The sequence below is a fragment of the Podarcis vaucheri genome (genome assembly GCF_965113315.1).
Source record: "Podarcis vaucheri genome assembly, chromosome: Z".
Classification (NCBI taxonomy): Eukaryota; Metazoa; Chordata; class Lepidosauria; order Squamata; family Lacertidae; genus Podarcis; species Podarcis vaucheri.
In genome coordinates, this window is record NC_138758.1 from 7,468,974 (window position 1) to 7,541,062 (window position 72,089).

Sequence of the window (72,089 nt, forward strand, 5' to 3'; positions counted from 1 at the left end):
TTGGAAACCTTGATGGTTAAATCACTCTGATAATTGTGACAGGCCTAGTGGGGTTTCCTAACAACTGTTAGCACTCTTAATGAACCACAGTTCCCAGGATTCTTTGGGGAAAACCTTGCCTGTTAAAGTAGCATCTTAGTGCTTTAAACGTCTGTTGTGGATGTGGCCCCAAATTCAGCTTGAAATGAAATCTGGTGCTGAAAAAAGAGCCACTAGGTTGGACCTATATTTTAAAAATAACATAAGAATAGTGGTGTCATTCCTGTTCTTCAAGTAGTCCACCAGAAGTCTCTAGGAGGCTCCAAGTAGGACATAAGCACAGTAGTATTCCTCTCACTTGTGATTCCCAGCAAGGCTCCTGGGTATCCCAATCCTCTATGAATTTGTCTATAAGGGTAATGAAGTTTGTGAGTCGAGGACCCGCCACCCGTTTAGGGATAAATATGACACAAGGAAACATGTATTTTAGGTTAATGGGCTAAATAAGGCCACAACTTTATTAGTTACAGGATGTGAGAGGTATTGGCTTAGGCATTGGATCAATCTATACATGACCCCACCCTGCACAGCGGGGAGTCATTTGAAAGTTAACACCCAGTGGGAGGAGCTTGTTGATGCAAATACACATGGAAGCTTCCCCTGATGTCACCGGCAGTCATGCCATGGCCTAGCCACCAGCAGGGCATCGGACAGGATCCACAACCGCCGGATTCCTTTAACAGAATACCCAGCAAGGGGAGGGGTAGGTGATGGCCACAACCTGCCCTCCAACTCACGATACATATTCCAATGCCTAACCGCCACCCGACCCGAAGAGGCTTACTGCCAAATACCCTCACAGCTGCAACCAATCCCTAATGCTACTGATGATATCGGCCAACCACACGTCATTGCCTTGATTGGACAAACGAATGCCATCATCTCGAAACAGAGCCATGTTGCTGAACATGTCAGCATGCTTGATCACTTGGCCATTAATGTAGCACAATTTGTGGGCCACCACACGATTCAAGAGTTTCCTGGATTTGTCGATGGCCACAGGGCAACGACTACCATGCCAAACTCTCCTCTTCAGAAGGGAGGACCAGAACAAGTAGACTCGGGCAATAGAGTAGTAAGTTCATCTAAGTCCTTTTTTATGTTTAATAACAAGTCCATGCTTTTTTTGAAGGCCAAGTCATTTTCCCCAAGCTGAATGATCAGGATGTCAGGATTACCAAACGCAGCTGCACTGGGCAGCAGAATGAGGACACGGGGCTGCCGTGGTCACTTGAATGCAGCTCAACCCAGCCCCCTAGCCAGCCCTATTGGCTGGCCTGATGGGCGGGGTGCAGCAGCCGGGACAGTGACGCAGGGGGCCAAATATGCCCCCCTGCTGACGCGGGACCGGCTCCCACTCACAACACCTCCCCTCTGGTAGGAGGAGAGGCCTTACCGCAAAACTCCCATTGAAACCATTGGAACTTAAGTTAGTTGTGACAAACAATTAGAATTGGTTCAATGGGACATCAGTGAAACTAACTCATGCCCTGGGTGAAGGCCATTTCATCTAGTGTTTAAAGGAAATTGATGGCAACTTTCACTTCCTTGTGAGCTCAGCACATCTTGTTATGCAGTAACCAAGACAACTTGACATTTCCAAGGCAGGAACATGAGAGATAACACCAACTGTTGGTTAAGCCCTTCCAAAAATTTATCTTTGGAATATGTACCAATCATAAGCCAATTGTGCCAAGACCATGGTGCTTCCCTCACCCCCTGTGCCAGCAAAATATAAAGTTCACGCCTTCCTCATAGTTTGGTTACCTGCAAAATAAAAGTTGTGCCTTGATGCAAGGAATAAGAACATAAAGAAGAGCTCTTGGATCAGGTCCATGGCCCATCTAGTCCAACACTCTCATCTCACAGTGGCCAAACCAATGCCTGTGGGAAATCCTCAAAGCAGGACACAAGCAGAAGAGCACACTTCCATTCTGAGGTTTCCAGCAACTGGTTTTCAGAAGTGTTTAGTACATTACATTACATTACATTGCTGATGATTTCATATCAGAAGTACTCAAAAGCATTATATTGTACATTAATACACACTAGAAAATAGAATGCATCCTTTGGTATTTGATGGTTACCGAGTATTTCAAAATGTACCACAACAGCTACAGAGTGTGAAGTGGCAACTGATGCATTTCATGATGCCTTAGAGTTTGTGTGTCTTCACACAAACCTGCATTCACACTGGAGCCAAGGTGCATGTCCACCCCATTCAGAGACTTAACTTCTATGATCCCTGAAGAATGGCACATCTAGCAAGTTACAATCACTTTTAACTGGGCATCTCTTGGATATGGACAAAATAGGGACAGTGGTTTTTCAGGAACAGGGATCAGAGAATAGATCTGGGCTGGGGAACCTGTGGCCCTCAAGATGTTACTGTACTAGGGCTTTCAAAATCCCTGTCTATTAGCCATGCTGCATGGTGTATGTGTGTGTGTGTGTGAGAGAGAGAGAGAGAGAGAGAGAGAGAGAGAGAGAGAGAGAGAATTGGATGCCCAAAACATCCAATGGAGGGTAAGAGTTCTCAAACTCTATATTAAGAGCTAGTAAACAGGAACAGTTGGAGTGTACAGTAGATGTGTTCCATAAATGTGGTGCCATCACTGAAAAGACCCTCTCTGCAATTACCATCTGCGTTGTCTCTGAAAGCGGGAGAGCTCAGTGAAGTGTCTCTTAAGAAGCTCGTTATGCTTGGGCAACAACACCAGGCTTCTTGAGGAGGGATAGATGCAACTCTCACAAAAATGTGTATAGATTCTAGTGTTCATTGCTCTGTTGTATGCATTTTTGTAGGCATATTTGATTAATGTACACTTTCCTCTAATATGCACTTTCTCATTTTTGCATGCATTATTTGACTGAAGAACTGCTATCTCTCACAAAATCTGGAAATTTGAATTGTGAGCAATAGCAGCATTTTGGCCCAAGTATTGATTTGGGAAGTGTGAACTGGGGACCCAGCCCTAAGGGAGGTAAAATTCTCAGGAGTTCCCTGAGTATTTGAATGATTGTTAAACCATTCTTGGAATTGTAGCTCTGTGACATAGGAGCCAACTCCCAGGGGCCAAGGGGCCTCCCCCCCATAAAATATTTGAGGCGGCTGGCCCCCACAAAGTTGATGGGCATTGTCATTCAAATGGTGTGCATGCACTGCATCATGTGATCAGTTATGCGGTGTGGGGCTTATCTGCACTCCCAATATTTTATTCAAGTTGGCACCCCGGCTCTGTAAGAGGAATAGTGGTTTCCAAACAACTCTCAGCACCTTTAACAAACTACAGTTCCAGGATACTTTGAGAAAAGAAATGAATAAAGTGGCATACTAATGTTTTAAATTTATGGTATGGATGTGGCCTGGGTAGGCTTGCATCAAAATGCAAACTAAACAGATCCCACACCTGGCTAATGGGGTTGCACTTGGCTCTAGTAGGTCACAGATTATGAATACTTGTGATAACTCTATACAAGGCACTGCAAAATTTGAGTAGCCATTCCTTCCCCATGCTTCCCCCACTTCCTAGTCTGCTCATTTATAAATGTATTAAGGTCAAGGGCAGAGAAATGTCAAGTTATTAGAGCAAACATCAGTGCTTATGAATGTTGAAACCATCCCCAATTCCCACAAGTATCTGATTATTATTATTATTATTATTATTATTATTATTATTATTATTCAATTTGCACACTAGACCTTCAGGAGCATTATTATCATTATTATTCTCATTATTATCAATATTAATTTATTTATATCCCCCATTTTCCCTTTACAGGACTCAAAGCAGCTCACAGATAAAAACAAGAACAGCTAAAACCATAGAAAAACCAAGCATTAAAATACCAGGTGGATTTTTTAAATTTGCCAAAATGTATCTGGCTATACTTTCTAGATGAGACATAGACATAACTGGTGGCTGAAGACTTGCTTTGCTCTTTTCTTCTCTTGCCCACCTCAGCAATATATCACATCTTCTGCAACCTACATAGAGTAGGGGTATTTAAAATGAGATTGTCATAGCATCCTCTTTTTTGCTCTTCAAAATATGGCAACCCTAGCTAGGTTTTCATACTTCCAGTTAAGAAGTGGTGAAGGGAGAACTTGCACATCTCCTATATACATGAATGTCACATCCTTGTGGAACTTGCACACTAGTTGCCCTTTTGAATACTACTTGAAATCCCCAAAGTGGTGATATCTATTGTTTGTGCACCCACCTCTTGGCACTGCTCATAATGTGTTAATGAGCTCTCAGTTGCATGGGATTAATTTGCCCCTTTATATACACTTCTGTGGCCACTGTGAAAAATTGCTCGAAGGCTTACCATTTGGATGTTGAGAAACCATTCAAATCATGCCAGAACATGAGCGTGAACCTTATGTTGACAGTTGATAGATTGGCGAGTGAAGAAACACTCTCTGGATGGACATCATATGTCACCGGGGGGCAGCCTAGTCGTTCTCTTGGAGCCTTTGCCAGTGGCTCATGAAAGTGAGGAACGTTCAGAATCTCTAAATTTCAGAGATCATTACACAACAGCAAATTGGACTCCCATCCTTTCAGCAATCCATCAATAGCTGGCTTGCCTCCCAAGGTCTCCACTCTCCATCTCTTCCAACTTCCCCTAGTTCTATTTTGTTTGACAATGGAGCACATTCCAGGCAAAAATAAAACAGGAAAAGCAATGCAGGCACACCTACAACACAAAACCTCTGCGCATCAAGCAGCCTTGGGTACCAGGTAAGAAAATGGGCAGAGGGCCAAAATAGTTAAAAGAGACTGCCTTTAAGGGCCAGAGTATCTTTTGGAAAGCCTCTCCTCCTCCAAGTGGGAAGGGGTTGTGAGCGGGAGACGATTCCCGCGTCATGCAGGGGGCATTCGCCCCCTGCTTCAACTCCAGGGCTGGCGCACCATTGTGGGAGCCAGGAAGTCATGAAAAAGGCTTGTAGCGCCACCTGGTGCCTTGCTGACCTCAGTGACCTGCATGTCCGTGCCTTGCAGTGTATTAAGTGCATAGCCTTATATGGAGTTATGTTCCCCCTCTGGGCAGCATGACCCTATATGGCGATGGGTGGGTTTAAGCCAAGACCAGATGTAGGTAATGTGAGACATTGGCAAACGGCCATGCGACAGGAGAGAACAAAGGATAATAAAAGTTACGGGAGAGAAGAGAAGTTCGAAAGGAACTGCTCATACCATCCTGAAAATATTGCTGGCTCTCTGTGTCTTTATTTAATGCTATACAGCACCATTTAATGACGGCTGGACTTCCATCACACCATGCCCCTCCCCGGTTAGGCATCCAGTAGGGAGGCTCGGCGGGGGCATGGCTTGCTGCTCAAATGCGGCCGCGCCAGCCATCCCCGCCATTGCACACACATTTTCTTCGATACCTTCTCACATGCTGTAATCAATAAAGTTGTGGTTTTTTCCTTACCCATTAACCTTACATACTGTGTCCTCGTGTCTTTATTCCCCAAGCAGGGATCGGGTCCTCGAATCACAACTGCATGTTGTCACAGAAAGTAGAAACTCCATAGTTCAAGCCCAGGATGCTAGCCACTGCAGTTCTGCGTGACTTGCGAACCCATCAATGTAAGTGTAGCCTCCTCAGCCTAAATGCAGCCCATTAGCTGTGAACTGTGGGACCTGGACCTGGACAATCTCATTTCAATGCTTGCAGTCTATAAGCCCTCAGAAACTGTCAGGCTCCAGAGAATCCATGTACAAAATGGTGGTGGTGGGAAGAGAATGTTCTGACTGCCAGTTCAATTGCATCAGTGTGAACTGCAGCAGCCCTGAAATGGGATCCAGAAGCAGAGCAACTCTAGGAATGAAAACCAAAGACTGATGAAAAAAAAAGGGATTGTGGTGAATAACAGGCTGGTGAAGAAGTTAAGGAAGTTTTAAATGCCAAGAATAAGTTGGAAGGTGGATGGAGTCATTGGTTGCAGCATATAGGGCAAAGGGAGTGGCAGAGAAGGAGGGTTTGAGAGAGAAGGAGCTATGGCTATCTGACTGAGATGTGTGTTTGGGCAGGAGCATGGAAACTTCTGTACCTGAGGGTTTAAAAAGACTACTTCATGCACAGCCTTCTTGTGAGCCATGTGGCAGCAGTGGCATCACAATGGGGGGGAGGCGGGGGGCAGTACACCCTGCGTTCCATGTCTGTGGGGGTGACAAGAAGTCACCCCACGAGGGCTCGCGGCAGCGCGAGAAGCCATCGCGCCGCTGCATGTGGAGGATCCTCTGTTCACAGCTGCAGCCACGAACAGAGGATCCCAGCGCCGGCGGCAAACCACTAAGTACAGTGCATGTGCAGCATCACACGCATGCGCTGTACGTAATGACACTGTACATTCACTGTATAGTGGTTTGCCGTGCTGCTGCTCCAGCAACATACTGCCAATTCCTCTGTTAGGGGCTGTAGCGGCAATGGAGGGATCCCAGCACTGTCCATACGGCACTGGAGGGGCACCAGCGGCAAACCACTATACAGTGCATGTGTGGCGTTACTACGTATCGCCCATACATCCTACGTAGAGTTGTCGCACATGTGCCCTACCTAGTGACGCCCGCCCCAGGTGTCACAATGCCTTCCTTCACCCCTGTGTGGCAGTGATGGGTGGCGCCAGAAAAAAAAGTGGGAGTGGATCACTAGATGTGACTTTTACCTTTGTAGAGTAGGCTGCTTTCCAACCATTCAAACATCAGAAAAGTCTACACACACCTAGGCAAGCAAAAGGCATCAGCTCAAGCACACATTCCAGCCAGGTAAAATCACTCAATAAGGGTGCAATGAGGAGCAGGGAGTGCTATGAGGACACAGAGATCTGGAGGCCTTCATTTGCCCGCTCCCCAAATCTGAGATTCCCAAGTCTGATATGCCTGTATTAGGACTATGGACAGCTGAGACCAAGGGCAGAGCTGGAGGCTGAATGGACCGAGGTTGGCAAAGAGGAAGGTGGCATCATTCTCAAAGTTCAGTCTGAAATTCTTGCCTGCTTTCAAATGAAAAAAAGGAACTGCTAGAGTTTGACACCCACATCCAGTGCCCTAGGTGGTCCTAAGGAGATGGACCACAAGTTGCACAGAAAGAATGATCCATTGCATCACACCAATATATCTGGGGTTTTTATTTTTGTTTTAAGCTAAAAGCGAAATCCTAATTCTGCTTCAAGACTTGGTAAAAAAAACAAAACACAAAACCACCACCAGCAGCAAAAACACTCTTAAATAATTGATGCAGTCAGCATACATATTGGACAGAACTGGTTTTTATATCTTTCTCCACACAGAGTGCACTTGCTTGCAGAATAAATCACTCTCCCTAGGCTACCATCCAGCAATGTTTTATTTTCAACAGTCAGCTTTTCTCCTTAAACCACTGACCCTCATTCTAAATGCCCTTTACAGAGCTATATTTCTACATATTTTGAAACTGGTTGCAGATCCTAACAAAGTGGGCCAGTTTTGGACGTTACTGGATTCAAGTAGTTGTCACTACAGGCAGTTTTGGAACACAAAGTGCAGGAAAAACAAAGGGCAGTGCCAATCAGTTAAGATGTTTTGTCAGTGGTGGCCAGCAAACTGGATGGCTTTAAATACTCTCCCCCTTCCCTCAGTTTCCAGCAGCTGGAGGCTAGTAGCCATCAACAGCTTTCTCCTCCATGAATTTGGCTAGTCCTCTTTTAAAGCCAACTAAGTTAATGGCCATCACTGCCTCCTTTGGAAGTGAGTTCCATAATTTGACTGTTGAAAAAGAATAGTTGGAAGGTAGTAGATTAGGGTGGGGGAGTTATTCATGGCACTCACTAAAAATGTGCTCATAGGCCTAAAAATACTGGTGACCCCCCCCCCCCCCGGACTATAATCTGAAATTGATAGTACAGAACCATGATGGTGGTGGTGATTATCTTGATCTTGAGAGTTTTTGCTATTTCCTCTGTCCCCACTAGCTATCAGCTCTGTCATCTGGCTCCACTAGGTGACACTGCCAAGCAAAGCACCACCGCTGAGATTTCAGGCTCCACCTCACCCCCCAACCTCAGAGTCTGACCCTACTGATTACAAAATGATTCTCCTAGAATGGAGATAATTGACCAAAGTGTGTTTGTATAGATTAACATCCTTAGACTCAAAGCACATATTTATCCATCCATATTTAATACATTCCTTTCTGAAAACTCCACACAGCATTACAAAGCACGTTCTTTTAAATTAGATTTTTAAAAGCAAATACAGTATAACTTGGAGCAATATCAGTTTTATTGACACATCTCACTACTTTTTTTATTTGGCAAGAGGTGCGAGCTTTTCTTTAACCTGCTATTGTTTCACATGTTCAAACTAACGTTTCTGGATTCAGTTCTTCTGCTCAAATATCGCGACTTCCTCTGTTATAGGCTTTGCTTGGGCCAGGGAAGGAATGCATGAAATTCAGTAACTGTTGCAAAATACTAGAGGTGAAAATTCTGAGCTTTTCAATGCATCTTCCATATTTGAATTGTTTGCTTGTCTTCCTCATTTTGCAGCCACATTTGCAGTCCATGACTGTGGGAGAGGGGAATCTTGCATATGTCTCCACCAAACAAAAAGAGGTTAAGTAAAAGCCTCGGAGAAGGCCTTTGGGGGTAGTGGCACCCTAGTTATGGAACTTAACTTATTAGCTAACTTAATAAGACTAATCTATGCATAATGAAAACGAGTAACCTCAGACAATACACTTTGACCTCATTGTTTTTTCAAAGCCTTTCCATTCCCTTCCAACACAGACAGCATTCATCTGTGGTCTCGCTTGCTGCTCTTGCAACGCAATAGGGCTATTTTCATCACCTTCCCTCCTGATAGAGCTTTTACCAAATGAATTGATGGCTGAATATTAGTTGATTCTGTTCACAACACTGGGATTTATGCAGACCCCACCAGAATGTTAGTGCAGAAAATCACAACATTGGGCACATAATTGTTTATATTGCCATCTTACTGACTCCTTTACATAAGGTTAACAAGAACACAACTGGGTGACAGTTTAATTATTTGAGAGTTTAATTATTTGAGCTCTGATCTTTGACCAGGTTTTTTTCCTCCTGTTCCCACTCCCACCTTATAGGAAATAATATTCTAGTTCTTTCCACATTTCCAGTATCCCAGTGAGTAATTCATATTAATCCTTTGTACAGTGGTACCTCGGGATGCGAACGGGATCCGTTCCGGAGCCCCGTTCGCATCCTGAATGGAACGTAAGACACAAAGGCGCGTCTACGCGTGAATGGGTCACGTTTCACTGCTTCTGGGCATGCGTGTGACGTCATTTTGAGCGTGTGCGTTGAACTCCGTTACTTCCGGGTTGCCGCAGAGCACAACCTGAAAGCACTCAACCTGACGCACATTCAACTTGAGGTATGACTGTATTCCAACGGGTCATGTACCATCTACCCATCAATTTATAACAATTTATTCTGTGAACTGCCCTGAGACCTCCGGGCATAGGGTGGTATATAAATTTAATAAATAATAATAATTTCAGTTTTTTAAAAAATTCTGTAGGTTTAGTTCTACTCATAGGAGAGCCATTGGGCTATATCCAATGAAGTCCTACACAGAGTAGAGCCATTGAAATTATGGAATGGAAGTTGGTCATGTCCATCCATTTCAAGGGTCCACTCAGAGTAGGACTTACAATGGAAACAGCCCATGGGAATTAACACTCATGGGTAATTTAGGTCCATTAATTTGGAACCAGTGCTTTTTTTTTTCCTTAAAAAAGTGTTTAGGGGTACTCTCATTTTCCTACTCATATTGAAATACTGTCCCTCAATGAGTCCAAACTTAGATTCACAAAATGTTTGGGGGTACGCATACCCCTGCGTCTCCCCAGAAAAAAGCACTGGGTAGAACTGAGTGGAACCTTCACTTTATTTCTGAGTAGAATTTGAAACAGGAATTAGCCTGTTAAGTAACTGACATATTAGCAGCTGTGCCACCCTGTCTAGAATGAAACATGCCTACTTATTTATTCTATTCATTTCATAGAATTTCATACAAAGCTTGATTGTGAAAAACCTTGATTCTAAACTATGACTTTATATCTGTGATGGCACATTCATACAAGCGAGTCATCAACTTCCTGCTGTAGGACATAATAGAACAGTGTATAATTATTCCTGGCATGGATAAGTTGGAAAGAAATAGCTTTTTCTCCCTCTCTCATAATTCTTAGGCTGAATCACATCAAAGAAGTGTTCCAGTTAAATGTGTTGTAAATTTAAACAGGGAAAGCAGGTAGAGAAAAACAGGACTCCACAGCACCATCTGGTGGCACAATGCTATATCAGATATGCAACACATATAAATAACTTTTTCTTTACCAATCTAGCTGAGTCTCTAGAATCTGAGGTATTCCAATGAAGCTTAACAGTTGGAGTTCTGGGACAGACAAAAGTGAGGAAGTCTTCACACAGTGTGCGGTTAAACAACATAACTCACCACTCCATATTTGGTGGTAGCCACCACGCTGGATGGCTTTAAAAGGGGATTAGACAAATAAGGCTATCAGTGACTAGCAGCTCTAGTGGCTGTGTAGCACCTCCAGTACTGAATACCAGTTGCTGGGAAGCACAAGTGGGGAGAATACTGTGACCCTGATGTCCGGCTTGAGGGCTTTCCATAAGAATTTGGTTGCCCACAATGGGAATAGGATGCTGAATTAGATAAGCTTTTGGTCAGATCCAAAAGGAGCCTCTTATGTCATTAAGTGATGGGCATGTGTTCCTATACCAAATTTAATGTGGGTTCACATGGAGTGCATTGTTGGATAGTCAGTGTTTGTGACTGGAAGTAGAACTCTGTTGAGCTGCAGTTCCAGTGCAGCAAATAGCCAGTGGGTGGTATTGAAGCTCTCAGTTCAGCAAGGCTCATGTGACCCAAGAGGACCATAGAGTTTTGCCTGGGCTTATGAAACAACTGATTTTGGCTGGGTTCAGTCTGATGAGCTGCAGGGTGGATGCACCTAGGGAGAAGGAAGACAACTCATTCCGGGAGATAAACCCCCTGGAAGAACATGACACATAGGGGCAGGAATGTTAGGAGCTGTGTCACTGGAGCTGCAGAATCAATGCCCTCACCTCAGACGCCAATTCTGCATCAGCTTCAGATTGCTGGTTTAGAGAGGCCAGCTCCTCAGGACACAATGCATTTCCTGCAGTCTTAATGAAGCAAGCAAGTCAAGCTAGAGCTCTGGACTTTCATTGTTCTTCTTTTTTAAAGAGCAAAAATGATTTTCCCCTCCCCTTGAAGTCACTGTGGATTTCTTACTTTCAGTAGGAAATTGTTGATTTTTTTGTAATAAATGTTCAATATCTTGTTCTGTGGGAAGGAACACATAGAGCCATATGAGCCTTTTAAACCCCTCACTAGAGTGGAGAGTGTGGTGTATAGGAAGCCAGCAGAACTTGTTATTATGCTGCAGTGATTCAGGCCCTGGACTAGTGTAACGCTTCCAATAGGAAGCCTGCTGGGATTTCATTAATATTTGAAAAAGTCACTAATATTGGGAGGAATGCATACTGCTGCTAGGATAAGGCCAAAGAAGTGTGCTATATTGCTGAGAGCTAAAATTAAGAAATTCCCTAAACACCTTTCATTCAGCCCCTCTCTGGCTGCTTTCTATGCTGACATCTGGATTTCAGGATCCTTTTTCTACCAGAATCTTTATGAAGTTCTGGACAACCAGTTACTGTCAATTACTGCTAAGAGTTTATGTGTTCCTTAGGTTCATATTCTCCAACATTTCTCTCCAACATATGCAAATATTATCATCGTCATCATCATCACCATCATTATTTCTATGCTGCCCATTAAACATTAAAAAACTTCTATATGTACGGCTGCCATCAGATGCCTTCTCCATACCCTCCAACATTTCACCGATGAAAATAGGGATGTCCTAAGGAATAGCAGGACATTCCAGGATCAAATCAGAAACTGGGACAGCTTCTGTAAATCTGGGAAAGTCCTGGAAAATAGGAACACTTGGGGGGGGGGGCTGCTATATGGCTCAGATCTTAGTTCCTTTGTTTATTCTTGGTATTTCTGTGGCTGTTAGCAATGCATGAGAAGCTTTAATCAGAACAGACAGTGTGGTAGATGGGTAATGTTTCAGGATATCATCCTGGTAGCCTTTTTATTTTGAGAATCGCAGCTGTAGTAAGGAGGGCAAAAAAATATGTGTGATAGTCAAAGCACTCTGTCCTTGACACAAGTCATGTGATGTATTGTCTCCAATCCAAAATGAGAAGCCAAACTCAAAAGCAAAATGCTATCTACATGTTAAAATTTATACAGAGTAGGAAAATTCCTCCATATATATTTCCCTTTTCTGATGGTAAGCTACTTTTGTGTTGGGATGCAGTGATGGGACGGGTGGCGGGGGAGAACAACACACAAATGGAAGATTAAGGTAGAAAACTCCCTATGGGGAGAAAAAAAATCATGATCTTTTTTTGATGAGGACAGATAATAAACTGCTGGGGATGTAGTTAAACATAAATCAGTACATATCACATCAAATTCATGGCATACCCTATCCATTCTCAGCCTTGAGTCAGGGACTGAATGTTGAAAGGGTTTCGTTCTTCATTAAAGAACAGATCTGTGAGCGAGCAAGAGACTGATAGGTTTGAAACTCTTTTGATGGTGAAGTTGAAATAAAAGGAATGTAAATTGCCGTAAATTATCTAACAGAAAACAGGATGATTTATTTGTGTCCAGGTTCTGGAGTATGAATCCATTTAAAACCATGGATTATAACACAAAGAGGGGTGCAGAAGTGATGGCACATGAGCAGAATGCGGCTTCCAGGCCTCTCTATCTGGCTCTTGGCTTTCTCCCATGACCACAGTTCTCTCACAGGCCATGCACTTCATTGTGATGCATCAACTCCTTTTGCCTTGATCAAATGCACCTTTGATGCCTCATGTTTGTCTGGCTAGCAAATGTAGGGTGTGTGGGTGTGGATGTGGATGTGTTTAAAACATCTGACTTTCCATGGCTGGAATATGTAGTCTACTGTATGAAGTGTGGTATCCTTAGCTTTGTTCACTTTTTCCTCTGCTCATACCCATTTTTTTCCTCTGCTCCCATCTACAGCTGGCATGTGGCCCCTAACATGTTGACCACAAGGAAATGTGTCCCTTGAGCTGAAAAAAGATTTCCCACTCCTGGTGCATATTAAACCCACATTACTTTTTGTGACTGGGCAAAATTCCACCATATAGGCTCAGAACTGGGTTCAGCAAACAACAATTGCTCCCAAACTAGGACAAATTGCTCCATTCATTCCTTTTCTGAACCAAATCAAGTCCTATTGTGCATTTGATGAGGTTGCAAAAGTGTGACAGCATCCCCAGTATGCCTGACAATTCCATTCCTCCATTCCATCCCCTTTCTGCCTACATTTCTCCATTTTAAGCCCTTTCCATCTAATTCACTCATTTGCCCGGTTCCCTGCCCTGGAAAGGGTAGTGATGAAAAAATAATAATAATAAGGAAGGAGGTGCCTCTCCCTCAGCACACCCTAGTCCGGTACCTGGCACACTGTTGTGCCCGTGAAGCCTGAATCTGTTGAAAAATTCATTGTCCCAGTGCTGTTGACAGCTGTGGGGGAGATGAAATGAGCAAATATGCAACCAGTTGCCCAAGTTGGATCAAAATCTGAGCCTGTGAGGAAATGTTGGTCCCCTCATACTTGAAGTGAGTATTGCAAGCCACAAAGGCTTGTATTTCTGATGCAAAAAGCGCAATTTTCAGATATATCTCATTAGATCGATTGCATCATTAGGCAGTCTTTAGTTGGTCACACTTCAAAGCTGCCACTGTCCAGAGCCTAAAACCAGTTCCATGTGTTGTATTTAACACAATTTCCTTTATTAAGTAAACTCAAAGCAGCTTATCCACATATACCATTTGATTTTTTCTCTTGCTAGAGTGTATGTACACACCATGAGTAAAGGAACAGGGCTATGCAGAATCCATGAGGACTTTGTTGATGCTAGGATAAATTGTGCTTTGAGATTTTAAGTGTTTTGGGGGTATGCACTGGTCTCTTTGCCCTAATAATAATCACTTTATATGATGACATTTGTGCTTCTATAATAAGCTTAGATCACAAGTAACAAGCATGGCCGGGTGCTCAGGTGTTCCTTGACTGTGGCGGTGCTTAAAGAAACAGGTACAAAATGAACCAGTACACTTTGAGGTTTGGTGTGGACAATGATTGCAAGATGCAACATACATTAAAGCTCAGCCAAGGCTACTTAGTTGTAGTTTTGTCCGTCCCCCCCCCCCCAGCAGCATTATTGACAATACATCTCTCTTATTTATGATGTTTCAACACACCTTGAGAAATGGTTGTGCCATTATTTGTGTTGCCTTAAATTGCTCTGATTCTCACTCACAACAGGGGACATAAGAATTTCCTGCTGGATCAAGCCAGTGGCTCATCTTCGCCAGCATTCTGTTCTCACAGTGGCCAGTGATGACATCATATCCAAATCTGAATGGCTGTATCATGAAGGGCCCTCTTTCTGTTCATATTCTCGCTTATTAAGAGTGATCATCTATGTGACTGATCCAAGAAAAACTGTGCTCACACTCCCAGTTGTCCTCATATACCCTTTAAGATGTCACACATACCAAGTCTGATTAGCTAGACAGTGCCATCATGTTCACAGCGTGATCCTTCATTGACTGGGATCACTGATGTAACAAGAAACAAAGCAGCAGCATCTAAGACAGCCTCCTGCAACCTAGTGCTGTCCAGTTGTTGCAGGTCTGCATCTTCCATCATCTCTGACCACTGCCCATTCTGGCAGGCGCTGATGGGAGTTAGAGTCCAACAATATATGGACGTAACCAGGATATGGATGGCTAATCTAAGCAGCATCAATGAGAAGACACAAAGGCAATGAGCAAAACTATTTCAGGGAGAATTTAAAAACTGGTATGTTGTTGTTTTTTAATACAAAGTGGCTTGGGGAAAATATTTCTACCCCAGTGAGATAATATTTCCAACCTAAAAATAAAATCTGAATAATTCAGTGCAGACCTAATTGACATCAACTGAGTGTGAATACTCAGCAGGTTCGTTTGCTGCAGAGTATTAAGATTTCATAGCAAACAGTTATATGACTGTACTTTTAGCACAATACTGATGATACACTAAGTACAAGCTGCTAAGTATAGCCTAGTACTCATCATATTGTCCTAGTTCTCTCCCCTCCCTCCTTTATTTGATTCGTGTGCAGATGGTTTCGACCATAATTTAACAAAGACCTCAAACAATAATGAAATTGTGTGATTTCTATGAAAAACCTGCCTCTTCCTTTCAATCTAATTCTCAAATGGTGGTCCATAAGCCAAAACCACAAAGATTTTTATGAAATGACAGAGATATTGTATCTAATTTTAGGAGCAGAGATAGAGCAGCTGCAAGGAGCTTAGTTTTCCACATCTCTGCCAGAAAAAAAAACACTCAGCTCCAACTGCAAGGTGTCCTGAGACCACAGGGCCTAAAGGGAGCACAATTGCGCCTCATCTATCAGCCAGAGGATTGAGTGCTACCCAGCTGTATCACATTACTATCTGTTGCTTGTAAGCTACCCTAAAAGTCATCTGACTGAAAGGTGGGATGTTAACATTCAGAATACATGCATCAGGTATGGTGAACTGTAGGCCAAATGCACCCCTTTAAGTTTCTCCTAAGGCCACATTCCTCCTAACCAAATCTCATCCCTCACTAGCTGTGCTTTCAACCCTCCAGAGTGTTTTGCCTGGATGGAATGTGACCTAGAAATTCTCGGTGATTCTTGCTTGCTTGCTTCAGCGGAGGTCAGACTGGAACCTGTGTGGAAATTATCGAACTTTGCAAAAGTCATAGTTGTATTCATTGATTAGCCCACTTTTGCTATTCACTACAATGTGGTCTAGGGACGCGGGTGGCACTGTGGGTTAAACCACAGAGCCTTAGGGCTTGCCAATTGGAAGGTTGGTGGTTCAAATCCCCATGACGGGGTGAGCTCCCATTGCTCTGTCCCTGCTCCTGCCAGCCTAGCAGTTCGAAAGCACGTCAAAGTGCAAGTAGATAAATAGGTACCGCTCTGGCGGGAAGATAAATGGCGTTTCCGTGTGCTGTTCTGGTTTGCCAGAAGCGGCTTAGTCATGCTGGCCTCATGACCCAGAAGCTGTACCAATAAAGTGAGATGAGCGCCGCAACCCCAGAGTCATCCGCAACTGGACCTAACGGTCAGGGATACCTTTACCTTTACAATGTGGTCTCCAGAGGTTTGTCCAAAAGAGATGCAGCCCTTGGGCTGAAAAAAATTCCCAGTCCTGGAAATAAACACATAAATAATAGGGATGTGCACAGCACTATGTAGCCCCAATCTGGGGGTCCTCAATCAGGTTGACACACCCTGGGCCAAGCAAGGGACCATCTGCCTCATCTGGGATCTGCTCTTGAATTGATTTGGGGACTGTGCTAATATTTAATTAGGGATTGATTTTTTAAAACAAACAAACAAAGAAAGAAACAAACACAACTTAAACATATACTGTATGATCCCTGGCCTGAGAGTCCCCAAGCCTGGTGCAAAGTCCCAGGTTCCATCTAAAAGTCAGGAACCTGGCACTTTCACAACCATCACATCCTGTCTGCCGCAGTTCATTGAAAGCTTCCTGTGAACTTTTGGAAAGTTCATTCTAAAGAAAAACTCTGTTCCAATCTTCAGTTGAAAGTGAATCTGCTGCCTTGAAGTCTAGGGCAAAAGGAAATTGGTAGTGTGCCTTACTAGGTGAGTAAGTGCCTGTCAGCTGCTCTTATTGCCTCCAGGGTACTTGTGCATCACTCTCAAAGCATAAATGCCCAAGACAGTGTTGGCTACTTAACAGTTGCATTTCATTTGTGTTGTTTCCTTTGAGGCTCATAAGGTGTCCTCATTATTAGCAGCAGAAACTGAGATGTAGGTGATTAATCCTAGGCAGTCATTAATTCCTAGGGTGAGGAGGGAGGAATCCAGTACTATGCAGAATGTGTTGTCCTTCCATACTGAAACATCCAGCCAAGAGTAAATCCCTGAGTGCATAGACTATTTTATGAGCCACAATTCCATTGTTAAATTGAATGCAGGGCATTGGTTAATTACCCAACATATCAGCCAGCTACATAGCCTCTTTGGTTTTTATAACAGTGATAATGATCTCTTTAGGAAATCTCTCTTCCTTGGTGTTAAACCCAAGGACACCAAAGATGATGGGTTTTTTTATTATTATTCTGGATATTTTTTCATTAAGAATGCTTGGAATAAAGTTAGGAATGCAATCTCTCTCTCTCTCGTGTGTGTGTGTGTGTGTGTGTGTGTGTGTTGCACTTTAAGTAGATTTGGGCAACCTTTCCCAAGTGAAATTTCTGAAGAATCTTTCAGGGAAGGCAGCACAGGATGTCACCCAGTGCTATGTCTGAGGGACACTTTTTCACCCGAAGTACAGTATGGGGATCTTTTCATCAGAAGAAACAGCAAAAGAAGTCTGTGATTAGACTCTGGTTGTGTGTATCCATTAAAGAGAAGTACCCAGAAGTTGATCCAAAACTCATGTTAAAGAACCAAAGGACCAGGACCTCTTTTGTTTGTTTCACCCTGAAGGCAGCTGAAAATAAGCTGGGGTTAAACAGCTGGAAAACTTTTAAGAAAACCCCTTTCTGCTTGTTGGGCTGTTCAGAGAAATATGGTAATTCACTTTGAAGATCTTCATGGTGGAAATGTGTTTAGATCTGTGTACCTCAAAGGTGGGAGAGCTGGGAGCTTGCAAGGGATTCTTAGGCTTCAGTTCCAACCAGTGCAGCCGATGACCAGGGATGAGGAGCCCAAAACATTTGCAGGGCACCAGGTTGGAGAAGTCTACTTTAAATAGATAAAACAAACAAGGATAAGAATGGAATAAATAAATGGGTGGGTGGGCAGATAAATAGGGTGGCCATTGTGGCTTAGTGGTTTGAGTGTTGGACTAGGAACTGGGAGGTCAAGATTCAAATCCCCAATTCACCATGCGGTTCAGTGGGTGACCTTGAGGCAGTCACTGCTTTTGAGCTTAAACTACCCCACAGGGTTGTTGTGAAGGTTACATGAGGAGTGGTAGAACCATAAATGGCACTGTGAGCAACTTGTAGATATAAATGCAATAAATAAATGAATGTTGTAGGGACCACAAAAAAATCTGCGGGAAATATAGACAGCTGCATGTTTAAAACAGTTTTTTAAATAAAAAATATATACATTTTTTTTCAAAAAAAATTTATAGGCTATGCAAAACTCTCTCAAGGCAGCTTACACAGAAACAATGGGCTGCAGGAAAATGACTGAACATCTGTTTTGCATTCAGAAGGTCCCAGATCCAATACCTGACATCTCCTGGCAGGACTGGGAGAGACCCTGGAAATCCTGGAAAACTGCTGCCAGTCAGTTCCATAAACCAATGGTCTGACTCATCTTCAGGCAGTACCTAACTCTGGATATAAGTAAGAAAAAATACAGCACAAAGCTCCCATTGGAACGTCAACATACGAACGTGAAAGAGCACAGGATCCCTTTACAGAGGTATCTCAAGTTACAGATGCTTCAGGTTACAGACGCTTCAGATTACAGACTCCGCTAACCCAGAAATAGTACCTTGGGTTAAGAACTTTGCTTCAGGATGAGAACAGAAATTGCGCGGCGGCCACATAGTGGCAGCGGGAGACCCCATTAGCTAAAGTGGCACTTCAAGTTAAAAACAGTTTCAGAATGGTTATAAGACAGAACAAGAGACAATCCAGCAGAGACCACCTAAAGTCATTTTTGGAGTGGGGGTTAATTCTGAACTTAACTTTTAAAACTTCTTTATTTTTCAAAAAACATATGTGACAAACAAACCCCGTATACCCCCTACCCCTCAATAGTCTTGAGAGTGACTATGGTAGACTGGCAGCTTCAGCCATCTGAATTTGGGGATGGGGAACAATTTGCATAAATTCCATTAGATAGCTGAATCTCCAACATTTTTGATCAGGAATGGTAAAAATGTCATTGGACTCAAACTCCCAACTTTCCTAGTCAGGCAGGGATGATGGTTGTTAGAATCAAACAACAACAGGATTTTCACTCATTTGCACCTATGAGATAAGGATTGAGGCAGTCCTCATCAAAGAACCATAATGATCCAATTCCCAATTTTTTTCATTTAAAAAAGGAAGAGTGTTTCTAGCATTTATAGAACCTGGCTTACGAGGCAAAATGTGCAGGTACTATTCACTTAATATTTTCCACCAGAAACTTGCCTGCCCCCACTGTTCAGTTGTGTTGGTTTGTTTGGAGTATTTACTTTGTCTACCTCCTCCCCCCTCCAAAAAAATAATAATCTCAAGGACACCCAAGCATCTTCCATCCCTGTTTTAGATGGCCTCCCCAGCCAACATTTTCTGCCAGCCACCAGCCTCCCCCCACCTACTCATTTGTTTAAAGCTCAGAATATACAGAGCTCCAGAGGCAAAACACTTTCCCATCCATTCTGCAAGTCTCCTCTCTCCTTCCCCCCTGCTCAATATTTTACAGCTGGTCTGTCATGCTGAGTGTGTTGGAAAGGGTCAGGCAGTGACTCAGAGTTTTGCTAGGGGTCACTGGAACCATCATAGCTTGTCACTGTAAATGCCACATATATATTTTTCCCCTTGTTGAAAGTTTGTGAAATAAAATTAGGCAATGTTCTATCAGGCACACGCTGCACAACAGGGTCTGGGCAGTAGGAAAGCCTGTGGATACAAAAGCTCAGCAGGCATTCACATCCTAGCAACAAATTGGTATATATGTAGTGAATTTCTGGGTGGAATTCTGCACCACATTTTTATGAAAGATCTGTCTTCACAAGCATATCAGCTTGCCAGGTGGAACCATTCCCCTGCCCCTCCCCTTGTACTATTCTGGGTTTTCTCCCAACCCACATGAGACAATTTCAGGGGTACAGGGCATAAACAGGGGAGGTGGGTAGGGGAGCCCCATTGCACAGATGACCCCCCATGAGTTACATTAATGTCAAATGCTTGCATTTAAAACAACAACATAAAACAGTTGAAATTCCGAGGAAATCCTGCAGCAAATGCTTCCAACCAGTGCATTAATTGTGTATCCAACCCTTAGGCGACCTTGGGCCAGTCACCATCTCTCAGCTTAACCCATGGGTTCTTGTGAGTATAAAATGGGAAGATGTAGAGTCATGTGCACCACCTTGAGCTCCTTTTTGGAAAGATGGCATATAAATGTAATAATAAAATAATAACAAGGAGCCCTGTGTGGCAAACAAGTAATAAAACATCCTAGAAACAATTCCAGTGCAGCTGCAGACTGGGAAAGAGATGGAAACATGGGTTGTATCCAATGGGAGATTTTTGCCCCTGGCTTAGTGGTGCCCTTTGGATCCATAGCATTCCCCCAACCCAGTCTTGCAACACAAGAATGTAGTAGTTAAGAGCGGTAGTTTGCTTCCCCGCTCCTCCACATGCATCTACTGGGTGACTTTAGGCTAGACATACTTCTTTAAAGTCTCTCAGCCCCACTCACTTCACAGAGTGTTTGTTGTGGGGGAGGAAGGGAAAAGGAGATTGTTAGCCGCTTTGAGACTCCTGAAGGGGAGTGAAAGGTGGAATATCAAGTCCAAACTCCTCCTCCTCCTCTTCTCTCGCAAGCAGTGCTCTGATGCAGGTGAGGCTAGGGCTGCAGAGGATTCTATGATAGTGGGGAGCAGATCAAAGAGGTCAGGATTCTCTCTCCGAGGGGGAGATTTACCCTCTCCCGTGATCTCTGGGAGGCTTACTCAAGGGGCATAGGTTTGCAGAGCCTGAATAGTAGTGGTATTGTACCAGGTTTATTGCACCGACAATAAACAGATCGTGCATCATTAGCTAAGATTACTGCAAAAAAAAAAAAAAAGAGAGCGAGAACAACATCCACTTTGTCCACCGATGGCAGGCATGAACTTGCCATGTAATGGTGCTGCTAAATTGAATGGACATTTGCTATGGAATATGAGAGGCCTCTATTATGAGCTTGCTGACTATTATAATCAGTGCTGTTTCTACTGAACCTATTGATTTCTGTAGGATTGTTCTCTGGAGTCTCGTAGAAGTTCGTTCAAGGGCAGCAGTGTCAACAGTGATGGGCTACAATGAGCTGCAATTTAATGCATTCCTTTGCTTAAGTCCCAGGGTGCTCTACACTTGAACAGATTTGACAGATTTTCTGGCAACATTTATGTGGATTGAGGATATATTAGATAATATGTAACACTTCAAGCCTCCTTTTGCTGAACTGTTGCTATGGAGACCCAAAGGCATCCACTGGAAATTAAAATATGAGTGAATCTTGGCTTTATGGGATGGAAGCATTTGACAACGGCAGTTGGGATTGCATTCCATGAGAATTCATGACTCCTATTAATTGAATCAATTTATACTGATTAGGGCTTTGCAGAATGTTCCCAAAGTTAGATTTTTAGGATAAAAATAGCCATTTCAGTGGGGTAGAAATATCTTCCAAAAGCCAATTTAATATTATAAATATATAGATTTAATAGTGGTGGTGGTGATAATAGTCCAGACCTGGTTTTTACCTGGTGGCTAGAACTGGGGATGGATGAATCTGGAAATTTTTGTTTCTCTCCATTTGGTCAATTTCCATATGCATAACATCCAACATTTCCAATGCAGTTTTACCTAGCATATGATCGTGTGGTGTACCCCAAATAATGAGCTGAAGGTCCTCACATATCTGCATTGGATCACACAATTAACTAGGCATCTCAAGATGGTTCAGGAACTCCATAGAGCTTCTAGGTAGCTCTGTGAGCAAGCTCCCCTCCCCACAAAAATCGCACACACAGCAAAAATGAAGCCAAGCTGACTACAGAAATGCCCAAAGCTAGAGATGTGCTGGATCTTTCATTTTGACAAATAAGTCTAGATTTTCTCAGGGCATTCCAGTCCCATTTATTTGCTTTTCCCATGGATCTATGAACCTGCCTGTCCTAAAGCTCACTACTCCAACCGTACATCCCCAGATTTTGCTGGACTACAGCTGCCATCATCCTTGAGCAGTGGCCATGCGGGCTGCAGATTATGGGAGTTGGAGTCCAACAACATCTGAGAAATCCAAGACTGGGGAAGGCTGTCCAATAGCTTCTGTTAGCACTGGCCCTGTGTTTCACAAACTACAGTGGTACCTCTGGTTACGTACTTAATTCATTCCGGAGGTCCGTTCTTAACCTCAAACTGTTCTTAACCTGAAGTACCACTTTAGCTAATGAGGCCTCCTGCTGCTGCCATACCGCTGCTGTGCGATTTCTGTTCTCACCCTGAATCAAAGTTCTTAACCCCAGGTACTATTTCTGGGTTAGCGGAGTCTGTAAGCTGAAGCGTATGCAACCTGAAGCATATGTAACCTGAGGTACCACTGTATTAGCAGCTTGGTGAGCCCCAAATCTGGGAAATGTATGTTGTTCCATGTTGCTATCATGTTGAAGTATTGGAGGGTGGTATTCCTTCCTATTTTGAGTCTCTCTTTCTCTTTCTCTTTCTCTTTGTGTATTTTTCCTGCTCCTCCCACACTGCAATTTTGGCTCCCTGAACAGGAAACAATATCAGGTGCTGCTTAGAAAGAGGCGAGTGGTAAAGCATCCAGAACCTGCAAGAAATACTGGAAAAAAACTTTTCATTTAGAGACAAAAGATCAAATAAGTCTATGGAGCACCACTAACCAGCAAAAGTGACACTCACTATTGGGAAGTTTTGCCCTCAGTGTCTTTGATAGCAGCTTATATGATTATGATTTTTATGACTTTGTGCTGACTTGCCTTGAGAATGAGGATATTGCATCTGTTCTCAGGAGAATCCCTTTAATTTTGTCATTTAAGTGCCTGGAAATGTAAATTCCTGATCTAATCCTCACGATTGCTTCATTGTTTACACTGTTTACCACAAAATGTGCAGCTAATAATGACACTGCTGCAGCTGTGCTCGAAATCTGTAGGCTTTAAGGAACGTTCTCGGATAGTTTCAATGTTAGTCAAATAACCACGAGGCAGATTGCTTGGGAGTCTTTGGCTGCTGCAATGACAAAAGATGTAGCAGGGGGAAGAAAACAGGAGGGAGAGGGAAGTAAAAGAAATCTGCTATGTTGCAAGCCATCGTAGAATCCTTCCATTACTGATAAATCCAGAGCATATATGGAATGGCATCACAGTGATGAAGCAAAGGGAGCAGATGTCCATATGGTGGTAAACCAATACTCCCAGTAATGCGATCAAAGTTGAGCACTAGTAATTGAAAAAAGAAAGAAAATGTAAACAGCATATTGGGTAGGACGTGGATAGGGAACAATTTTAAACCTGAGAACCACATTGTCCCCTGACCATCTTTCCAGGGGCCACATGCTAGTGGTGGGGAGGGCCAGAGTCAGAGGGATGAGTGTAAATTTTACCTTTCTACAGTAGGTCAGTTTCTACACAGACTCACACATCACCCTCTGCCTTCCTTCTAGGCAAACAAGAGGCATTATCAGAGTACTAAGACACCTTCTAGCCAAGCAAAAGAATCCAGGGAAGATTTGAAGGAAGGCAAGTGGAGGCTGTTGCCTGGGCTAGAAAGACTTCTGGGGGCCAGACAGAGAAGACTGAAGGGCCACATTCAGCCCCTAGGTCTGGGTTCACTACTGCTAGGACAAGGGAAAGAGACGTATTACTAGCTGGTGATATCAAGAGAATAAGTGTATGCATTGGTCAGCTGGTGGGCATTTCGCTCCTGAAAGCATAATCATTTCCCCCACCTCATCATCAGTTGTGCCAGGCCTTCTGCCCTGGTATCCTTACACTTCTCTAAAACTCTTCTGAAACATATGTTGGTTTTTCATTTGATTTTTACTGCAAGGATTTCATTTAAATTTTTGGCAGTGGTTTGTCCTCACCCTTTTATTGCAAAGGCAAAGATTTGTAATAAGCATAAAGAAATCAATAAACAAATAAAAATGAGGTAGGAACATGCTTGATACATCTTCTTGTTTTGTGTGATGAGTAATACACATTCTTAAGGGAGGTTGAAGCTGGCTGTGCAAAGTGGTTCAAATTTTAATGCTAGAGGATATTGGAGGTATCACCGAGGGGGGGGGTGTCTGTGGGAGGAACTTGAAGGAAATTTGACAGACACATAGGTTTCCAAAGACCTCTTTGAACAGATCACAAATAGACTGCTGTGCTGATTTATGAGGAAGCAAATCCTTCCTGCAAAAGTTAGAATTATTAGAGATTGGTTCCACTGGTTCCATTTCACTGCACCAGCCTCACTGCTGTCTCACCACTTCCCCTCTTCCTCCTGGTAAGTAGCAATGATGCAACTGACTGCAAGTGAGGTGAGTGTCAGTGCCAAACTGCTACTAGTTGGGGCTATGCCCCCACAAAACAATGATGGCCCTTTTGAATTTTCACTGAGAGTGAGAGTATATGCACCTAGAGTGCATTGTATATTTTGGCACTGTAAGTATTAGATATTTCAGAGGTTAAACGTGATGTCTTAACAAAAGGCTCCTGATGTGAGTAATTGGTGCATGTTCTACTATACTCCAGGAATCCTTTGAAAAGGGAAGCCTAAAAAAAAAAAGCTGAGGTGTGATCATCATTGAAAATGTTTGCCTAATATTATTTTAGAGCAGGCCTACCTAATTATTATTTAACTATGATTATTTTTCACATTTATAGCCCATCTTTCTTCTGTCTTGGAACCCAAGGTGCCTTCCTTATGGTTCTTAGGTAGTCTCCCACCAAGACACTGGAGACATCTGGACCTACTTAAGCATCAGCAAAGTGGAGGCCTCTCTTGTCTGTACCCTGGGACCACTGACCTATCAAGCTGAAAGCAATCCACCAACCATAGAGGCAGTGCCAGATTTACATATAAGCTAAACAAGCTATAGCTTAGGGCCCCACGCTCCTGGGGAGCCCCAAAAAAGTTCCAGGAAAAAAACAGCTGGATGTACATTTCCAAAATATAAGATAAAAAACAAATAAAATAAAACCTACATACAGCAACTTCTTCTTAATTGTATTTCAGTTCCACAACTACCTTGATAAAATAAATATTTTGTTATGTGCAAATGGCTTTAGATACCTATTAGGTCCATAAATTACCATACAGCATATATTCAACACAAAAAAGTGACAATTTGTTGTTGACAAAGGACAGCTGGACATATAAAGGGCACCATTACCTTCAGTAGCTTACGGCCTCATCAAACCTAAATCCGGCACTGCATAGAGGATCATGGGAACTTGTGACTTATACCACCTGGCTAACACCAGGTAAGAAAATTTGTCCATCTACCCTAGTATTGCCTTCTCTGATTGGCAGCTGCTCTCCAAGGTCTTAGAGAGAATGATCTTGCTAATCACTGTCTCCCTGATTCTTTCAAGTCTGAAAATGGCAGGGATTTAGCTTGTGCTCCACTACTGGGTTACAGTGCCTCTAGGACCAGTGGGGAATGTCAAGCATGGGAGCTGGATGTGGCCCTCCATAGAATCATAGAATCATAGAATCATAGAGTTGGAAGAGACCACAAGGGCCATCGAGTCCAACCCTCTGCCAAGCAGGAAACACCATCAGAGCACTCCTGACATATGGTTGTCAAGCCTCTGCTTAAAGACCTCCAAAGTAGGAGACTCCACCACACTCCTTGGCAGCAAATTCCACTGTCGAACAGCTCTTACTGTCAGGAAGTTCTTCCTAATGTTTAGGTGGAATCTTCTTTCTTGTAGTTTGGATCCATTGCTCCATGTCCGCTTCTCTGGAGCAGCAGAAAACAACCTTTCCCCCTCCTCTATGTGACATCCTTTTATATATTTGAACATGGCTATCATATCACCCCTTAACCTCCTCTTCTCCAGGCTAAACATGCCCAGCTCCCTTAGCCGTTCCTCATAAGGCATCGTTTCCAGGCCTTTGACCATTTTGGTTGCCCTCCTCTGGACACGTTCCAGTTTGTCAGTGTCCTTCTTGAACTGTGGTGCCCAGAACTGGACACAGTACTTCAGGTGAGGTCTGACCAGAGCAGAATACAGTGGCACTATTACTTCCCTTGATCTAGATGCTATACTCCTATTGATGAGGCCCAGAATTGCATTGGCTTTTTTAGCTGCCGCGTCACACTGTTGGCTCATGTCAAGACTCCTAGATCCTTTTCACATGTACTGCTCTCAAGCCAGGTGTCACCCATCTTGTATTTGTGCCTCTCATTTTTTTTGCCCAAGTGCAATACTTTACATTTCTCCCTGTTAAAATTCATATTGTTTGTTTTTGCCCAGTTCTCTAATCTGTCAAGGTCGTTTTGAAGTGTGGTCCTGTCCTCTGGGGTGTTAGCCACCCCTCCCAGTTTGGTGTCATCTGCAAATTTGATCAGGATGCCCTTGAGTCCATCATCCAAGTCGTTGATAAAGATGTTGAATAAGACCGGGCCCAAGACAGAACCCTGTGGCACCCCACTAGTCACTCTTCTCTAGGATGAAGAGGAACCATTGATGTGCACCCTTTGGGTTCGGTCAGTCAGCCAGTTACAAATCCACTGAGTGGTAGCATAGTCAAGACCGCATTTTACCAGCTTCTTTACAAGAATATCATGGGGCACCTTGTCAAATGCCTTGCTGAAATCAAGGTAGGCTACATCCACTGCATTCCCTTCATCTACCAGGCTTGTAATTCTGTCAAAAAACAAGATCAGGTTAGTCTGACATGATTTATTTTTCAGAAATCCATGCTGACTATTGGTGATCACAGCATTCCTTTCTAGGTGCTCACAGACTGTTTGCTTAATGATCTGCTCCAGAATCTTCCCTGGTATTGATGTCAGACTGACTGGGCGGTAATTATTTGGGTCCTCTCTTTTTCCTTTTTTGAAAATAGGGACAACATTTGCCCTCCTCCAGTCTGCCGGGACTTCGCCTGTTCTCCAGGAATTCTCAAAGATGACTACCAGTGGTTCTGAGATCACATCTGCCAGTTCTTTTAATACTCTTGGATGCAGTTCATCTGGCCCTGGAGACTTGAATACATCTAAACTAGCCAAGTATTCTTGTACTATCTCCTTAGTTATTCTGGGCTGTGTTTCCTCTGCTGAATCATTTGCTCTAAATTCTTCAGGTCAGGCATTGTTTTCTTTATCGGAGAAGACTAAGGCAAAGAAGGCATTGAGGAGTTCAGCCCTTTCCGTGTCCCCTGTTTGCATTTCACCATCTTCTCCTCTGAGTGACCCCACAGTTTCTTTGTTCTTCCTTTTGCTACGAACATACCCATAAAAGCCTTTTTTGTTGCTTTTAACCTCTCTAGCAAGCCTGAGTTCATTCTGTGCTTTAGCTTTTCTGACTTTGTGTCTACATGTGCTGGCTATTTGTTTGAATTCCTCTTTGGTGGTTCCCCCCTTTTCCATTTTCTGTACACATCCTTTTTTAATCTTAACTCAGTTAAAAGTTCTTTAGATAGCCACCCTGGCTTCTTTAGGCACCTTCCATGTTTCCGTCTCATTGGTATTGCCTGAAGTTGTGCTTTTACTATCTCCCTCTTAACAAACTCCCAGCCATCATGAACTCCCTTTCCTTTTAGTATTACTGTCCATGGGATCTCACCCAGCACTTCCCTAAGTTTTATGAAGTCGGCTTTCTTAAAGTCAAGAAATTGAGTCCTAGTATGCTTGGCTGCTCCTTTCCGCTGTATAGTAAACTTCAGAAGAGCATGATCACTCGCGCCTAATGATCCTTCCACTTCTACCCCACTAACCAGGTCTAAAATGGCTGTTCCTCTTGTTGCTTCTCCCACTTTCTGGACAATGAAGTTGTCTGCAAGGCCAGTGAGGAATCTGTTTGACCTTATGCTCTTGGCTAAGTTTGACATCCAACAAATATCCGGGTAAATGAAGTCCCCCATTACTACTATCTCCCTTTCTTTTGAATGCTTGGCCATCTGTTCCAGGAAGGCATCATCTATGTCCTCTGTTTGGCTTGGGGATCTATAGTAAACTCCCACAATGAGGTCACTGTTATTCTTCTCTCCCTTGATTTTGACCCAAATCCTCTCACTTTGGCTTTGAGGTTCTAAATCTTGGATCTCTTCACAGGTATACACATCCCTGACATATAACGCCACTCCTCCTCCTTTCTTGTCTGGTCTGTTTCTCTGAAATAGATTGTATCCCTCCATTATTACATTCCAATCATGGGACTTATCCCACCAGGTTTCAGTGATGCCTATTATGTCATATTTAGTTTGCTGTACCAAGAGCTCAAGCTCATCTTGTTTATTTCCCATGCTTTGCGCATTAGTGTTCAGACATTGAAGTCCATTAATCATTCCCCCGTGACTCGTATTTAAGGATTTTTTCCTCCCACCACTAGGTCTGTTTGCTGTTTGCTCCATTTGGTCTATGACGTTTGGATGATCATCTTCATCAATTGATAGACTCCTACCTTCAGGAGCACTGTCTCCCTCCCCCACATTAGTCAGTTTAATGCCCTTCTGATGAGGTTTCTGAGATTTTTGGCAAAAACATCGCTTGCCAGAAGTCCATCGCTTGCCAGAAGTCCATCTTCAAGAAACTGCAGTCCGTGATCTAAGAATCCAAACCGTTCCTGTTTACACCATTTGTGAAGCCAGCTGTTCACTTCCACTATTTTTCCCTCTCTCCCTGGGCCACGTCGTTCAACTGGGAGGACAGATGAGATGACAATTTGTGCATATAATTGCTTCAATTTCCTGCCCAGAGCCTCGTAGTCTCTTTTGATCTTCTGGAGGCTATTGCTTGCAGTGTCATTGGTTCCCACATGAACCAAGAGGAGGGGGTATTTGTCAGTGGGTTTTATGATTCCTTGCAGTCATTCAGTTACATCTTGGATCTTAGCCCCGGGGACACAGCACACTTCCTGAGACATATTGTCAGGCCCACAGATCACTGCTTCTGTTCCCCTCAGTAGGGAATCCCCTATCACCACTACATGCCTCCTCTTAGGTTTGGTCGGGGTTCTTCCGTGAGCTGTCCATTCCAAGGTCACCTGCACCTGAGGACTGACTTTGCTGCTCATCTTCATATACCTGATCGACTGTAATGACGGAGAGATCCTCAAATGGAGTCTGCTCTTCATCTTCCATGCTAGGGGAGAGGACCTCAAAGCGATTGTGTATTTCTAAACAATCAGAGCGAATCCTGGGCCTCCTACTTCTTTGAGTCACGTTTCTCCATATATCTGGCTCCTGTGTTGGTGAACTAGCCTCCTTCTCAGGGGAGTCCCCTGTCTCCTCCTTGATGGAGACGGTGTGGTCTGCTGCTTCCAAGAAGAGCTCCAGCTCTCTAATTCTTTGGAGCGTAGCTACACGTTCCTCCAGTTGCTGGACTTTGTCTTGTAAGAGGGCAATCAACATGCAATTGCTGCAGGTAAAGCTGCCTGCAACCTTTGGCAAGATGGCAAACATTGCGCAGGAACCGCAGGCGACTGCAGCTGTTCCCTCCCCCTCCATCTTGAGAACGTGTCGTTGGGGGTGGCTACAGCGGTCCTCCATCATAAAAAGCGTGAAGACAGGACAAATAACTCCCCCCCAAAAAACCTAGGTCTCCCCCAACAAACGTTTAAGACTAGCTCCCCTAAATCTAAAAGATGGATCAAACTGCCCTGCAAGCTCTGATAAGCTCCTCCCACAGCTAATCCCCTGCCTCAACAGAAACCCTGCCCCCTCTGACCTTTGCACAGGGAGAGCAGCTAATCAGCCACAGAGAAACACACACACAAGAAAACTCTTTTGCTCCTCCTTCAGCTGCTGCCCTGCAAGCTCCAGACCCCTTGTTACCTTCCCTAGGCCACACATCCTTTCTCCAGGCCACAATTCTCACTGGTTTTGCTACAAGCCCCACTTGAATGTTCTTGCTTGTCTAGAATTTGTCCTCACACTGTGATAACCCCTCCTGATTGTATGGAAGAAGGAATATGGGTGGTGTGCTTGGAAACTTGACTTTTTCTGTCTTTGTTTTTTACATTTAAAGGTCAAAATTCACACTTGCCAATGAAATATATGACCCAAAACACAACCATCCTTCAAAAGTCACACTTCACCAAATTCTGCAGTACTAGCCAATTAATGTGTAGAAAATATACTATGATAAAGTATGTACAAAACTGCATATATTTGTGAAAAGAACTTTTTTATTTTTAAAAAAATGCATTGAGTCAGGGGGGATTGCTTAGCAAAAATGTGAATACTGGGATAAATATGCACTACAATGCAGGATTTCAGCAGGATTTTTTTGAAAATGCAGATTCCTACAGAAATGTGAAGAACTGAATTCAGGAATGGAAAAACAAGAAACAGAGAACTGAAATGGTTTGATCCCACCATCCCTACATGTGCCCCCCAGAAGAGTCTTTGGAAAGGGAATCCTTAGGCTGGTGAAACAAAAAGAAAAAAAGAAAGAATCCTACCCCTGGCCTAGTAGCTCAGCAGGGACTTGATGAATCTCCCAGTTTAGCAGGCTGCCTGGGACTACAAAAATGATGGGAAGGAGCTGTGAAACACGCAGTAAATCACTGTTCATGGTTAGAAGGGTACATTTTTATTGGTAGATCACAATTTGTGTAACGTTGCTCTTGAATTTTAGTTGCATTTTTAAGCCATGGGAAGCCGTAATCATTGAAGCAATAACTGGTGCAATGTGCTTAAAATCATCTCAGTCTTATTTATGATGGTTTTTTTAGAGTTGGAGGTGTGAGGGCTGCAGTGCCCACTTGATAACAGGATGTCCTGAATTACTTCCACGTGTATGAGAGTCATGATTCCAAGCAGAGTGAAAAAAATAAGTTTTATTCCATTGCATTCCGTTGGTATCACGTATTTCTCTGCCCCCTCCCCTTTGTTTTTCTTTTTTAAAAAATGAAAAAAACCTTTAGACTCGCTTTTCAGTCTCCCTTCAGTTCTCTCCCTTTTCTTCTTTTTGAAATATATATAGTTTCCATAGTAACTAATGCCAATAGTGAGAAGAGCAATAACTTAACTGTGCGACAACAAGTTCTATACAAAGACAGCGCCTGAAATTCTTTCATATGCATTTAAAAGGCTTTATGCACTCCAAGTGATGGGTTAATTGAATGTTTATTTCCACAAAGTTTATAGTATAAGCTGAACATTGTACGACTACAGTCAATATAGGCTTTAGTTCAAGACCCTAGGCATATCCCACTAGGCTGTCTGCATAGAATCTTGGTATTGAGAAGCAATCAGCAAAACCACCTCATTGTTGTATGGGTTCTATATATTTTCACTGCAAATGTTTTTGCAGCTAGTGAACATATGACCTTAAAACAGTTGCTTCAAAAGATAAATGTCAAGTAGCCAATTACTGAACTGTCCAGAAAAAGGATATTGGGGTTCCAATGGGTAGTTTGATGAAAGTCTGTATCTATTATGAGGCAGCTGTGAAAAAGGTGAAATGCATTACTGGAGTGATTAGGAAAGGGATAAAAAATAAAACCACTGGTATAATAATACCTTTACTCAAATTGAAATTTGCAGAAGAGGACAACCAATATATTCAAAGTGTTGGAGAAATTCCACTGTGAAGAGTGGTTACAATGTTCAGGGTTTCTTCTTCTTTTAAGACTAATAAGGAATGATGTAACGATTGGTTGGTTGGTTGGTTGGTTGGTTGGTTGCTTGGTTGGTTGGCATCCATGTGTCTTGGGGTGAAGTAAAAAGGTCAGAAGGTTACAGCACCTGCTATGGCCGTAGAGACCAAAATGGGAGACACATGTTTGGTTGCAGCTGGGCCAGATGAGGGCATCCAGTTGTGCTGCTGCAGATGCACCATGGCGTTTCTTCTCACTGCACTCCATGTAGTGGTCATTCCTCCTCTGGTCACTGCTGTGGATGCTTGACCTGACTGCCAGTTTCCAGGCGCTGTAACAGAGGCATATAACATGATGGTCAGTCTTGAGAAAGTGGATAGAGGGAATTTTTTCTTCCTCTTGCATAATATTAAAACTTGGGCGTATCTAATGAATCTGTGCATGTTGGAATGATAAAGTGATGATGACCAACTAGGATGGCTTTACAATGAGGCTACAGCTATCTGCGGCTAAATAGACATTGGATGTTGATTGCTGGGACTCACAGGAAAAATATTGCTTGTGGGCTTCTGTTAGGCATCTGAATGCAGAATGAGATGCCTCTTTGAGAGCCTTGGAAATCATCCTTTGAGGGCTTTTGCAATTAAAGCCTGGGTCTTCAGACAAAAATAAGCAAATATTGTGAGTGGCAGCTGAAAGCAAAAAAGGAATATGATAATGACTGGCCAACATTGTAAGCAGGGAGGCAAATTTGTGGGCAAAAAGAAGGTGGTGGTGGTGCAGCTGCTACATCAGAAGGTCTCGGTTGCTTCTGGAATTCAGAATCATGTCAATGTGGGAATTCTTCTTTGCCCAGGAGCTGTGCATTCGCCATAAAAGTTCATCTCTCTTCAGCAGTTAACCAATTCCTCTTGCATCTCAACTCTGTCTGCTTCCCTGTAGCTGGACATTAAATTCTTCCTTGAAGTCCCAAATTGTGATGTTTTGAACTTATTTGGCAATAAATTATAGTGTTACTGCCTCTGCTTTATTCCTCCTATAATGGAGAGTCCTGGGAACTGATTTATTACAGCCCTTTCCCCCCTTTTGTCACATATCCCATTATAAGGAAGCCATGACTGCCAAGCTTCTTATCTTAGTAAGTTTTCGATCTGATCGGCTGCCTGGAAGTTTTAGAGCTGATTGCACTGTGGCTTGGTGACTAACCCCTGACTTTGGGGTTTCACCAGCTTCCTCCCATAAATAAATAAACAAATGGGGGGGCATTTTTTGGTGGTGGAGGAGAAAATTAAAATAAAAGTGGACGCAGCCCAGTGGACTGATTGTGATGCAAATCACTTGGTCATTAGATTGATTAGATTGATTAATCACTTGGTCATTAGATTGATGGTGAGTGAGATGGGTGTGATAATATAACCTTATTCCTCAGCTGTACTGCATGGATCATCTGAGAAGGGGGGCTTTTGGCCATACCCACCACTGGCATGCGGCCCCCAGAAAGTTAGGCAATGTTGAATGTGGCCTCTGGGACAAAAAAAAAGTCAGTCACACTTGGCTTTAACTTTGTTGAATTTCTTTCAAAGCTGAGTTGGAAGTCAATTTCCAGGATCTGTGAGGGATGCTAACAGGGTTTCAAAATGGTTAACAAAATGTTGTGTTGAAGGGGCAGAAGAGGATTGTACATATTCCTTCATATCATATGAAATGTTTGACATGCTTCTCAAAATCAAGTTGCATGGTTTTAGATTATAAAGATTGCTGTGTGTCTAGTGGCTCTGGGACATGCTACCCAACTACATTCATTAAAATGCTTAATCTTTTAACTCTTCGGTAACTCAACTGGTTCATTATTGTGTGGACTGAGAATTAGCTTTGGCTGCAAGTTATCTCCTGTGTTACACTAGTGATGGTACTGTTAGGGAGGCTGGCCCTCTGCTGGTGCTGGAGGCCCAGCAAATGCCCAATCATGCAAATCTGTTGGAGCCAGCTCTATGAAAACCTCCAGATCTTATTAAAACAAGAAGCACAACTGTCAAAAGATTAATTCTGTAAGCATTGTCAGGGGCAGTGATGAGGAACCTGTTAACCTTTAACTCCCTTCACCCATGACCATTAGTCATGGTAGCTGAGGCTGTAGTGAGTTGATGAGAGGTGGATGAGAGTCCTACAACATATGGTGGTCTGCACGATGAGAAAAGTCTGCCCTAAGTAATGCCATTGCCTTCAAATTTATCTGATTCTCTGCCTGGTAGGCATCCCAAATTTATGTTTTGCCTTGCTAATTTAAGGACAATTTTGTTTTCCTATGCCTTATTATTCTCCTTACCTTACAAGGTTTCTTTGAGGATGAAGCATGAAGAAATGTTTTTCTTTATCAACGTGATTCTGCTTTTGCTTATGCTTCATTTCTCCATCGCGGCTCCATCTCGGAAATGTTTACGAGACTTGATCTCATAGACATAGGCAAGATGCCTATCTTTGAGTCCCTGAAACAAAAATAATTACAAACATTATATTTCAAATCCGAAATTTTAAAAAAGGTATTTATACAAATGAATAGGGTTGCAATCAAAGAACTGTATAATGAATTTTGTGTGCCCAGTAAGGGGCCTCTTGCAAGTAATGGGAGAAACTGTCCGTTCCAGCTATTTTCTGTTTCTCACTTTTCCTGATTTTGAGTTCAGTTTACCCTGTTTCCACATCAATTTGCATTTTGTGTAAGTCTGCATGTGTTTGCATGCACATTTCTCCTAACGTGGATTCCTGATTCCAGTGATTGGATGCTGAAGGTCATTGCTTATGCTGCCTAAACCCATGCACAAGGTGAAGACATCAGCAGACTTGGTGGAATGCCAAACATTTTGAGAGAGAGAGAAGAAAACCAAGGGGAGGACGAATCAAAATATATCCCACAAGAGTGGATCATGCAGAGCGTCCCAGGTTCAGTCCCTGCTGTATCTGGGTAGGACTGGGAACCCTGCCTAAAACCATGGAAAACAGCTGCCAGACAGTGTAGACAGCACTGAGCTAGATCAAGCAACGACTCAGTATAAAGCAACTTCCTATCCTTCTAAAAGTCCCACCTGCTATTCATGTTTGCTTTCTTTACACTCAGGTAGCTGAAAGTCCCCCTTCATGGATCACTGCCTTGCCGTGGTGAAGGGGCTTGAAGAACTCAGAGAAGCTATGAACTATGCCGAGCAGGGCACCCAAGATGAACAGGTCATAGTGGAGAGTTTTGACCAAACGTGATCCACCTGGAGTAGGAACCGGCAAGCCACTCCAGTATCCCTGCCAGGAAAACTCCATGGACAAAGACAACAGGCATATTAAAGTTATGATGCTGGAAGATGAGCCCCTCAGGTCGGAAGGCGTCCAACATGCTACTGGGGAAGAGCGGAGGACAAGTACAAGTAGATCCAGAGCTGATGAAGCGGCTGGGCCAAAGCCGAAAGGACGCTCAGTTGCGGATATGCCTGGAAGTGAAAGGAAAGTCCAATGCTGTAAAGAAAAATATTGCATAGGAACCTGGAATGTAAGAACCATGAACCTGGGTAAGTTGGATGTGGTCAAAAATGAGATGGCGAGAATAAATATTGACATCCTGGGCATCAGTGAGCTAAAATGGACGGGAATGGGCGAATTCAGTTCGGATGACTATCATATCTACTACTGTGGGCAAGAAACCCGTAAAAGAAATGGAGTGGCCCTCATAGTCAACAAAAGAGTGGCGAAAGCTGTACTGGGATGCAGTCTCAAAAATGATAGAATGATCTCGATACGAATCCAAGGCAGACCTTTTAACATCACAGTAATCCAAGTCTATGCACCAACTACTGGTGCTGAAGAAACTGAAATTGACCAATTCTATGAAGACTTACAAGACCTTATAGAAGTGACACCAAAGAAGGATGTTCTGCTCATTATAGGGGATTGGAATGCTAAAGTAGGGAATCAAGAGATAAAAGGAACAACTGGCAAGTTTGGCCTTGGAGATCAAAACGAAGCAGGGCAAAGGCTAATAGAGTTCTGCCAAGAGAACAAGCTGGTCATCACAAACACGCTTTTCCAACAACACAAGAGACGACTCTACACATGGACATCACCAGATGGGCAACATCGAAATCAGATTGATTATATTCTCTGCAGCCAAAGATGGAGAAGCTCTATACAGTCAGCAAAAACAAGACCTGGAGCTGACTGTGGCTCAGATCATCAGCTTCTTATAGCAAAATTCAAGCTTAAACTGAAGAAAGTAGGAAAAACCACTGGACAGGTAAGATACAATCTAAACCAAATCCCTTATGAATACACAGTGGAAGTGAGGAACAGGTTTAAGGATTTAGATTTGCTGGACAGAGTGCCTGAAGAACTATGGGTGGAGGCTCGCAACATTATACAGGAGGCAGCAACTAAAACCATCCCAATGAAAAAGAAATGCAAGAAAGCAAAGTGGCTGTCCAAAGAGGCCTTACAAATAGCGGGGGAGAGAAGGCAAGCAAAATGCGAGGGAGATAATGAAAGATACAAGAAATTGAATGCAGATTTCCAAAGAATAGCAAGGAGAGACAAGAAGGCCTTCTTAAACGAGCAATGCAAAGAAATAGAGGAAAGCAACAGAATGGGAAGAACCAGAGAGCTGTTCAAGAAAATCGGAAATATGAAAGGAACATTTCGTACAAAGATTACCATAATAAAGGACAAAAGTGGTAAAGACCTAACTGAAGCAGAAGACATCAAGAAGAGGTGGCAAGAATACACAGAGGAATTATACCAGAAAGATATGGATGTCTCATACACCCCAGGTAGTGCGGTTGCTGACCTTGAGCCAGACATCCTGGAGAATGAAGTCAAATGGGCCTTAGAAAGCACTGCAAATAACAAGGCCAGTGGAAGTGATGGTATTCCAGCTGAACTGTTTAAAATTTTAAAAGATGATGCTGTTAAGGTGCTACACTCAATATGCCAGCAAGTTTGGAAAACTCAGCAGTGGCCAGAGGATTGGAGAAGATCAGTCTACATCCCAATCCCAAAGAAAGGCAGTGCCAAAGAATGCTCCAACTACCGCACAATTGCACTCATTTCACACGCTAGCAAGGTTATGCTTAAAATTCTACAAGGAAGGCTCAAGCAGTATGTGGACCGAGAACTCCCAGAAGTGCAAGCTGGATTTAGAAGAGGCAGAGGAACCAGAGACCAAATTGCAAACATGCGCTGGATAATGGAGAAAGCTAGAGAGTTCCAGAAAGACATCTACTTCTGCTTCATTGACTATGCAAAAGCCTTTGACTGTGTTGACCACAGCAAACTATGGCAAGTTCTTAAAGAAATGGGAGTGCCTGATCACCTCATCTGTCTCCTGAGAAATCTCTATGTGGGACAAGAAGCTACAGTTAGAACTGGATATGGAACAACTGATTGGTTCCAAATTGGGAAAGGAGTACGGCAAGGCTGTATATTGTCTCCCTGCTTATTTAACTTATATGCAGAATTCATCATGCGAAAGGCTGGGCTGGATGAATCCCAAGCCGGAATTAAGATTGCCGGAAGAAATATCAACAACCTCAGATATGCAGATGACACAACCTTGATGGCAGAAAGTGAAGAGGAATTAAAGAACCTTTTAATGAGGGTGAAAGAGGAGAGCGCAAAATATGGTCTGAAGCTCAACATCAAAAAAACGAAGATCATGGCCACTGGGCCCATCACCTCCTGGCAAATAGAAGGGGAAGAAATGGAGGCAGTGAGAGATTTTACTTTCTTGGGCTCCATGATCAGTGCAGATGGTGACAGCAGTCACGAAATTAAAAGACGCCTGCTCCTTGGGAGAAAGGCAATGGCAAACCTAGACAACATCTTAAAAAGTAGAGACATCACCTTGCCAACAAAGGTCCGTATAGTAAAAGCCATGGTTTTCCCAGTAGTGATGTATGGAAGTGAGAGCTGGGCCATAAAGAAGGCTGATCGCCGAAGAATTGATGCTTTTGAATTATGGTGCTGGAGGAGACTCTTGAGAGTCCCATGGACTGCAAGAAGATCAAACCTCTCCATTCTGAAGGAAATCAGCCCTGAGCACTCACTGGAAGGACAGATCGTGAAGCTGAGGCTGCAATACTTTGGCCACCTCATGAGAAGAGAAGACTCCCTGGAAAAGACCCTGATGTTGGGAAAGATGGAGGGCACAAGGAGAAGGGGACGACAGAGAATGAGATGGTTGGATGGTGTTCTTGAAGCTACCAGCATGAGTCTGATCAAACTGCAGGAGGCAGTGGAGGACAGAAGTGCCTGGCGTGCTCTGGTCCATGGGGTCACGAAGAGTCGGACACGACTAAACGACTAAACAACAACAGCTGAAAGTCAAATAACTATATAGACCAAGTTGGAACCTAGAACAAATGCAGCAATGAAGATAACTTTGTCCAGGTACTGTCCAGGAAGTTGCATCATTCAATTGATAGAGTGGCCCAAGGCTCACAAGAAGAGAAGGTTCCTTGTGTTAGGAAATTTCTTTGAGGATCTTTGCCAAATGAGATGACCTGTTTGGTTTCCCTAGATCTTCCAGACAATGTTCTGGTGGAGGCAACAAGTGAGTTTCAGTATTTCATGCAGTGTGCATTTATTCTTGTAGAATTTCGACCCAAGAAAAAAACACCTATCACTCCTTTCCTGTGTAAGGACACTTCAATCCAGCAGAGGCAGTCTGCTTCTGGTTTGGCAAGCAAAAATATGAGTGTCCTTGGAAAAGAAGGGTGACTCTCACCATAGGTGTCAACTCCCTGGGGCCCTGGGTGTCTGAGCACCCACAAAATTCCCCAGGAAGGGGCCAGGCACACACAAATTTCAGTGCCAGTGCTATGCACACTGCATGGCAGCCACAGCCCCGGGCACCCACGTTCGTGGGGCCAAGCTGGCACTCCTGCCTCTCACTATTCTGGGCAGGGAGAAAACTGCCCTGAAGAAGATGTTGGAAACTTGTTCACACGCTACACTGAACACAGGTACAACCTGTCTCTACACATGTACAAGTGTTTATGTGAAACTCTGTACACTTGTTGATTTGTACAGCTCAGCTCTTACGTATTCTTTGAATGTTGCACTTAAATAATTGTACAAATGTACAGCTCAACTATCTGTATACATAGGTACACAGATTATGCACACATTGAATGTAACTTCTGAACACCGCTTTTGTCATCTTGGGATGCACAGATGCTTTCCAGTGCAAACACTCTTTTAATTTTTTATTATCTTAAGGACTATATCCATAGATAAGCATCAGTGGCTGTCTTCAGCATGCCACTGCCTCCTGAGTTATGTTGGGCCAGTTTGTGGGAGATGGCCTTTTCTTCTGTGGTCAGGGAACATCTTTCCAAAACTTGGCCCCATTTTTGATGACCCTCTGCAGATCCAATAGGACTTGGCAGGGGTAATTGGTAAAGCATTTGATGGAGTCCTTTATAAGACAACAATTTAAAGGGATTTTCATTTTTATTTAATGGAAACTGACAAAGTTATTTGAATAGGGCTTGGAAAGAAAAGATTTGAGTGGCTCATCAAAGAATACCACAAAGAACAGAAGAGCTTTAAAAGCCTTTGGGGTCTAAAATCAGAGCTGTGGTGGGGGTGGGGCAAAGTATGGAATAGTGTTCCATTAAGCTGGATGGGATCAGAATCTGTACAATCTGAAGTCAGGGAGAGAAGGCAACCACCACACAAGGTTCATTAAAGACTATCTCAAAGAAGAGACAAGTTTTACAAACCCTTGGATTCTTAAAATACAAGCAGGAAGTAAATGGAGATATGTTCCATTATACTGAATGGGGACAGAATAAAAATGTGCAAAATCTAAAAATTAGGTAGCAGAGGAAGCTGGCTGGCAGCATCACCCCTGGATTAGTTGTAAATAAGAAGGCAGGCAGGTGGGGACTGGCTGAGAAGCAGGTATTGGTGGGGTAGTGCCTGCATTTACCCTAAAGCCCTAAATGGCTTTGGCCCTGTACACTTGAAGGAGCATCTCCACCCCAATTGTTCAATCCAGACACTGAAGTCCAGCTCCAATGGCCTTCTGGCAGTTCCCTCACTACAGGGAACCCTGCAAAGGGCCCTATCAGTAGTGGTATCCACACTGTAGAACACCCTCCCATAATATATCAAAGTGATGAGTAACCTTTAGAAGTCATCTGAAGGCAGATCTGTTTATGGGAGTCTTTTAAAGTGTAGTGTTTTATTGTGTTTTTGTATATGTTGGGTGGCTGGGGAAAACCAGTTGGATTGGGGGGGTACAGATACCACCATCATCATCATCATCCAGCTGCCACTGCTCCCCTCACTCCTCTTAGTTTTTACCTCTACAGTGGTTACACCTCCACAGAATCTAATACAGTTACTTTCATACAATACATTGCATATGTATCATGGAGTGGGTGGACACCGTAAAGAAACATATAGGAGAAATCTTTATGAAAACTGAGCTTGTCTCACAGAAATTTACCCCATTTGTTACTATTTTCATTCCCCCTTCCCCAAAAAACCTGGGCATCATGTGCAGGAGGGTGGGGGCAGGAGTGGAAAAACGCTTGTGTGATGTCATGTTGTTTCATAATCTTGTTAACTGATTTGGTGGCTTTTTCAAGGCAAAAGTGCAGGATGTTATTATGTTTATTATTTTTCTTTATCCTGATTTATGGAGAATCTGAAAGGGCTAATGAAATGACTTGGAGATTACTTATGTCCCTTTATATTATCTTGTTACTGAATATGCATAGCTAAATTGTATGATATATACTTAGGTTGATGGCTTTGTTATATACAACTGCTGTACGATACTGGATATGGGAATTATGGCAGATGGTTAACTCATGAATAAATAAAAGTACAATACAATACAAAACAAATGAACTATACATTATGAACTATACATTATGAACTGGATACGCAGCTACTTTCCTCTGCTGCCCTGACTCCCATTATCATCATAAACTCATCTGATCTCCCATTTTGATTTTTCAGTTCAGCAAATGTCTGTTTTTGCCCATACCAATAGGTGAACTGACCTTACTTGGAGGTTACTGGGGGGGGGGGATTCTGTCTCCTTAATATAGGGTGTTTAATAATTAATACACCTTGTTTCCTAGGTCCTACCTTAGCAAATTCAGAATTCTTCCTGCTTTCAGTATCCTAAGTTTGCTCGGGCCTTGAAGCCTATCTAAACAGTCCCCCCCCCCCCCGGTTCTGAAATGAGTATTTTCAATTGCTTGCTTTCCCCCCTAAAATCCAGGGAAAGACCTTGCAGTCTTGGAATGTTGCAGCTGACCCCACTCCTGCCTCCTTTGCCCCACCACCGCACATGGTAGCTAAGTCTCTGAGGCTTCTATCATTCTACTTATTCACAAAGTCTCCAAAATAGCATCGCCCTGGGAACCATCATTTTAATGCCACACAGCAATGCCCCAACAGAGGACATAGAACACAGCCATTGTGTCTAGCAGACATTTATAGCCTTATCCTCCATGGGTTTTTTCCTTCTTCTAAAAACCCTTTAAAGTCATCCAAACTGGTGAATTTCACTACCTATTTGACATCATTCTGGGAAACTGAACAGCAATTCAGAGCAAACCAGCACATGCTGCTATTGGGACCTGCCTGTCATTACAAGCATGGCATACCACAGAGGGTGGGTGACACCAGAGTGCCTGCCCCCCAGCCTGATGCTGGACCAGCCAGTGATGGCTGAATATTGCAGCCAGTCATTTCCCCTGCCCACCTATCCCATCCGCATACTGCTGTGGATGCAAGCATGGCGTTAGATATAAACCTGCTTCCCCTCTTTAGAAGAGAGTTAATATTTTTCAGTCTTTAAGATACTGCTTTTTCTTACCTTACCAGTCTTCATCAACATCTTTTATCGGTATTTTATTTTCATTTAAATTGCAGCCCTTGAAAAGCTCCTCTCAGCAGTTTGCCACATGTGGATTAAGAAAAATGAAACAGATATTTTTTTCCCTCCACACTCCATATCAAATGCTTTTCATGACCAGAATATATGAAACTTAGCAGTGATTATTCCTGTGCCCTTTTGATATGTATCACTGCAATCTCTTTGCTCACAAAGATACTCAGAGCAAAATATAAATAAGGGTCTGGAGTTCTTTCCCTCCTCTTATTCTCTCATCTTAATTTAACTCAAACCAGCATTTTCAATCATCTCAGTGGCAAAATGATGTAAGGATTGATGCAGCCATATTGCTTGAACCATGGTTAGGCAATCTGGAATGTCCTGAAGATTCACACCCTCCTCCTCTCTCTTTGGAAGCAAATGTTCCACTCCCTTTAATGGTTTCAGATAACCATGGTCTGCAGTGACGTGTGTGTGTGTGTGTGTGTGTGTGTGTGTGTGAATAATGGTTCATTCCAATCCACAGTGTGCAATTGCATGTAGCAGCAGGTTTGCAAACTGATTTGAGCTGAAGGTTATGAGTGAAAATATTTATGAAGCTGTTGAGATCACCACAGCTGTTTCTAAAAGTTAAAATGGGAAGATGGATTTGTGCACAAAAGGGGAAGAGGAAGTGTGGAGGAAGTGGCAAAATAATGTTGAAGATTGTATGCTACACTCATCTAAGCATGGTTGGCAGATTTGATAATATTACATCAATCAATCAATCCATCCATCCATCCATCCATCCATCCATCCATCCATCCATCATTATTGCTGTCAAAGACCACACAGGATAACATTACATTCACAATACATCTGTGGCCAGGTCTCACATTTTACCGCTGTGCAAAAGTGCTTTTGGCCACTGTGAAAACCTGGGCATCCATATTCAGGATTGAATTCAGGAGGAGAGATGAATTGAAAATGCATGTCTTCAAGAGAAATGTAATCCTATCTGAGGCAGATTGAAACCCTATTGCCTGTTTTTCTTTTGATAGACCAGGAGCAACACAGATGATGAAGAAGTAGATTTGATGATGATTTCAATATATATCCCATCATTCCTTTCAAAGGAGCCCAGGTGGCAGCAGTATAGAATTTTTTAAAATAAATAATAGGCATAGATTCAAATGTATAAGTGATTACTTCAAATGGAAAGATGTTGTATCATGTGTTCCTTGCAGCAGGTTTCATGCACTTGCACTTCCTGAGCCACTTCAGAAAAGGCCTGTTCTCATAGAGGGGGAACATGAAGAAGGGCCTCAGATAATGATTGTAGGGTCCGGGTCAGTTCACACAGGTGGATGCAGTCTTTGAGGTATTGTGATCCTATAGTTCAAATCCAGTTTCCACAGGATCCGCAGAATTGTCTTCAACTGTCTCTTTAATTTTTTGTAGCAACTATATTATGATCTGTGGAGAAAATCAAATTTATGCTATTTGCAAGTCCCTTACATCTCCTGTTCTACCTATTGGATTGCTGAAGTTGGTTTTAGCTTTTATCATGTGGCTGAAATGAAGAGCAAAGAGAAGAAGAAGAAATGCTAGAAAGATTCATTTCTAAGGGAGTAATAAATAACCTTTAATGTGACTTTTAAAAATGATGTTCTACAAAGTCTATTTAGATAAGGGCCTTCCAGAGGCAGCTGGGTTATCACAAAGAGTGTTATCTGAGACTCCAAGGGGGAAAAAACCAAAATTGTTAAATGTTGAAAAACCTTCTCTTCTATTCCCCCCCCCTTGTATAAAGAGATCTAAATAGCATTTCTTGCCAAGGGACAGAGCTGAACAATTCAGAGGTGGTGAGAATTTAATAATCACTGGTGTGGGCCAAACCAATAGCTCCCTTAAAATTTGCCAATTTCTTACTGGGTGGCGTTCAAGGTCTTACTATGAGTATATAGCACATGGGACCAGTTTACTAGAAGGAGTACCTTACCCCATATATGCCTGATGGCTTTGATCTGCAGAACTCTGAGTGTTACAAGGGCCACATAATATTTGTTCCACATTTGTAAGGAAATGATCTCTTAATACAGGATCTCCTACACTGTAAAACTGCCTGCCCTTCTACACTGCCTTCACTGTACCCTTTCTGGCACCTGCTAAAAATGTTTCTGTTTAAACAAGTCTACCTAGACATGTAAAGTTGCTGTGCATTTTAATTTGTAATTTTAGCTTATAATGTATACATTTATCTGCCAATTTTATTCATTTTGCATTTTCAAAAACTTGTTTTTAATGTTGATTATTTTTAACTCAGCAATTTGAATGTCTATTTTACATCCCTTGTAAACTGCTTAGCAGTTTTTATTTACAGTTAGGAGGCGTGCACTTTTTGTTAAATAAAAGATAAACATTCTGGCAACAGACAGGAGAGCAGAAGATGTCTTGCAAAGTATAGTACGTAGCCACAATAGCTGTGTACTACAACCGCTGTTAGGAGTCAGTGTGCCTCTGAATACCAGCTGCTGGGAATCTTAATTGGGGAGACTGCTGCTCCATTCATAAAATATATTCTGTTCCTCGTCTGGAGATGAATTGGTGCTATTGTCCATAGCCATTCTTAGCAATTCCAGAAGGGCCAAAGACTGGGTTCTACTGGGAGCAGACCTATTGAAATGAATGGCTATAATTGAGTTGCATCCATTAATTTAAATGGATCTACAATCTTTTATCTTAAAATTTGTGACAAGATACCTTGCTAACTTGAGAATTGGGTACTGGAGGTAGTTGCTGAAGATTGTTCCTGCTGTCACAGAGGAAAGGGTGCTATCACTTTTATCCAGGGGTATATAGGATACACACACATTTGCATCCCTTCTGAGGCCAGCAACATCCAAATAGATCACTCTGGTCACACAGAAACAGGGCATGAAGATGAAAGCTTTCCTGTTTTCCTTCCCCATGATTCAAAATCCAGAGATATACTGCCTCTGAACATATCAGCTTCATTCACAGCTCGTTGCTAATAGCCTCAAAAGACCTACCCTCCATGAATTCATCCCCATGATCACTCATGAGTTTTCAAGGTCACTGGTTCAGAGCCCATGGTGACATCCATCTACCACTGCAGTGTGAATCGTTATAATATGATAAATCCCCTGTTGAATTACACATATGGAAGTCAATGGCAAACTTTACAGAATCCAACCTAGACCCTTTTCCAGGGTTCAGCAAGGCTTAAAGAATGAAAGAAGAAAAACAACAACAATATATGCGCAGCATTAGTTACTGTCACCAATGGTGTGTTCAGGTGTGCAGGTCGACACCACAGAACAATGTCAAAAGTCTGTTAATATTCCCAAGTTCCTTTGTTTATATGGGGGGGAATCCAAAGCTACAGCTATGTCAACATTATTAATAGAACAGCACGGAGTTCCATACATCTGCCCCATGTATGGCAGTGGCAGCATGAATAATTAATGTTTTGTCTACCTTAATAGCTCAGTATGTTTATGTTGCTGAGCGCTCCCTTTCTATGCTACTCACATTTTATTACCATTGATATAATTTGTCACAGGGAAAGAAAATTAGAAAAGCGTAGAAGTCACACAAATAAATGCATTTTCTTTTCTTTTTCTGAGGAAGTTCAAGGTTGTATTCTTTTTACATAATTGCTCACCCTGCCTTACACTTCGTCCAACAGTTCACGAGAGTATTGCTAATATTCTTTTAAATGCCCTTATTGGAAATGATCATCTGATGAATTAATTGCACATAAGGCATACATAACGTTGAAACTTATTCTTCGTCCCAGACGTTGATTTTAAAATATCTATCAATGCCAATGCATATGATATGAACTTGAAAGAAACATTTTTAGTTTGAACAGTCTAGTGAAGGGAAGGGAAACTCTGAACCGCCATCACCCTTGACCATTAGCCATGCTGGCTGGGGGTCCTGGAGCTAATGGAAGTGGTGTCCAACAACATTCAGAGATCCACAGGTTCCGTATTGTAGGTCTAGTGGGTCATTATCTCTGGACATGGATTTTGTATGGCTTTGCAGAGAGGGGCAGTTTGGGGGGATGTGGAGGCTAATGGCAGCTGGCCCTAACCAGATTGATGGAGGAGGCTTTGCTGTCTTACCTCGACCTGTGGTGCAGTCAAGTGGGATGTTATACCATTGTATTCTGTTCTGTGATTAAAGTGGGCTCAAATACCTGGTGACATAATTGTTACTAGGAGAGGTCTCTAAGGCTCCTGCTTCAATCACTGGAGATGCTGGCAAAAGCTCCTCTGCTCTCTCCAAGACGATTTTCTGTTTCATTTCTGGGGTTGGTGTGAATTTCTTTCTGCATTAATGGAGAGAAGCAATATTCCACACATCATTTGCTCAGTTCAGTTTGTTGATTTCACAGATCTTGCCAGTGAAACATCCCTAGGCTCATTTGAGCCACAAGTCTACTCATGAATTATCACCATTAAAAAAACCCCTCTCTTTGCCACCTTATCCTATAGATGCTGGGTTTAGAACAGATGTGAAACTAATCCCCCTCCCCATTAAATTTCCTTTCAGACCCTCTCTTGTGATGCCATTTATTCACACAGTGTCAGTATTTGACATGCATTGCTTCCTGATTTCCATATGTGATATTCTAAAGTATTTGACAGTTGACATGCCATATCATTTGCTAACTGTGAAGGATGCAGCCAAGTGTTGGGGAACCTGTGGCGATAAGGAGACTGTTAGACTCTAGCTCCCATCAACCCTAGTCAGCATAAACAATGGTCAGGGAGCGATGGGAGTTGTAATCAAACAATATTTGGAGGGGGTCTCAGGTTCCACATCCTTGATTTAGTCCATTTTCCTTTGCTTTTAGTAATGTAAAAAAATGGGATCCCTAAACGTTTCTGGTAGGACAAGGATTCTTATCTGCACAATGGACCTTCCCCATCCTGTCCTCTTCCCACTTGCACTCTGTGTGCCATTTAAACTGCAAAAGAGCCTGCTAGGCATAAAACAGCATAACTTGCAATAAATTACCTGAACCAGCAGTGGGCAATAGATAGAGAAGGCAACTGTCTTCTTTTTGAGTGACCATTTTTTGCAGTGTAGAGTGCGTAAGAGCCACCTCCTAGGGGCTGAAGTCTCTTCACTTCCTCAATAAAATATTTGAGGGGGCTGCCCCCTCCCAAGGTTGATGGGCATTGTCATTCAAATAATGTGCATGCTCCGCTTACCTTGCCCACCCCCCAATATTTTATTTAAGTTAGCACTTCTGATAGAGTGTGTTTCCTCAGGCTGTACTTCCTTCCTAAAGGGAGTGGGTAGCGCTTTGGTCTAAACCAATGGGCCTTTGGGGCTTGCTGATTGGAAGGTTGGCGGTTTGAATCCCCACGGCGGAGTGAGCTCCCATTGTTCTGTCCCAGCTCCTGCCAACCTACCAGTTCGAAAGCACGCCAGTGCAAGTAAATAAATAAGTACTGCTGTGGTGGGAAGGTAAACTGCATTTCCATGAGGTGTCCCATTGTACCAGAAGCGGTGTAGTCATGCTGGCCATATGACCTGGAAAGCTGGAAAGCTGTCCCTCGGCCTGAAAAGCAAGATGAGTGCCACACTCCATGGTTGAATTCAACTCAACCATCCAGGTGTCCTTTACCTTTAACTTCCTTCCTGGTTCTTCTTCAGTTAGCACTGGATTTTCATATTGTTAGCTCCATGAGGACCACATTCATGTGGTTTTTTAAAAATGATTTCAAATGGCAATCTTACCAGACTATTTAGTTATGCAGTCTGTGGCTCCTGAGGTGAAATGTCCCACTGCTGCCCCCACAATGGGGATGCAAACTCCAGTCTGCCACACCAGGTGTGTGAGAGATCCATTCTAGACCTGGCAGCAGGGCTTTGCATCAGACCCTCCCTTCAGGTGATGCAAAGCTCCACTGCAACACTGGGTAAGGGTGGAGATCCTTTTCAGATTGCCCCCTCCCACCCAGAAGTGGGACTTTGTTTTGGCTCCTCCCTTCAGGAGAAGCTGGTGCAAAGTCCTGCCACACCACCAGGTGGGTGGAGATCTCCTGCCCAGTGTCAAAATTGAGTAGTGGAATGCTGCTCCTCTTGACAACACAGCAGGAAGGGAGGTGTTCCAGAAAGTTTTGCTGCCAGCCCCTCTCTGCATCCAGAGGCTGGGGGAACCAACAGTAATGCTGAGTGGTGGAAGGGGGAGTGATGCCCCTTGGGGGGTGCCATCTGAGACGGCCTCCTCACCAAGCCTCAAAAGCAAGGTCGCTCTGGGTGGAGCCCAAAAAACAAATTTAGGGCTCTCTCAGGGAGAGGAAAGTGTGGGGAGTTCCATGGCACATCTAAAAATCCATGCAGAAGTGGAACTGCCTAGTTGGGCATGACCCCATGTTCCAAGAGAACATCAGATTAGTCTGCAGGGATCCCACCCACTCCCAACCTTGGCAAAGTAAGACTTTACTGGTGTGTGTGTGTGAGAGAGAGAGAGAAAGAGAGAGAGAAATTAATTCTTTTCAGAGTCAAAACAATGACATGATTCATTTATAACCTGAGGATTTCTCACTCCTCTGTCACAAACTGTCAATGAATCAGTATAGATTTCCCTGCTCACCAAACTGAACGTCCATTAATCATATTCAGCTATTCCAAACTTTGAGAAAGGTGGGAGGAAAGAAATCTTGTTTCACTGAAGTGAGCAGAAATACCTGTAGAGGTATTGCAAGACAGTGGCTTGTTTGTTTGTTTGTTTGTTTGTTTGTAAGAAGGTACAGAAAATAATTAGGGGAATGAGCAACTGATTTAGCAGAAGAAACAAATCAGTCTAATTTATTTTAAAAGCATTTATAAACTGCCAATTCATGGAAGGTAAAATACAGTAACACATGTGATAAATATAAAACACCATAAAAACAGTGGGGTAGAAAGATCATTAAAACCAGTGGCTAATCATAGGCTTATTTATATAAAAGGGAAATCAAGAGATGCCTGAAAATCAAAAAGGAGGATGACTGCCAAATGAAAGCTGGAAAAGTGTTCCACAGCATTGAACTGGTGGCACTAAATCCCTGATTTCTAGGGGAGGCCAAATGACTGTCTATAACACGGGAGGGAAAACTAGCAGCTCTCCTTTGGAAGATCTAACTGATTGAGGTGGGATCAGGGATACCAAGTTGAATAAAATATTAGGGGGGCCCAGGTAAGCCCAGCCCCACATATTTGATCACATGACATGGTGCACACACACCATTTGAATGGCAATGTCCATCAACTTAGGGGGGGCCCACCCTCTTCAAATATTTTATGAGGGGAGCCCTCTTGGCCTCTAGGAGTCAGCTCCTATGGCTGGGATATAAGAATTAATGCGATCCTTAAGGTATCCTGAGCCTATGTTGTCCAGGCTTTATGTATTAGTACAAGACTCTTGAACCTGGTCTGATAACAGTGCAGATGTTTCAGCAATGGTGTTACTTGCTGTCAGCCTCCACCAGCAGCCTAGGGTGCCTGTGCATATAGGTGTGGGGAGGGACGTCCCCAGTTATTTGTTTTCCAGAATTATTTGCACTACAGGCTCAATTGGTGCCAGCTTGGCCCTCCTACAGTGGCGGTTTTGTCAGTGATGGAGGCACAATTAGTCTTCTGGCCCTTTCATTCTCATCTTGGTATTTACAAAGACATTGAGACAGGCTGCTCTTGGTGCCACCCACTGAGGTTGAACTTATCTTAGCTTACTCATCTTCAGGCTGCCACCACTAAAAGAAGCATAAAAGGCCACAATTCTGCCACAGTGGTCTGGCTTCTTAGGAGCAAAGAGGTGGTTGATTGCTCTATTTCTCTCTGATTGGAAGCTTGATCATTGTCTTAAATGCAGTCCATACCGCACTACCTGTACACGCATTTCAACTCCGAGGTTGCAGATTATTGCTTTAGCATCTTTTTTAAAGCAGTGGAGAGGCTTGAGACAGTTTTGTCTTGCTTATTTGGCAGCTATTTGGCTGTAGAGGAAGCTCTACTTTCTTGCTTTGCAGTTCCGATTCCTTCAATTTGACCCACAGAATGAGCTACTCTAGAGTGGTTGCTTCTTTAAGAGAGGGGATGTTAACAAAAGCCCTACTGCAACACAAGAAATGTTTAGAAGCTCCTTGAGCTTTCCTGAAAGTGCATCAAACAGTTCTCCTAAGCAACAGCAATCAACCTCAATGTTGCACAGCATTATAGGCAGAGGTGTACTATTCTGGGGTTGTGGGAGGGTTGTGGGATTGCATCAGGTTCCAGCAAGATCCCTGTCTTCAGCATCCTAGAGCCACCTGCTCAGCAACAAAGGGGAGCTTTCTAATCACTGATAATTCTCCTCACCTTTTGTGCTGACTGGAGTCAAAATGTATAATCTAAGGAGGTTGTGAGTGGGAGCAGGTTTGAGGGGATGTGGCTGTGAATTTGCTGAAGGGAACCCATACTTCTGAATTTGCCATTACATTACTAGCACACAGCTATACTTGGGCTTATACTTGCTGGTGAGGCCAGAGTGTGATGGAATGCTGGGAGTTGTCTTTTTTATATTTATACAACAGAGCGAGGCATTACATAGCGTACATGTCCTTTTCAGAGATGGTTTGACCTCTGGTTCAAATGGATTGTACTTTGCTGCAACTCTGACAACATCCTTTTCTCTCTCTCTTTTTATTTTTTGTTGAGCAAGTGCAAACGGGCTTTCTTAGTCCAGGCACAAAGGACTTCTTTGATTCCATACAGTTCAAACAACATTGGCAGAGCCTACGCATATAATTCCTCTCTACACCCTGGTCAAGAGGGGAGATTGAGACAAACACACACTTTCCAATCCTGCTTTTAGTCAGTGCCCTCAACTGATCATGGCACAGCATGAATGAGATCATGGCCTTTTTCCTGACCCAATCAGTAAGATACTTTGCTTTCTGCCTCTGTACTCTCAGTTGCTGTGCAGCTGTTGGCCAGCAGCTGAATATAAACTGATTTCATGAACGGACATTGTGAATGAGGTGATGAGAGATGAAATCATAATGATACATTCTGTAATAAGCCCTAAACGGCTTTGGCCCTGTATACCTGAAGGAGTGTCTCCAACCTCCATAATTCAGCCCAGACACTGAGATTTAGCTTTGAGGACCTTCTGGCAGGTCCCTCACTGAGAGAAGGGAACCAGGCAGAGGGTCTTCTTGGTAGTGGTGCCTGTCCTCCTGTCAGATGCCAATGGCAGCCCTGTTCAGGGAAGTTTTTAATGTTGCCATCACTGACAGTATGAACCAGCATGGTATAAAAGCTTTTCCCCAACCTTGTGTTTATGCTGGCAAGGTTTGAGGGAAACTGTCATCAAAAACATATGGAGGGCACCAGGTTGGGGAAGGCTGCTGAAATCATGTGTACAAATATCTAATTATGAACACACATAATCAAACTCCTATAAACCCAGCTCTCATGTTGTTTTACTTGCCATAGAACCCTGGTGCGTCTAGGAAGGAGACAGGACTCTCTCACACACAAAAATAGACAGGATGTCTTGCAGGACAAGTTACTCAGAGGAATACAATAGAAATTTGCCTTATACCTAGCCAGACCATTTGTCCAACTCGCTCCGGATTGTCTCTATACTGATTGACAGTGAATTTTCAGAGTTTTAGGGCCTTTCCCAGTTCTGCCCAGGGGGTACCAGGGATTGTCCCTGGAGCTTTCTACATGCAATGTATGTGCTCTGCTTTTGAGCTATGGCCCTTCCCCTGTTTATATTATGCTGCTCTGATAAAGCTGTCTCTCAGCCAGAGAGAATACTGCTCAGAATACCAATTGCTGGTAATTACAAACAGGGAGGGGTGCTGTTGTGCTCAAGTCCTGCTTGCAGGCTTACTGGAGGCATCTGGCTGGCCACTGTGCGAGCACAATGCTGGAATAGAGATGGGCCCTTGGTCTCATCCAGCAGTGTTCTTCTTACACTATTATATTCTTCACTAGTGCTGGGCAAAAAGTGCTTCCTGGTCTTCAAAGCCATATTCTCTAGCAGCAAGAAATGGGAAGCACTTTCAGTACTTTTGCGGGAATGGACAAAAACAAAATATTCAGACTTTCAAGAGTAGAAGAATCTACATTTATAATGGCCAGCATCAGTTGCGAGTCATCTCTTTCTCTGCCTTTCCTCCCTCCCTTTCTAAGGCACAAAGTAGTGGCTACCAGGGGCATTGCTGATTTACAGATTGAAACATAGCTACCAATCAGATCATGCATTTCTCAAAATATTGTGCTCTTGTTTTGGTTAAATAATGTGCACATGAATGCACATCTTATGGGAGGAAACCATATATCTTCAGGAGAAATACATTGTAAAGCACACAACATTGCATATTTTAAAGAGGGTAATGGGTTCGTTTGTTTTGTTCTTGTACTTGCCTTTTATTATGAACTTTTTTTATTTATTTTGTATTTTATGCTGTAAACTGTCCTGAGATTGTTGGATGAAGGATGTTCTACAAAGTTAATAAATAAATTTGGGGGAGAGGGATGTGTACAAAATGTGTGCAATTTGCATGCAATTTAAGGGTTGTATTCAACTCCATGTGAGCTGTGTTCTGCATGTGCAATGGGTCTTCCCCGTCTCAAAATATGCGCCAGAGAGACTCCCAACACGTTTGAGAGGGTTGCACCAGAGCAGAAGAGGTAATTCTCTTGTGCAAGCAGAAGTCTTGCTGTTGTGCAAGCAGAAGTTGTTGCACAAGTGGAATGGCAATATTAGATACAACCCCAAATGTGCACAGTGTGTGCTTGTTACAACACAAAGAAATGAGATGGAAGAGAGCAACGACATTGTGCATGCAGAAGTGAAATGGAATGGAAATAGGTTGATCTGTCCATCCATCCCTAAATAATTATGTTTGGAAAAGGAAATGAAAGGAAGAGGGGCATAGGAGCCTCAGCTGCTGGCCATTATAAATGTATGTTCCCCAACCTGCAAGTTGAATAACTTTTGTTGTTGTTGTTTAGTCATTTAGTCAGGTCCGACTCTTTGTGACCCCATGGACCAGAGCACGCCAGGCACTCCTGTCTTCCACTGCCTCCCGCAGTTTGGTCAAACTCATGCTGGTGGCTTCGAGAACACTGTCCCACCATTTTGTCCTCTGTCGTCCCCTTCTCCTTGTGCCCTCCATCTTTCCAAACATCAGGGTCTTTTCCAGGGAGTCTTCTCTTCTCATGAGGTGGCCAAAGTACTGGAGCCTCAGCTTCAGGATCTGTCCTTCTAGTGAGCACTCAGGACCCTAAAACATTGTGGGCATCTTCACTTCTATTTCATCCCTTCCAGCCCCATGAATGTTCCCTTCAAAATCTTGAACTTCACTTAGCTCAATCAAACAGATACTTAAAGTCCATGTTAAAACAGTGAAAGCTACTCCTGGCCCCCTGCATGTCTCCACATGGAAAGCCACCTCAACCACTACTTTGGGGCCAGTTCAGAGCAGGAGGTAGTCAGGTACCCTTGCCCCAGGACTTGGAAGGTTAAGCCAGCCAGGGGACCCCGCCGGGGCCTCCCAGACTTAAGCTGTCATGCCCTGAATGCCTCCCAGCTGACTGGGGACTCCTACCCTGGGCCTCAGACAAGCTCTGCATGGGTCTTGATGCTTTGCATTCAAAGACTATGAAAAGAAAAATGAAATGAGGAAAATCAGAGTTGACTTTTTGAACTCCATTTCGGCTTTTCCTTACTATTCTGGAAGATGCTATTTCTTGTTCTCTGTTGCCATCTAAAGGCAAACATGAACATAGCGAGACAAAGTGAATTTGAGTCAAGGCAGGTAAAAGTAAATGTGTTGCCCAGAGCCAAAGAGATACTTAATGTTTCATTTAATCCCTTGAGAAATTTCTTTCAGAGAGACTAAACATTTTTTTTAATGTTGGCATTAAAAAGAAGAAGAAAAGCAGAGTTCTGCTGATGCTAAATAATCAATCAATCAATCAATTGATCTAGGTTCATTGTTCATGCGAAAGGTCATGACAAACCTGAAGCAACAGTACAATAAAACTACAGTGGTACCTTGATTCTTGAACTTAATCCATTCCAGAAGTCCATTCGATTCCTGAAATGGTTTGAAAACCAAGGCATGGCTTCTGATTGGCTGCAGGAACTTCCTGCACTCAAGCGAAAGCCACGTCAGACGTTCGGCTTCTGAAAAACATTTGCAAACCAGAACACTAACTTCTGTATTTGCGGCATTCGGGACCCTATTTGTTTGACAACTAAGCCATTCGAGAACCACGGTATGACTGTATACAGATCATACATCCATAATCTGAGCTAACATCCATGATGTAAGGGAAAGGTTGCCAGAGACACCAACAAACTCCAATCCAGCTTGATTTCAAATTAAACTTCAGAATCACAACAATTTATAGCAATTTTATAGCATTTTTTCCTGATTTTCCCCCCAGCCAGTGCATAGAGCACTACACTTTGTGTTATGAAGCTACTCTTGTCACTCAAAAGAAACTGGATAATTTCTGCTGGGATGTACCTGCTTGCTTTTGTGAGCAAAGGTTTCAGAAAATGATCTCTTGGGTCACAATGTAAGGGGTAGGATAATGTGAAGTCTTCCACAACTACAAGTCTGTCTGCGTATGGGACCTGGTTGAAGCAGCCATCCAAGACTGCAGTGGGCATCACTCGGAAACACAGCTCAATAGAGAGATTTCTTTAAGGAAACTGGTGATAGTTTGGTCAGATAACAAGCTCTAAAATGCTCTGTTCTCAAGAGTGGATAAAATGTGGCATTTCTAATTAGTTGCAGGTCACTTCTGGACTCTAGCCAGAAGAGCCAGTCCCTTAGTTGACACTTATTCAGGGTCAGTGCAGAGCTCATTTCTAAAAAATAATAATAGTTTAAAACCTCTTGACAAGCTGCTTTCCAGGGTTGGTTATTATCTAATTCCATATAGCAGAGCGCAAGAAAACACTGAATAGGCATAGTAGCAATTTTTAAAAATATACTTCAAGTGAGCACAGTCCACTCTTGCCTTAACTGTTTGCCACTTGGTTTATGTATAAAGAGATGCTGGTAGTCGTACCTTGGCTCCCGAACGCCTTGGGAGTCGAACATTCCAGCTTCTGAATGATCGAAAACTGGAAGTGAGTGTTCTGGTTTTCAAATGTTCTTTCAGAAGCCGAATGTCCGATGGGGCTTCCTGCAGCCAATCAGAAGCCACACTTTGGAAGTCAAACATTTTGGAATTTGAACAGACTTCCAGAGTGGATTCTGTTCTACTTCCAAGGTACAACTGTATTCCTGATGGTAGAGAGAAGGGGCGGCGGCGGGCATGATCTGCAAATTTCCAAAACGGAGTTTGAATCTGAATCTACCTAGGACTGAGTATGCCCAAAATCCCAATCTTGGACACAGAGTAATTTATAGATAGGCTTTCCTGTTTACAGTATGTGCTGAACATCTCAAAGAGATTTTTGAGGCCCAATCAGGAAAGGATCATTAACTCATCCACATTCATCAAGATCGAAAACTTTCTGCTCCTAATTACTGGAGAGGGGGAGTTTGCATTGACTAAATATTACACCAAATCATTAATATAAAAGTTTAAAAGAGTGGGAGCCAGAATGCAACCTTGCTTCACTCATTGCAACATTTTAAAAGCATCAGTCATACCACAATTTAAATCTACTCTGCCCCTCATTTCTGTGTTGCTGTATAATTCATGGAGCAATACCAGAAGTCTGAAGTCGATGTTGGCAATTTGAAATTTCTCCCATTGTCTATTTTGATTAATAGAATCAAATGCAGCAGAAAGTTCAATAAAGGCTACATAGGGATTGTACTTATTGTTCTTGGTATATTTTCTTATAATATGGTTCAGGGTGAAACATTGATCAATGATACCATGTTCTCCTCTAAGTTCCACTTTAAAACTAGTCTGATAGTTTTTGAAGAAGATTCCAGGCACATAGCTTTGAGGAGATGTCTAACAAGGTGACTGGTGGATCATTCCTATGCGCTTTCTTATAAATTTGGAAATGATACTCAATTCTCATCCAAAGGGCATTTGACCCATGCTGTTTAGGGTGGTAAATAAGACAGAATAGGCATCCAGCATTTTAAATATTCCTTATAAAGCTCAGGTGGAAGCAGATCTTCTCCAGGAGCTTCATTTGATTTCAGGCAAGAAAGAATCTAAACTTTCAACAAAGCTAGTAGTATTTACCCAAGAATGTAAATAATATTAGAACACATCCCTCTTTTCCTCCAATGGATTTATATGATTCCAAATAGTTTAGTCTCCCATCCAAGTATCTTAAGAGGATTAAATGACCTTAGCTTCAGCTGTTAAATGCAGAATGTGTGAATTCAGGAGCTGGAAAATGAAAAAAAAAAACAAACCTAGAGATCTCCTATTGTGACAACTCCTGTTTGCCTAGAAATATGCAAACTTCTCCATTAAGCTCAATCTCTTCATATAATGAATCTCCATCCTCTTCCCTATACAGAAGTTGGCGTTTCTCAAGACGTCACCTGTCAGTTGTGGCAATTCTTCATTCCAAACCACTGGGACTCCATGTTTCACAGAACGGTCAAAATGCTCGTTAAAATATGAGAGCTCACTTTGTTTCAATTTGCATTAATGGCTCTGCAATTAGATAGTTGGACCTGTAAATATTTTTTATGGCTCATTACTTGCAGGTCATACATCCCACAGCACAATTTTTTGAGGTGCCTTTGGGAAGCAAATGTTTGTTATCACCTTCTAGAAACTGTGTGTTAGAAATTGGGCTAGGCCAAATGGGTGGGGACACAGGGTTCCCATGCTGAAGATTTGAGACAGGATTAACAGGATTAATTTACACAACTGGCTTTCAGAAAATAGCCTACAGACCCTCAAAATAGTGTACCTGAGCTTGAAGTTTCAAACTCTGCTTACATTTTGCATTTTCCTGCCCATGACATAATTCACACAACCCAACCTTACAAGGAGTGGTAAATCGTGTCGGTTTCATATTTCCAGTCTTACATTCTGTTTAGAGCCCGTTTCCACATCAGTTTGCAAATGGGTATGTCTGTGTTTTTTATGTCTCCATGGAAATTTATACCTTTTCTGGAAACTTTTCTATTTGTATACACTTTTGCATGCATTCCCCCTGTTATAAACCATTTTGTGCTATGTTTTTGTTGGAGAGCTGCATTGCAAAATGCAATGCAGAAATGTGGATTTCGAAGGATAAATGAGATTCACTTTACATATTGGTTCAGGAATTAGGCAGGCCCACAACAAAATACAGGCCTATCCGATTACCCAACAATTCCAACATGGAGCTTTGTTTATCTCTACACTAGTTGCTGTGGTAAGTGCAATAAAACCCTTTGGTTTACTCTTTGGCTTGGAACATCTTCAACTCCATCCAGGAGTTTCCCATAGAGACTCCTCAGGTCTTTCCTTTATTCCAATGTTTCTATGTCTTGCTTAGATTCAGGAACCTATTTTAGTGGATACAATTTGAGCCCTTGTTTAAGATACATAATATTAGTGCTGAATTTCTGGAAATTAACTTATGGAACACGACTTATTTTAAGTGATTCCAATTACATCTGTTTAACTTTTTTTTCCCTTTCCAAGGCCCAGAGATGTTTCATTTACCTACGCTTACTTTTTAACATCTTTATTTAATCTTCATTTAAATACAATTTTAAAATTATCTGATGCTCACGACATGATTGCCTAACGTGAGATAATAGCACCCATCCCACTTAGAGCAATTTATTATAATTATCCACTGAGCTGCTCCAGTATTTTTTAAAAACTTGAACAAGGGAGAATCAGTCTCTTATGTTATGAACAGCTCCTTAGAAGTAAGTATTCCATCTTGCCGACATCAAAGTATTGTGCGCAGGAAGCCTGAGAGAGCATCTCTTCCACAATGAGTGTAGAAAAGAAGAAGGAACAACGCACAGATGTTACCACAAATAGGTTACACTCCCACAAACCAAATGCTCATGCAAGACCACCTAAAACAGGGATAGTAGACATTTTTTTTCATCCTGAGGGCAACATTGCTTTTCATATAACCACCAAGGAGCCATACGCCTGTGGTGGGTGGGGCCTGATGCAAAAGTGGGAGGAGCAACAAACACAATAGTCCAGTTTCTACACACACCCCTCTCTATCCTGCATCCAGGTAATGAAAAAGTAGTATGGACACATTCCAGCCATACACACAAACATACAAGAAGGGCATGAAGCAAGGCCAGTATGGGGTGGGGTCTGGGGAGAAGGCCTGGGGTCTGGAAAGTTCCCAAAGGGCTGGATAGAGAAACTTGAAGTACATGGGCCCGAGATTCCCCATCCCTAACTTAGACATCCCTATCCAGAGCCTCAGAACAGTGTGAGAGCAGTGTAAGATCAGGAGCAAAGAGGGGGAAGGGAAGCTGTTTTGTTGTCACCTGTTGGCAGCCTGCAGTCAGGCTAACGAAAATCCACTCCAGTTGGGCATTATAAGAACTAAGCACTAGTTGCAGGGGTCAGCAAACTTTTTCGGCATGGGGCCGGTCCACTGTCCCTCAGACCTTGTGGGGGGGTTGGACTATATTTTTTTTGGGGGGGGGGTGAACGAATTCCTTTGTCACACAAATAACCCAGAGATGCATTTTAAATAAAAACACACATTCTATTCATGTAAAAAGACGCTGATTCCCGGACCGCCCACAGGCTGGATTTAGAAGACAATTGGGCAGGATCCGGCCCCCGGGCCTTCAGCACTAGTGCCTGGCTCTTTTCCCTCTCCCTCCTCACCTATATTTCCTTGTGTGCCATGCTTTTTAGATTGCACATTTGAGGGCAGGGACTGTCTTGGTGTAGCGGTTAAGAGCGGTGGACTCGTAATCTGGTGAACCGGGTTCGCTTTCCCGCTTCTCCACATGCAGCTGCTGGGTGACCTTGGGCTAGTCACACTTCTTTGAAGTCTCCCAGCCCCACTCACCTCACAGAGTGTTTGTTGTGGGGGAGGAAGGGAAAGGAGAATGTTAGCCGCTTTGAGACTCCTGAAGGGGAGTGAAAGGCGGGATATCAAATCCAAACTCCTCCTCCTTCTTGTTTTATGGATCTGGAAGCTATGCTCCCCAACCCCTGGCTAGAGTGCATGCATAAAATGTCTACCTCTTCTTTGGTTACTTCCATATATACATTACATGGACTCATGTGGTCTTTCCTCCTGTGAATTCCATGCTAGAAAACCACACACCTCACCCTTGGGTTCATCTCCATCGCAGCTTTATACAAATCAAAAGTAATGGGAGGCTCCCTTCCGATGTCTGCCCTGTAGTTCCCACACTATCCTCCTATTCCTTGCCTGATTCACCCATTTACAGTAAAAATGTAAAGTTCTCGTTAAAATCTCAGATGGAAAGTAACTCAGTCTCCTGGAGAGCCAGTGTGGTGTAGTGGTTAAGAGCGGTAGTCACGTAATCTGGGTAACCGGGTTTGCGTCTCCGCTCCTCCACATGCAGCTGCTGGGTGACCTTGGGCCAGTCACACTTCTTTGAAGTCTCTCAGCCCCACTCACCTCACAGAGTGTTTGTTGTGGGGGAGGAAGGGAAAGGAGATTGTTGGCCGCTTTGAGACTCCTGAAGGGGAGTGAAAGGCGGGATATCAAATCCAAACTCTTCTTCTTCTTCTTCTTCCTCTGTCAGTTGCATCTACATTGGTAAAGAGATATATGATATATATTTACGTAACCCAAGCCCTGAGAGTATAGAGAATGAAGAACACACTACATTTCTATAGCAACTTACATGAGAGATGGAAAGCTATAAGCTTGAGTTTCAAGAAATGACCACAAGAGGGCATGGCAGTGATACAGAAAGAAGAGAAAAGTAAGTATTATTAATCTAACCTTTTCCAAGTCGGGCTTCGGTTCTCCTTTAGGAGATCTTTCCCAGAACATTCCCTTTGACAATCTTTTTGCAAGCCATTTATGAACGGTGTTATTTGGCCGCCAACACTTGCCTGTCTCTTAAAGGCATCTCTCATGTTCCTGAAGCATCTAAAAGTTGTGAGCTTTTAACACATTCTCTCTAAGCAGTATTGCTCTTAACTGGTTTGCATAGTGGCGAGAAGCAACAGCAACACCATCAATGCTCACAGTTATACAACTAGGGGTAGAACTCAGAGTCCTGCTGCACAGCAAGTCACCAGATGACTCCACCTTAAAGAGTGAAATATGATAGGGGCAGTTGCAAACAAGCCTAGCATCTGGGCTGGTACAGAATGTGGTGGTTAGCTTGTTTCTGAGGACAAATTACAACCTGCATGGGGAACTTTGCTTGTGAGATTTGCACTGGCTGCCAGTTTACTAGTAGGCAAAGTTGTTATGAGTATGTAAATCTCTATATAGCTTGGGATCAGGTTACCTAAGAGATCAGCTTATCCCTTATATACCAAAGAGATCACTGTGGTCTGCAGCCAACTCTCTGCCGCAAGTGCTCAGAAACCTGCTCCATAGTAACTCAGAGCAAGGCTTTTAGTGCGGCTGCCACTGTTCTGTGGAACAGTGTTCCTCTTGAGCTATGACAGGCGCCTACCTTCTGCACTTTCTGGAAACTGGTGAAGATCCCTCCCCCCCCCAACTTTCCCTGCTTGGTAAATGGATGCTTACAAATAGTGTTGGGTTTTTAATCCTATTTGTTGTTTTTCTGTTTAACTATTTTTCATTAATTAGCATGTAAATTGCCTTTAGATGGTGGTTCGGAAGGCGATTAATAAATTATTACTAATAAGTCAAAATATATAGACTAGCCTGTTGCATATTGTTCCAGAAAGGGCAAAATAGGTGGTTGCTGTTGGCATCCATCTGTCTGAAAAGACAGTGTGCCTCTGGGGAAGAAATCAAACCTCTAGAGAATTACACCAACTGTTGTGGCTGCAGAGACCAGTTCCTTGTAACTGCTGCCTCTTGGCAGTTTTTGTTGCACTAGCAGCACTGAAGTGACCTCTCTGGGGAGCAAGCCTGGACAGTGTGTATGGAGGTCCTAGGCTGCCCAGGATCTGAAGTAGCAAACACAGGTTTAATATTGAATTACATTTCACCTGTAGATGATGGTACAGAAAAGAATAGTCCCTTTCCATCATGTAATCCTGCTGTTTTTCTCTTGCTGTGCCCAAGACAAGGGAACATTCTGGGGTTGTTGTTTTTGTTTGTTTGTTTTAAATTGTTTGAAAATGTAACAAAAGTTTTGCTTTGGGACTGAAAGAGAATGCAAAATCCGAAGAAGATAAAATGAAATACCTCTGAGCTGGTGACCCTCCTCTTAGCCTTGGTCAAAGCAAAGCAAAGCAAAGCAAAGCAAAGCAAAGCAAAGCAAAGCAAAGCAAAGCAAAGCAAAGCAATACATTGGCACGAACTCAACTGCAGAAGTTGCCAAATAGAGACATACAAAACACCATCTCAACCACCTTAGGGACTCTTAGTCCTTTTTCCTCTACAAAGCAGCAGGTATGGATTTTTTTCCTTGGAGGTTACTCCTGAAGCCTTTCTCATGAATGAGTTTAACCACAAGGCAACAGAGGTTTAGGACCAGAGTTTTCTTCTTCTAAATGGGCTACCTTCCCAGGTTGACAAGCCCCTCATTTCCCTCAAAAGCATGTGCAGAAACCACCTCCTTGGTCGTTGGACCCACTATTGGGCTCAAAACACCAGAGACCATCTTCACATGTAGTGGAAGTCCCTTATTCACCTCACTCACGAGGTTCTTCTGGTTTAGCTGACCAGTCAAAGCTGTTCCTGGGATTGGGGCCACTGTTGCATGCTGACAGCTTCTAGGAGCCACAGGTGAGAGCGGAGTGCAAGGTGGGGACCAAAGGTAGACATACTACCCCAGAAGAAGCAAGGCAACCCAAAAGTAGCATGATGTGTCTCCCACAATAGGTACTAAAGGTAAAGGGACCCCTAACCACAAGAGGTACTACCCAACCCCCAACTCCCAACACACCCTGCAGACTAGATAGGTTCACATGAAGGACTTAATCAAATTGGATTTCTCCTGCAGCCCTACTTCTGGCTAAATTCCTGCAAAACAAATCTGATGGGGTTTTAGAGGGACATTTTAATTTGTGGCTGCTGTATTTCTGTTGTGGTCATAAAAGCATCTGCTCCAGACAACCTTGACACTTTATAAATCAATTCATCATAAAATAAGCCGTGGGTTGTAGCAAAATGTACTGTTCTCTTCCTGAATATAATTCCTGTTAAACCACAGGATAGAGCTCTTAAGTTCGAGAACATTGATCTAAATTCTTGCTCACATTGTTCTGAAATGGTCTACACATTAAAAAGAAGAAGAAGAAGAAGAAGAAGAAGATACACTGAATAATAGTAACAATAATATCTGTAACTACCAGTTCAGGGTCCTGCAGGTGGTCTATTGCATTAAAATCTTCATGTTACAGAGAGACCGGGGAGGGGGGGAGAGAGAAGGAGGGAGGGAGGGAGGGAGGGAGGGAGAGAGAGAGAGAGAGAGAGAGAGAGAGGAGGAGGAGGGAGGGAGCAGCTCCTCTGTTTAGGTAAAGACAGGACTGCAATCTTTTCTAATGACTTTCCCTTGTGTGGGGGGTAGGCAGGGCTGGATTGAGGTTTGATGAGGCCCTAAGCTACTGAAGGAAATGGGGCCCTTTATATGTCCAGCTGTCCTTTCTCAACAACAAATTGTCACTGTTTTTTGTTCTTGAATATATGCTGTAGGGTAATTTATGGAGCTAATAGGTATCTAAAGCTATTTGGTGTATGTAGGTTTTATTTGTTTTTTTATCTTATATTTTGGAAATGTACATCCAGGTTTTTCCCCTTTAATTTTTTTTTTGGGGGGGCAAGAGAGTGGGGCCCTAAGCTTGTTTACCTTATGCACAAATCAGGCACTAGGGGTGTGCAGAGGATTTGTAGTAGCAAGAAGAGAGGTTAGTAAGAACATAGGACAAATCTGAATATGATTAAACAATGCTCAGTGCACCTTAGCAATGAAGTGACAATCAACAATACAGTGGTACCCCGCAAGACGAACGCCTCGCAAGACGGAAAACCCGCTAGACGAAAGGGTTTTCCGTTTTGGAGGCGCTTCACAAAACAAATTTCCCTATGGGCTTGCTACGCAAGACGAAAGCCCATAGGGAAATCTCTGGGACAGCGGGGAAGCGCAGCGCGTCTTCCCCACTGTCCTCGGACCTCCTCTGAAGGCTGGCGGTGGGGCGGAGAGACCTCCTCCTGCCGCCAGGCTTCGGAAGGATGCTCCGAAGGCTGGCGGCGGGAGAAGGGCTCTCTGCCCCACCGCCAGCCTTTGGAAGGCTGCTCCGAAGGCTGGCGGCAGGAGGAGGTCTTTCCGCCCCATCGCCAGCCTTCAGAAGGATGTCCTGAAGACTTGCGGTGGGAGGAGGGTTTTCCTTCCCACCGCCAACATTCAGAATGCTGTTCTGAATGTTGGCGGTGGGGAGGAAAAACCCTCCTCCCACCGCAAGCCCCGGGAACAGAGGAGAAGTGCTGCGCCCCTTCCCCTCTGTTCCCGTACCTCTCCTGAAGGCTTGCGGTGGGGAGAAAAGCCCTTCTCCGCACCGCCAGCCTGGCAAGCGGTTTCCATAGGATTAATTGATTTTCAATGCATTCCTATGGGAAACCGTGCTTCGCAAGACGAAAAACTCGCAAGAAGAAAAAACTTGTGGAACGAATTAATTTCGTCTTGCGAGGCACCACTGTACCCGCATACCCTGCTCGGGGGTGAGTGACAGCAGAGGTGTAGCAAGGCCAGGTAGTACCAGTGCAGAATTTTTTTGCCACCCCCCCCATCAACATCTCGGGGTAGGCTTGGGAGTCACGGGCGGGTGCCAAATGTCCGCCCCCCTTCCTATGCCTCTGCGCCCCCACCCCCGCAACTCCCAAGTACCCCAAGCCGTCGGGGGAAGGGGGGAGCTATGCTGCTTTGCCGGGGTGCTGGCAAAGCTGCGTCCTCTTGGGAGTCACAGCTCCTGTTCATCCGTCCCCCTCCCTCCCTCCCTGGCTTGCTGTAAAGCGGCAAAGCAGGAGCCACTTATGGTGAGCCGGGGAGGGAGGGAGGCTAGGAGGGGGGGTCCCCGGCTCACCGTAAGCGGCTTCTGCTGGCAGCAGAGGGATCCCACTGCCATCCACGCGGTGCTCCAGCGGTGCTGGTGGCAAACCGCTATTTACAGTGCATGTGCAGCATCACTATGCACAGCACATGCGTGCGACACCGCGCATGCATTGTATGTAGTGGTTTGCCACCACAACCGCCCGAGAGCCATACAGATGGTGGCAGGATTCTCTGCTTGGGCTGCAGTGGGAGTGGAGGGATCCTCCACTGACAGCTGTAGCAGTGACGGAGGCATCCTACCGCCGTCTGTATGGCGCTCGGGCAGCGCTGGGGGCAATCCGCTATGTGCAGCACATGCACGCGACACCATGCATGTGTTGTACGTAGCAGCTTGCCACCGGTGCTGCTCAAACGCCATATAGTCGGTGGTGGGATCCTCTGCTGCAGCCACAAACAGAGGATCCTTCACATGCGGCTGCGGCTGTGCGATGGCTGCTCGCACCGCCGCACCCGGGCCGGGTAGGCAGGGCAAGCACCCCATGGGTGCCTTCTTGTCCCCTCCGCCGCACTGCCCCTCGCCCCCACCTTGTGACGCCACTGAGTGGCAGTTGTGGCTTGTTGCAGGTTCCCCCTCTGTTCCTGGGGGACAAAAGTTGTCTTTTCACTGCTGGCCATTATCCAACCCTAAAATTATGAGCTGTAATCATGGGCAAGCATCAGGGTGGAGCCTGGGTCTTCCTTCCGATTTGACACCTAATAATAAAAGCCAGCTGCATCTGGGTTGCCCAGTCAGCCAAAAAGCCACCATCCCTCCTTCCCTCCATGCTGCTGCTGTTTAACTTGTATCATAACTTTGCTTTGCTTTCATGTGTACCCAATATATTGACCTTGCAATTGTTTTACAATGCTTCCCATGTTTGGAACCAGGAAGGAATTTGCATGCAGGCAAATTGGGCCCATTTGGTGGTTCTGCCTTCATAGCAAATGTTACAACTTTGGGTGGATAAGGTATTGGATGAAATTCTAGTCCATTGAAGGGTTGGGGTGAAGTGGTGGATCAGCCTATAGCAGGTGTGATCTCAGAGTACACCATTAGAGCGGTCTAAGTGGAAGGCCCTGTCCAGAAACCAAGTGTGGGGCAGAGTCATAGAACTTCCAGAAACATCTGGCAGTGGACCTGTGTCTTGACGTGGTCCATATCCCCGGCATGACCCTGCTTAATCTTCAGCTGTCCATCAGGAGGCTGAAATGCATATACATCCAGTGCCTGAGCTAAAGCCTACCTACATCTGTAATCAATAAAGTTGTGGCCAATTTAATCCCTGATCATCGTCCTGTCAAGTTTGCTCCATCAAACTATTACTATTACCCACTGGTGTAAAAGAGGGGGTGCTGCAATTGGGTCCACAACATAGATTCAGGATGCCAGCTGCATATTTTAATACTTCCAATGCCATTTGCATTATGGCTAGTCATTTGTTTGCTTGCATTTGCTTCTTATATTCCTTCTCCTCCAAGGACCTCAAGGAGCTGTGCATGGCTCTTCCATTCTCAACAATGTCCTCCAACAACCCTGTGAGGTAGCTTAGGCTGAGTGATGGTGACCGGACCAAGGTCACCCAGTGAGTTTCATGGCCAAGCAGGGATTTGAACCTTGGTCTCTCAGCTCCTAACCCAACACTCTAACCACTATGTTACGCTGGCTCTCAGACTAGAGCTCACATCCACTTGGCTGTTTTCATCTCACAGGTTCATAGGAAGGTAACTTATACTCAGTCAGACCATTGATCCATCTAACACCAGCTGTCTTCAACCTTTCAGACCCAAATACCCACCGTTAACCCAAACATGCATTTCAGGATCCATTTATTTTCTCTCTTTTTTGGTCACACATTCATATGGAGGTGGTACTGCTGTTGTCACACACCTTAGAACAGGCTGCATCCCATGATTGGGTCCCAACACAATGACTTAAAACCAGTGCTTTGAACTGACTGGCAGCATGCCTCCATAGTTTCAAACAGGGGTCTTTCTCAGTGCTACTGGAGAAACAATGGATGCAACCTAGGACCTTCTGTGTGCAAATAATGTGGTCTGCACTGATTTTTGCCGGGTACAAATCCAAAGCACATTTTACTTCTTGGCAGGGTTGACATCTAAAAGGAAAGTGTTCTTGGGCATCTGCTTACTGTTTCAGTTACCACCTGACCCACTACTGCTATTCTTTTCTGTCCTTGCTGCCCACTCATTTGCCACTCACATAGATGGGCAGGGGAAAGCAGCCATTACTGTTTACTCACCACAAACAGACAGCTCTGTTCACCTCTGCCTTAACCACCCTTGCTTAACCATCAGCTCTCTTGGCAAGCAAGCAAGAAAGATGGAGGAGCCACTGCAGGGAGGCCAATGGATCTCCCAACACCAGGCCGGGGGGGGGGGTAGGCAGGTCAGTGGTGAGGTGTTTCCATCTCCTTGCCTCCCTTCCTTCTAGCACAGCAACCAGCAGGCTAAAGTTGCAGCTGTGCTACCAGACGAACAACCTCTAAGTTCTGCTTCATGATATCGTCCCCTTTTCTGAAACCATTTCCTCTTTACTGGATGCTAGAATTGGTTAAACAAAACAAAACCAAACAAAACCGACATTGCTTTAAAAGCATGTTGCTTCCAGCTGGCTAATCACCCTAAAATTGAATGCATTCAGCTTGGGGCATTACACAGTTGAGTTTTATCCCCACCCACCCCCACACTTCTGTAGTTAAGATGCTTAAAATATATGACTAGGATAACTGCTTTTATAAAATTAATGACTGCTTGGATGATGAATTTAGTCTACTCGTAAAACAACAGAGCGCTTTCTATCCAATGTCAGTTATGCTGTTTGATGATTGTTTTGGCCTTTAAAGGAACTGTATGGAACTTTTTAAATATCTGTTACAACTGCACTGTTCCCCATACAACTTCAAGGCTTTTCCTTCTGATGCTCTTACTTTGGGATGTTTCAGAACTGGCTGCAAATGTTGCTGTACTTATAAACCCAGCCAAGCATTTAGCCAACCCATCCACCTATGCAGAGCAGTTTCATAGCCACAAATCTGTGGTGGACTAGCATACTCCCAGTGATGCCCACAATTTGCAATTTACATGATAAAGTCCAGCCATTTCTGGTCTCCCCCACCCCAACTCAGCTTGTGCAGCAGGAACATTATGGGTTTCAATGAAGGAGGGGGACTATGAAAAGGACTGTCATACTAATTTGAGTCCATCAGATGTATTTCCTCATTAAGAACTCTTCCCTTAAACCATTAAACTTTCCAGGAATCAAACATTTGGGAATGCCCTTAGTCAAGAAGAAACACAAGGCCTTTGTTTCATCTGTATGACACTGACCACCCCCCTTAGGATGGTATTAACACTTAGTCATATATGTATATAGGTAGCTACACAAAAGGTAAAGGACCCCTGGATGGTTAAGGCCAGTCAAAGGCAACTATGGGGTGTGGCAGTCATCTTGGTTTTCAGGCCAAGGGAGCCAGTGTTTGTCCACAGACAGCTTTCCAGGTCATGTGGCCAGCAGGACTAAACTGCTTCTGGCACAATGGGACACCATGATGGATTTTCTGTATGAATATGAGAATCCTATTGACTAGATGGCTTTTAGAGGGGGTGGTTGGGGGGGGGGCTTGGTTTGCAGTTAAAGGTAGGGACGAGGGAGAAATTTGATTCAGTTCTCATTAAAAGGTGAGCCTACCTAATTTGCACTTCCTGAAACAATATGTGAATCACAACAGGCATCATTTGAAATTTGCACTTGTCTGGATTTTGCAATGCAGTTCTGCAGCCAAGTAATGTGCACCAAAGTGCCTATACTAGCATAAAGTGTGCATAAAAATGCATAAATTAGTGAAAATAAAATTGTAACATTGCTGGAAATAGCATAGTATTGGTAAGCATTTGCCTTGCATAAATGGATATGGGTGTGATAACATCAATTAAAACCTATTGGTAATTGTCAGGGTTGCTTCCAGATCCTAGCTCACAGAGGATCACGCTAGCCAGCGATCGTTAAATAAAAGTCTTTATTGAGTTACAGTCTCCATTCTCGAGCTGCTGCGCGCAACCCTACGTCTTATGCTTAGATCGGCGAAGCTCCGTCTGAGTCTCCGCCCCTTGCGCACCAACTTAATATCCTAGCCCTGCTCCACCTTTTCCGCCTGACAGTTCTCCTCTGGGTCCCTCTGCCCCCCTGGGTCTCTTCCTTCCGGGATTCTTCTGACGCTGACCCCCCGGACCCTCCTGTCTCCTTGCGCCGGGCTTTAGGACCTGGCTCCCTTTCCGGGCTGCCTACTGCGCCACCTTCCTGTGCATTTGAACTTGGCGCGCGCGCCCAACCTTCCACTTTCCGTCTAACCATCACTTCGCTCCCCGATGAAGGTGTGGCCACTCCTGACTCGTGCCCTCCCTCCTGTTGCGAGCTGCCAGCGCTTGATCCCTGGCGCTCTTCCTCTTCCCTACTCTCTGGCGGTGACGCTGGTCCCGATTTCCAACTGCTCCCCTCTGAGTCCCCTCTAGCTCTATCTTCCTGGGGTGTCCCCCTAGTCTCCCCCCTTGCCCTGGCCACTGGTGCTCCTTTTTGTGAATCTTCTGATTCACTGGAAAGACTCGGAGATCTCGGGTCATCGTCATCACTCATCCTTTCTTCTGCCTCCTCCCCCTCGCTCTCTGTTTCCTCCCTTGCCCTCGCCTCTGCTCCTGAACCCCTGACATCCATCCCCCCCTCGAAGCCCCCTCTTCCCCCCTCCCCTCCTTCCGGTGCGGGAGCTGGGTGCTGCCGTGTCAAGGGGACGAATGTCGGGTACAGTTCGCTTCCCGTGGCGGGCCTCCATCTGAAGTCTTCCGGTTCTTCCTCCCTGCTCTCGTCGACGACGGTCACCTCTGCTTCCATCTCTGTGCCGCCGTGCTCGAAACCCTGGTCGTCCCCGAAAACGTCCATGTCCGTCTCTCCCTCGCTTCCTTCTGGAGGCGTTGCTCGTCCTGGACCCTCCAGCCACTTTCTGCGCCACTGCTCCTCTGGTCGATCATCCCACCAATACGAGGGTTCTGAAGCAGATCCCGAGGGTGACCCCTCCGGGGAACGGGCATCTCGTGTCGGTTCCTCATCCGAGTCGAACCCCCGGAACGTGCTGGCTGAAAGCGTGGGCGTGAAAAGCCAGTCGTCGAAAAAGTCCGCTGGCATTGGCCTATGGGGGAAGAGGGCATGAAACTCTTCCTTGAGCAGAGGTTCATCTAAAGCGTAGCCCGGCACCCAGCTGTTGGCACTGGCCGGGGTGCCCTCCTTAGCGAGAAGGTATTCTACCCCCTCTTCCCCCCATCTGGAGTCCAAAATCTCCGTGACGTCGTTGAGGCGCACCTCCTGTGCCACTCCCCGTTGCCTGGTTCCCTCTCGGAGCGGACTCGGCGCCGTTCCGGGTTCCTGAAACCTGTGCGGTGCCTTGTAGGGAGTGAGCACCGATCTGTGGAACACCGGATGCATTCTGGAACCCTCCGGAAGCGCCAGCCTGAAAGCCACCGGGTTGACCTGCTCTTCGACTTGGTAGGGCCCCAGTTGCTTATGCCCTAGTTTCTTCTTGGCCAACGACCTGGCCGGCACTGCGTGGGCTGCTAACCAGACCCAGTCTCCCACATGGATCTCCTCGCCAACCCTTCTGTGCTTGTCCGCCTGCACCTTGTATGCGTGTTTGGCCAGCTCCAGGTGCCGCCGCAGCTGATCGTGGACCTCCTGCAACTCCGACGCGAACGCATCTGCTGTCTGCGGCTCCCCCTCCACCATTCTTTCCAGTCCCGGGAAGGTTCTGGGGTGCCTCCCGTTGTTGGCGAAGAACGGCGTGACCCCCGTGGACACGTGCTTCGTGTTGTTGTAGGCGAACTCGGCGAGCGGCAGGTAATCCACCCACGTCGCAGGCTGTTGATTCGCATAGCATCTCAGGTACTGCTGCATGATGGCATTGACCCGCTCCGCTTGCCCGTTGGTCTGCGGGTGTCTCGCCGACGCCAGGTTGATCTTGACGTTTAGGAAGCCCATCAGCTTCTGCCAGAAATTCGAGATGAACTGCCGCCCGCGGTCGGACAGAATAGACCGTGGCAGACCGTGAACCTTGAACACGTGGTCTATGAACAGTTTGGCGGTTTGTTCCGCCGTGGCCACCTTCGCACACGGGATGAAATGTGCCATCTTGGAGAACAAGTCCACCACCACCAGCACGGTCGTCTTGCCCCTCGAGCTGGGCAGATCCGTGACGAAGTCCAGGGCGACTCTCTCCCATGGTTCGACCGGAGTTTGCAGCGGTTCCAACAGTCTGGCCGGCGGTCTGTGCACTGGTTTGGCCCTCTGGCAGGTGTCGCACCTCGCCACGTAGTCCGCGACCTCCCCTCTCATTCCGGGCCACCAGAAATCCCTGGCGACTAATTCCACCGTCTTCTCCTTGCCAAAGTGCCCGGCAGTGGGCGCGTCGTGCAGCTGATGCAGTACCTTGGCGCGAAGTTCGTCTCCCGGCACGTAGATGGCCCCTTTGCGGATGAGCAATCCATCTCTCAGCTGGAACCCGTCGGTCGCTGCCGTGCCCCTTTGCATCTCTGCCATCTTTGCTTGCGCGAAGGAGTCATTCTGCAACGCTCGTCGCACCGCCTCCAGGTCCACTGTCGCCGCAGCGCACGCCCACACTGTTGGTGCGAAGATGTGCATGGCGGCCGCTGGCATGGCGTCCTCCAGATACTGTGGCTTACGGGAGAGCGCGTCCGCCATGATGTTGGTGTCCCCCGGGACATACTCTATTCGGAAGTCGAAGTTCGCAAAGAACTCAGCCCAACGTATCTGCCTCTGGTTCAGGAACTGTGCCGTGCGCCAGTGCTCCAGATTCTTGTGGTCCGTGCAGACCTGCACCGTGTGCTTGGCTCCAATCAGGAAGTGCCTCCATGCTTTGAACGCTGCATGAATAGCCAGCAACTCCCTGTCCCAGATGGTGTAGTTCTGTTCGGACTTGCTGAGCTTCCTGGAGTAAAACACTCCCGGCCTCCAAACCCCCTGCGGGTCCTTCTGCAGCAGGACTGCTCCGACGGCCCTGTCCGAGGCGTCTGTTTCAACTCTCATCGGCCTGCTGGGGTTGACATGAAGCAGCTGTTCTTCCGACGCGAAGAGCCGCTTGAGTGCCTGAAAGGACTGCTCCGCCTGCTCTGTCCAGATGAACTTCTTTTTCTTGGAGCTGAGCGTGTCCGTGATGGCCGCTGTCTGCATAGCGAAGCCTTTGATGAACTTGCGATAGAAGTTCGCGAAGCCGACAAACCGTTGGACCTCCTTCCGGTTGCGTGGGCTTTTCCAATCCAACACCGCTTGAACCTTGGCGCTGTCCATGGCGAGCCCCTTGTCAGACAACTTGTAGCCCAGGAAATCCACCTCCGTCACGTCGAATTGGCACTTCTCCAGCTTGGCGTAAAGCCTATGTTGCTGCAGCCTGCTCAGCACTTCCCTGACGTGTCTGTCATGCTCCTGCTGCGATTCCGAAAAGATCAGGATGTCATCCAAGAAACAGACGCACGTTTTGTAGAGGAGCCCCGCCAACACGTGATGCATGAAAGCTTGAAAAACGTGGGAGCCATTTTGCAATCCAAAAGGCATAACTCTATATTCGTAGGTGCCCAGGGGCGTGAACATGGCTGTCTTCCACTCATCTCCTTCCCGCATGCGAATGAGGTTGTACGCCCCTCGCAGGTCCAACTTGGTGAACACGCTGCCCTTGCGTACTTTTGCGAGGAGGTCGTCGATTCGGGGCATGGGGAAGTCCGATGGCTTGGTCACACTGTTCAAAACGCGGTAGTCCACTACGAGTCTTTTTTGGGGCGTGTCTCGCTTCTTCACAAAGAATACAGGACTGCCCCCCGCTGCCTGGGACTCTCGGATGAAACCGCGCTCCAAATTATGATCTATGAACTCTTTGAGTTCCTGCAGTTTGTCTTCAGACATGGAATACAGCTTCCCTTTGGGCAGCGCCGCCCCCGGCAGCAGGTCAATTTTGCAGTCATATGGTCTGTGGGGGGGTAGCTTGTCTGCCTCCTTCTCGCAGAAAACCTCCAAAAATTCTGCGTACTTGTGGGGAATCGCTTGCAGCGTGCCTAGCAGCAGCTGTGACTCCTCATGCTCCCCTTCCTGCTGGGGCATGATGCAGTGTTCAGCACAAAAGGAAGAGCCGAAGGTCAGCTGCCTCTGGTACCAAGCCAGCGTCGGGCTGTGCTTGTCCAGCCAACTCATGCCCAATACAATCGGCGTGTCCG